The sequence below is a fragment of the Onychomys torridus genome, chromosome 14, assembly GCF_903995425.1.
Source record: "Onychomys torridus chromosome 14, mOncTor1.1, whole genome shotgun sequence".
Taxonomy (NCBI): Eukaryota; Metazoa; Chordata; class Mammalia; order Rodentia; family Cricetidae; genus Onychomys; species Onychomys torridus.
In genome coordinates, this window is record NC_050456.1 from 2,889,307 (window position 1) to 2,961,395 (window position 72,089).

Below are 72,089 nucleotides of genomic sequence, written 5' to 3' on the forward strand. Positions count from 1 at the left end.
CTTAGCACATAACGGCTGTATGGGACAGGCCTTGTTCTTGCACCCTCCACAGAGGCAACAAAAGATCTCCCTCTCACTGCTTTTATTTTGTTTTTTGGCAATACTAATTTTAATCCTGCTCAAATATAGCTTCAGGTAATTTTATGGCATAGTGGTGTCTCCAAATCAATTTTCCCCCAACATCATACTTTTATTGATTATTTGGGAATTACATATGGCGCCCCAATCACACTCTCTTCCCAGTCCTCCCAGGTCCACTTTCCATCCTTGTGGCCCTCCTCAAAAAAAAAAAAAAGACAGAAAAATTAATATTTTTGTTTTCTATTTTTTTAAGCTTCTGGAGGGCAGGGCCCTAAGTCAACACCCAATAGCCTCTAATTTCTTTTTTTAATTAAGAATTTTTTTTATTCATTTTACATACCAATCACAGATCCCCCTCTTCTCTCTTCCCACCCTTCCAGCCTTCCCTCCACCTCAACCCATGCCCTATTACCTCCTACAGGAAGGTAAGGCCTTCCATGGGGTGTCAGCAGAGCCTGGTAAATTCAGTTGAGACAGATCTAAACCTCTGCCCTGGCTCAAGGCCGTGCAAGGTGTTCCACCATATGTAATGGGCTCCAAATAGCCAGCTCATGCATCAGGGATGGATCCTGATCCTACTGCCAGGGGGCCCCTTAAACAGATCAAGCTACACAACTGTTTTCCACATGCAGAAGGCCTACTCCAGTTCCCTAGATGCTCCACAGATGTTGGTCTAAATTTTATGAGTTCCCACTGGTTTGGTTTGGTTGTCTCTGTAGGTTTCCCCATCATGATCTTGATGCTCCTTGCTCATAGAATCCCTTTTCTCTCTCTTGGACTGGACATGTGGAGCTCATCCTGGTGCTTGACTGTGGATCTCTGCACCTGCTTCCATCAGTTACTGGAGAAAGGCTCTATGATGATAGTTAGGGTATTTCCTGATCTGATTACTGGGGTAAGCCAGTTCAGGCACCCTCTCCACTATTGCTAGTAGTCTAATCTGGGGTCATCCTTGTGGATTCCTGGGAACCTGCCTAACACCCGGTTCCTCTCTATCACCATGATGTCTCTCTCTATCATGGTAACTCTTTCATTGCTCTCCCACTCTGTCCCTGTTCCAGCTCTACCATCCCATTCCCTTATCCCTTCATCCCCATCTCCTACCCTCCATTGCCCCCCTCATACCCAGTTTACTCAGGAGATCTGATCTATTTCCCCTTCCCAGGGCAATCCATGTGTCCCTCTTAGGGTCCTCCTTGTTAGCCAGCTTTTCTGGAGCTGTGGGTTGTGGTCTGGCTATCCTTTGCTTTAGATCTAGTATCCACTTATGAGTGTGTACATACCATGTCTGTTCTTCTGAATCTGGGTTACCTCATTCCGTATATTTTCTAGTTCCATCCATTTGCCTGCACATTTCATGATATCATTGTTTTTTACTGCTGAGTAAAAAACATTTTCTTAATCCATTCCTTGGGCATCTAGGTTTTTTACCAGGTTCTGGCTATTACAAATAGTGATGCTATGATCATAGTTGAGCATGTGTACTGTAGTATGATTGACCATTTCTTGGGTGTATGCCCAAAAGTGGTATGGCTTCATCTTGAGGAAGATTGATTCCCGATTTCCTGAGAAACTGCCATACTGTCTTATATTCTCTTACACTCTTTCTGCCTCTTCTACCATAGGGTTCACTGTCTTCTGAGGGGAGAGATTTGATGAAGACATCCCATTTAGAGCTGTGTATTTCACAAGGTCTGTCTCTGTCTCTCTGTCTCTCTCTGCATAATGCCTGTCAATTTGTCTCTGTATTTGTTCTCATCTTCTGCAGGAGGAAGCTTCTTGGATGATGGTTTAAAAAGGCACTAATCTATGAGAATAGCAAATTACTTGAATATAAAAAAAATAATTTTTTTGACCAGTAGTATTCAGTTTTACTCTAGGTCTCTAGGTCATCTAGTCTCTGCTTCTTAGTTACCCGAGTATAGCTGAAAGTTTACCTGTGTCCCGCCTGGTCTGTGGTCAGGACAAATCTCTCACCCGCTGGTCCTGCAGCTGCTTGGACCCAAATAAACATACAGGCTAATATTATTTTTAAACTGTGGCCATGGAAGGCTTCTTGTTTTCTAGTTCTTATATCTTAAATTAACCCACTTCTATTAATCTATATATTGCCATATGTTCTGTGGCTTTACCTAAGTCCTATTACATGTTGCTCCTTGGGCCGCTGGCTGGCATCTCTTGACTCTGTTCTCTTCCCAGTATTCCTATAGTCTGCTCATCCCACCTATACTTCCTGCCTGGCTACTGGCTAATCTGCATTTTATTAAACCAGTGTACAAAAGCATTATCACACAGCATTTCCCCTTTTCTGGCCAAACAAAAAGGAAAGTTTTAACTTTAACATAGTAAAACTACATATAATAGAACAGTTATCAAGCAAGAATTAAAGTTACAATATCTAGTCTATTTGTATTTGGCAAAATTAAAAAAAATGGTGCCCCATGTTGGGTGCCAAATGTAGGCAAATTTCTTAATGGTCAAATTAAATAAATATAAATAATATTTAATAAATAAATAATAAATAAATAAATCTTTTCCCAACCCTTTACTCTGGGGTAATGTTTATCTTTAGAAGACTGGATTCTGTTTTTCATTCATTCTGACAGCTTGTGTCTTTTTATTGGGTAATTGAGTCCATTGCTAGTGGGAGATATCCATGAACAACCAATGATTGTTAATTCTTATTATTATGGTGGTGGTAGTTTGTGTATATGTGTGTGCGTGCTCATGTGTACACATGTCCTTTCTTAGAGTTTTGCTGGTGTTAGATTATTTATTGCCTGTGTTTTCATCAATGTAGTTAACCTTCTTGTTTAGACAAATTTCCAAAATGGACTTATTAAATAAAAAACACAGAGCCAAATATATGGGTAAAAGCCTTAGAGATCAGGGAAATAGGGAAAGTCACCAGCCAACCTTACCTCACCAACTCTGCAGCTACCAAATACAAGTTATTTCCTGTCTACCCACGCCTTTATTGCCTTGCTGTTCTGCCATCTTATTGGCTCTCTTAGCCCAGCTACCTCACTTCTTCTTTCTACACAGCTCTGTCACTTTCTGTCTGTCTGTACAGACCTCCAGGTCTCTATGGTTGGTACTAGGATTAAAGGCGTGTGTCACCATGCTTGGCTGTGTTCCCTAGTGGCCTTGAACACACAAAGATTCTGCCTGCTCAGGCATTAAGGACATGTGCTGCTTGATTTCTTGTTTACTAAAAATGGCTGGCCTTTTCCCCCTGATCTCCAGGCAAGCTTTATTTATTAATGCACAAATAAAATACCACAACATTTCAGCACAAATAAAATATCACCACACCTGAGCAATGTCAGGTATGGGTTCTATCTCATGGGGTTGGCTTTAAGTTAAATCAGGCAATGGTTGGTTACTTCCACAGTTTTGTGCCATCAATGCCCTAGAATGATATTTTGGGCAGGACAGACTGTAGCTCAAAGGTTTTGAGGCCTGGTTGTTGTTAATCTTTCTCTTTTGGAAACCCACACAGCACTTTCCTGTACCAAGGACACTAGAACACAGGGTGAAGGTTCTTTGTAGGCAACAGCTCGATCTTTCCATGTTCAGTGAGTGGGTATTGTGCTCAGCAATGGGGCCTTACTTATAGCAATGGGTCGGTTTGTAGAGCAATATTATCTTGGCAACAGCCTGGGTTGTTTGGTTACTTCCATGGGACCTGTTGGCAACTCAACTGGATATAACCCAGTGACAGTACTTGGAGCTTCATTTGATGACAAAAGATAGCCAGCTGGGACTCTGTCTCCCTCATTATTTGGAGACTTATTTGTCTCCTTCACATACTTTAAGACATTTCTACTGCACTAGGTTTCCATACCACCTGAAATGCCTCTAATTCTAGCTCTACCAGCATTCACTTTCTCAATTCCATCTCCTCTTCCCCCCAACTCATCCTCCCATTCCCATCTCCCCACTCCCAACCAACCCATAAAATCTATTTCATTCCCCCCCAAGGAGATCCATGTATCCACTTTCAACATTTCCTCTATATCTAACCTCTCTGTATCTACATAGTGTAGCCTGGTTATCATTTTTTTAAAGGCTAAAATCCACATATAAGTAAATACATATTATATTTATCTTTCTGGGTCTGTGTTACCTTACTTAGGATGACTTTTTCTAGTTCCATTCAGTTGCCTGTAAATTGCATGATGTCATTTTTTAACAGCTGAGTAATACTCCATTGTGTTAATGTACCACAATTTTTTAATCCATTCCTCTGTTGAAGGACATATAGATTATTTCCAGTTTCTGGCTATTATGAATAGAGCAGCAATTAAACATGGTTGAACAAGTGTTTTTGTGGTAGGTTGAATTGTACTTTCAGTATATACCCAAGAGTGGTATAGCTGGATCTTGAGATAGATGGATTCCCATCTTTCTGAGAAACCACCATATTGATTTCCATAGTGGCCAAACAAGTTTGCACTCCCACCAGCATGGATGAGTATTCTCTTTGCTCCACATCCTCTCCAGTATGAGCTGTTATTTGCATTATTGATCTTATCCATTCTGACAGGGTAAGATGGACTCTCAAAGTCTCTTTGATTTGCATTTCCTTTTCAGCTAGGGATGTTGAACATCTCAAGTGTTTCTTACCCACTTGAGTTTCCTTTATTAAGAATTCTCTGTTTATATCTGTACAAAATTTAATTTTTTGATATGTAGTTTCCTGAGTTCTTTACATATTTCAGGTATTAATCTTCCATCAGATGTGGAGTTGGTAAAAATCGTTTCCCATTCTGTCCAAATGATGGTGTCCTTCACCTTACAAAAGCTTTTCAGTTTCATGGAGGCCCATTTATTAATTGTTGATCCTAGTGAAACAGAATACATCAGCCAAAGAAGTTACTTTATTTTTTGATACATTTTAATCTGTAGTTAATTCAATACAGTTTTATGTAGGTATAAATTGTGGCCAGATATTGTCCTTTGAGGTAAATATGAATGATGTCAATCATTTGATGCATACCCAGAATCCATCATCTTGGGCTAGTCAGGAAGGTTCTTTATGCCAAATAACTTATTACTCCAAGAAAGTCACTGAATAGGAAATCTTAGTTATTTGTCTCAATGTTTAGGATGATTTTTGTGTAAGTTTACCAATAATCTCAAATGGAAACATAAATTATGTTAATATACAAATTAACACAAATTATGTTTAGATATTGATTTTGCTACTAAGAAAATTAATTTCTGAATTTTACAAAGGCACAAGTTAGTAAAATATTTACAACCTCTTGTTTGGAAACTGAAAACCAGTAGGAATGAAAGAATTGATACCACACATGATAGAAGCAGGGTCTTGGCAAAAACATTTAAAATAAAGACTTTGCAACTTTCAAGGGCATTGTAAAAGCTCTTTGTTTTCTAAAAGTAAGACATATTATTTTAAATCTATAATTATCTTTGTAATATTTAACTTCCTTTTAAAATTGGCTTCTGTATTGAATGAGGGGCTTCCCATTCTAAAATTGAAACATTTGAGATCTGACAGAAGTTGACCTGGCTAGTGGGACTCCAAGGAAGGCACAGAGTTTTCAGGCAACCATAACTCTAAAACATAAGAAGAGACTTTGTCTAGAAAGCACTGTGACAGTCTCTGTCTTGTTTTTGAAGGACCGCAAAGTGAACACTATGTTTTTCTAATCTCAACAAGAAAGACAAGACATTACTCACATAAGTATCCAAGAAAAGATAAAAACTGAGATGAAACTGCTTTAGAAGAAGGTACTTTGGTCCAGAAGTCTAAGCTCTAAGTTTTCATTTGCAATATCAGATGAATAAAACCAATGGTCACTTAAAAAGCATTTAACACATGTATCAACACCTGTCCTGCCTGGCACAGGAGAGAGGATTTCAGGAAAGGAAAAGCAAACTTCTTGATGTCACTGATGTCACATTTAAGAGGACAGATGCAGTAATCAGAATAAACTAGTATTTGATTTATGTTACTAAGGACATAAATTTTGGATATTGTGTTATGAAGAATATGAAATCTTAAATGAGAAACAAGGAAGAATGGGTACCAGAAAACAACTAAGACCTGAAAGAAATGAAGGAAATAACCTTGGAAAAATCTTTTGAGTACTCCAGGTAAACAGAATTAGAAGTATTGAGAGGCCAAGACATGAATATGCTGTCAGATTCATGAGAAAAGAGGTCAGACTGCTGAAAATGTGAGAAAATAAGCAGAGTATGAAATAAAGATCAGAGAAATAATTACAGTTCCCTGTGGACTACAGAGTTATCAAGACTGCAAGGAGTTGTGTGATAGTCTAATATAATTTCTGGTTGCTATTGTGAGTTAAATGAACACAAGATGCAAGAGCAGAAAGGAGACCAATGATGAGGAAGAGAAAAGTGTGCATAGTTGCCCATGAACTTGGGAGTACAAATAGAACAGGGAAATAATCATTGTCATTCCAGGATGAGTCTGGTTTTCTTTAATTGACTAAGACACTAGAGAAATCATTCACATGAGAGCCACTGGAGATTGGAGCCGAATCATGAGTACTGAAATGAAGAAAAGTAGATGAATTCATATGTATTTTTAAAAGGTTTTGATGAGATGTTTTTGATAGGTTGGGTTTGAGGTATGAAAGAAAGGCTCATAAATGATCCTAAGCTTTTTGGTCTGAGTAGCTATAAATGTGATGGCCTTCACTGAGATGAACAATGTAGAAAGGAAGGAAGATACTAGGTGATAGAAAAGTTAGGAACACTGTTGATGGCACATCAAGATTGAGAGATGACTACTAAACAATCAGAAGGACAGCTAGAGTTAAGATTCCATAATGGGCTAGAGATAAAATATTAAAGTTATAGACATACAGTATTGCAAGCAGTGATTCTCCAGGGAATTGAGAGTAGACAGAAAATGGAAGTAAGCCAAGATTATAATTCAAAGAAAAGAGAATGAAGCAGCAAGAAAGGATGAACAATAAGGTTCTTTTTATACACTCTATTTTCACGGTAGAGTGAAGTGACATCAGTTTGAGAAAGAATGGAAGAAAGTGTCAGAGCTTTGGCAGAGGAGAATTGCATGCACAGTCACCCAGGAGTGTGGGAAACAACTGCTGCCATTCCACGAGGGCTCACACGAGTGTGGTTATCTGAAATTAAGATGTAGCTGTTGATTTTCCGACACCTTAAATGGGTGCTTGAGTCCATGCATGGAACTGACAGAGAGCTGGATTTCAGCCAAACTTTAAATGTTTCACAATTAAAATACTAACACATATTGACCCTTTCAGTGGTCCAGTTAAGAGAAAGTAGTCTACAGATCACTAGTCTTAGATTATTTCAAAATGAGTTACATGTTAAACAAAAGTCATCATTTTTTCTGTAAAAGGCCAACAGTTTATGTTAAGCTGCATGGACATATTGTCTCTCAAAAGCTAAGGTTTTGGTAGCATGGGTTTAAGTAGCAATTATCAACTCCACTGTTGTAATCTAAAGCAACTACAGACTATATGCAAACGAGTGGATGTGGCTAGATTCTAACAAAGCTTCATTTACAAAATAGATGCCAAGCAAAAATCACAAGACTTAGATTGTGCAACTCTTCTTCAAAGCATTGTATAAATATCCCTTGATTACATATTATTTGGGAGTAGTTAGGTATGCATCAATATGTATTCATTAAATATTTGGATTAAATTATAAATTATGAAACTGTTATGATGCTCCAGGCATAAGAATCCAATTTGAACATTACTTCTCATAGGGATATCACTGACACCCAAGGGTGATGAGCAGAGCAACAACATCAGTACTATACTGAACTTGTCAGGAATGCAGGGTATAGGCATTGTACCCTAACCTTTTAAATCAGGCTGTACATTTAAAATGAACCCTCTGTGTTTGTATACACACAGTGGCATTTGAGGTAATTTTATTTAGAAGGTATAGAGTCAAATAAGCTGTAAGAAATAGCTTTATGCTAGCAAAAACCAGAGTAATGTGAAACTAGAAAGAAGGAAAAATAAATGGGAAAGGGGTAAGCATGTCCTGTACACATGCCCATCTGGTATGAATCCATGGCTAAAATGTGTATCCACACAGCTGAGTACTTTTTAACCCATAGATGAACTTCAGAATCATTATATCTAAACAATAGAGTCAGTCACAAATGGCAACATGATTGAAATTAAATAGAATTTGCAGAAAAAGCAAATCAATAGAATCAGAAAGTAGGTTTGTGGCAGTCGGAGGCTGAGGTAAGGGAGAAAGAGTGTGGCCAGAGTCAGCTGGGGTTTTGAGAGGTGGTAAGCATTCTGGAATTAGAAAATGGCAGTGGCCACACGCACAACTGTCAATCTACTAAAAAACACCCAATTACACATTTAAGCCAGTGAGTTTTAGGGAATGTGAATTGAAGTCCAACTTCCAGAGTCTAAAGGACTGAAAAACAAGAACAATGATGAAATGCACAATGAGGTTTCCCTCTGTGGCAATATGTGGTAACTACTTTTGAAGAGCTCATGAGGAGTAAGGAGAGATGAGCAACAGTTCAGCTTCCTTAAAGACACAAAATGTAAGGAGCTTTTCTTTAGCCCTCAAGGTGGGCTTAATTATAAGGATGAAAAACTGCAGAGAAACTGATTTTCTGGTTCACCTAATGTAACCTACTTTGAGTTAGGTTGGCAGGAAGGTTAACTGGCAAATCCCTCTGAGAGAAGTGAAGAACAAGGAAGAAGAGGAGGAGGCAAAGGAAGCCCAAAATGAAAGGGAGAGAGGGGGAGAGAGGAGAGAACAGTACATGGATAGGGAAAGAGAGGGAGAGGAGAGAGGGTGGGGGAGCTTACTCTGGATAGAGCATGAGTACCACCCTATACTAACTGACACCTCACATCCTCACCACAACACCACAACCCCACACCCGAAGCCATAGACAGCCTCCAGGCTTTCCTCTCCATCTCCATAACAGAACAGCCTTAAGTCCAACCACATAATCTGAATTTGAAGACCTGGTTGTTTGTATATGTTCTAAAGGGAATCCTAACTGTTTGAGTGTTCCATATAGCTGGGAAGCAGTAATCACAGAGCTCCTTGATGGCTGAATGAGTCATGCTGAGGTAAACAGACTGGAGTGGAAGCTTGTCTCCAATCTACACGTGTCTCCCTCCCACTCATAGCGAGAATCTAACTGTGCAGCATCTGACTACAACTTAGTACCCTTCTCTGACACATAACATTTGCAAAGCCCATGGGCATCCTGAGTTGAAAACCTTCTTAAGTAAAGCACGACATTTAAGTAGCAAAGTATTTACAGATGAAAATACAAAGAATATATTGACTTCTTTAGAGGCTCCTCTGGAGATTCATTTAAACCTGGTGGATTCAGTACAGGCAGGTCCAGTCCCCTCCTTCCAGGATGAGCAAAGTGTCCCTGTGTAAGCCCAAGGTTCCAAGCAGCCAGCTCATGCACTAAAGACAGGTCCTGGTCCCACAACCTGCATACCTCCCAAACAGATCAAGCTATTCAATTGTCTCACTTATCCAGAGGGCCTGATCCAGCTGGAGGCTCTACAGCCTTTGGTTCATAATTCATGTGCTTTCATTTGTTTGGCTATTTGTCCAATCTTGGGCTCAACAATTCACGCTCTTACAGGCCCTCCTCTTTCTCAACAATTGGACATCTGGAGCTCCAACTGAGGCCTGGCTACATCCACATCCATCAGTTATTGGATGAGAGTTCCAGCAGGGCTGTTAGGGTGTTTGGCCATCTGATCACCAGACTAGGTCAGATCAGGCTTTCTCTTGACCATTGCCAGCAGTCTACAGAGGATGTATCATTGTGGATTTCTGGGGACCTCTCCAGCACTCTGCCTATTCCTGTTCTCATGTGTTCTTTGTTTATCATGGTCTATTATTCCTTGTTCTCCCTTTCTGTTCTTGATCCATCTGGGATCTCCTGCTCCCCTAAGCTCTCTTTCCCTCAAGCCTTTGCCTTCATTACTCCCACTGTCCTCCTGGTTGTTCATGTAGATCTCATCCATTTCTCTGTCATTGGGTGATCCCTGTGTCTTTCCTAGGGTCCTGTTTTCTAGGTAGCCTCCCTGGAGTTGTGTAGCAGTCTAGTCATCTTTATTTTACATCTAGTATCCTCCTATGAGTGAGTACATACCATGTTTGTCTTTCTGAGTCTGGGTTACCTCACTCAGGATGATTTTTTCTAGATCCATCCATTTGCCTGCAAACCTCATGATGTCATTGTTTTTCACTGCTGAGTAGTACTCCATTGTGTATATGTACCATATATTCTTTATACATTCTTTAGTTGAAGGGCATCTAGGTTGTTTCCAGGTTCAGGCTATTACAAACAATGCTGATATGAACAGAGCTGGGCAAATGGCCGTGTGGTATGATTAAGCATTCCTTGGGTATATGCCCAAGAGTGCTACAGCTGGGTCTTGGGGGAGAATGATTAACAATTTTCTAAGGAAGTAACATATTGATTTCCAAAGTGGCTGTACAAACTTGCATTCCCACCAGCAGTGGAAGAGAGTTCCCCTTGCTCCACATCCTCTCCAGCATAATCTGTCTTCAGTATTTTTGATCTTAGACATTCTGACAGGTGAAAGGTGGTATCTCAGAGTCATTTTGATTTGCATTTCCAGGATAATCAGGGATGCTGAGCAATTCCTTAAATGTCTTTCAGCCATTTGAACTTCCTCTGTTGAGAATTCTCTATTTAGTTCTATAGCCCATTTCTTAATTGGACTGTTGGGCATTTTGATGTCTAATTTCTTGAGTTCTTTATATATTCTGGATATCAGCCCTCTGTCAGATGTGGGGTTGGTGAAGACCTTTTCCCATTCTGTAGGCTGTCACTTTGTCTTGTTGACTGTGTCCTTTGCTCTACAAAAGCTTCTCAGTTTCAACAGGTCCCATTGATTGATTGTTTCTCTCAGTGTCTGTGCTACTGGTGTTATATTTAGAAAGTGATCTCTGGTGCCAATGCGTTCAAGACTACTTCCTACTTTCTCTTCTATGAGGTTCAGAGTAACTGGATTTATGTTGAGGACTTTGATCCACTTGGACTTAAGTTTTGTGCATGGTGACAGATATGGATCTATTTGCAGCCTTCTATACATTGACATCCAGTTATGCCATCACCATTTGTTGAAGATGCTTTCTTTTTTCCATTGTACATTTTTGGCTTCTTTGTCAAAAATTATATGTTCATAGGTGTGCGGGTTAATGTCAGGGTCTTCAATTCGATTCCATTGGTCTACATGTCAGTTTTTATGCCAGTACCAAGCTGTTTTTATTACAGTAGCTCTATAGTAGAGCTTGAGGTCAGGGATTGTGATGCCTCCAGAGGTTGTTTTATTGTACAGGATTGTTTTGGCTATCCTATGTTTTTTGTTTTTCCATATGAAGTTGAATATTATTCTTTCCAGATCTGTGAAGAATTATGTTGGTAATTTGATGGGGATTGTGTTGAATCTGTAGATTGCTTTTGGTAAGATCACCATTTTTACTATGTTAATCCGGCCTATCCATGAGCATGGGAGATCTTTCCATTTTCTGACATCTTCTTCAATTTCTTTTTTCAGGGACTTGTCATATAGGTCCTTTACATGCTTAGTAAGAGTAACCCCAAGGTATTTTACATCATTTGTGGCTATTGTAAAGGGTGATGTATCTCTGATTTCCTTCTCAGCCTGTTTGTCTACTGTATATAGGAGGGCTATAGATTTTTTTGGGTTGATCTTGGATCCTGCTATGTTACTGAAGGTTTTATAAGCTGTATCAGTTCCTTGGTTGAATTTTTGGGGTCACGCATGTATACTATCATGTCATCTGCAAATAGAGAAAACTTGACTTCTTCCTTTCCAATTTGTATCCCCTTAATCTCTTTATGTTGTCTTATAGCTCTGGCTAGAGCTTCAAGTAGTATATTGAATAAGCATGGGGAGAGGGGACAGCCTTGCCTTGTTCCTGATTTTAGTGGTATTGCTTTGAGTTTCTCTCCATTTAATTTGATGTTAGCTGTTGGCTTGCTGTAGATTGCCTTTATTATGTTTAGGTATGTTCCCTGTATTCCTGATCACTCCAAGACCTTTATCATGAAGGGGTGTTTGATTTTGTCAAAAGCCTTTTCTGCATCTAGTGAGATGATCATGTGGTTTTTTTTTTTTTTTTTGAGTTTGTTTATATGGTGTATTACATTGACGGGCTTTGTTATGTTGAACCATCCTTGCATCCCTGGGATGAAGCATACTTGATCATGGTGGATAATTGTTTTGATGTGTTCTTGGAGTCTGTTTGCCAGTATTTTATTGAGTATTTTTGCAACAATGTTCATGAGGGAGATCGGTCTGTAGTTCTCTTTCTTTATTGCATCTTTGTTTGGTTCAGGATTCAGGGTAATTGTAGCCTCAAAGAAGGAGTTTGGTAGTATTCCTTCTGCTTCTATTGTATGGCACAATTTAAAGAGTATTGGTATTAATTCTTCTGTGAAGATCTGGTAGAATTCTGCACTGAAACCATTGGGTCCTGGGCTTTTTTTGGTTGGGAGACTTTTAATGACTGATTCTATTTCCTTAGGGGTTATTGGACTATTTAAATGGTTTATCTGGACTTGATTTAACTTAGGTATGTGGTTCCTATCCAGAAAGTTATCCATTTCTTTTAGATTTTCCAGTTTTGTGGAGTAGAGGTTTTTGAAGTATGACCTGATGATTCTCTGGATTTTCTCATTGTCTGTTGTTATGTCCCCCTTTTCAGTTCTGATTTTGTTAATTTGGATGCTCTCTCTGTCTTTTGGTTATTTTGGATATGGGCTTGTCTATCTTGTTGATCTTGTCAAAGAACCAACTCTTTGTTTCATTAATCCTTTGTATTGTTCTGTTTATTTCTATTTTATTGATTTCAGCTCTCAATTTGATAATTTTCTGGCGTCTGTTCCTCCTGGGAGACTTTGCTTCTTCCTGTTCAAGGGCTTTCAGGGGTGCTGTCAAGTCACTAGCATGAGATTTCTCCAGCTTCTTTATGTGGGCATTCAGTGCTATGAATTTCCCTCTTAGCATTGCTTTCATAGTGTCCCATAAGTTTGGGTATGTGGTGTATTCATTTTCATTGATCTCTAGGAAGTCTTTAATTTCTTTCTTTATTTCTTCCTTAACCCATTGGTGATTCAGTTGAGCATTATTCAGTTTCCATGAGATTATAGGATTTCTGTAGTTTTTTTTTCTGTTGTTGAAATCTAAATTTAAACCATGGTGCTCTGATAGAACACAGGAGGTTATTACAATTGTTTTGTATCTGTTGAGATTTGCTTTGTGGCCAAGTATGTGGTCGATTTTAGAGAAGGATCCATCAGGTGCTGAGAAGAAGTTATATTCTTTTTTGTTTGGGTTGAATGTTTTGTAGATATCAATTAACTCCATTTGAGCCATAACATCAGTTAAGACCATTATGTCTCTGTTAAGTTTCAATTTGGCCAATCTGTCCAGAGGTGAATGTGGGGTGTTGAAGTCTCTCACTATTAATGTGTGGGGTTTTATATGTGATTTAAGCTTTAGTAGTGTTTCTTTTACATGTGGGTGTGCCCTTATGTTTGGGGCATAAATGTTCAGAATTGAGACTTCATCTTGGTGGATCTTTCCTTCGATGAGTATGTAATGTCCTTCATCATCTTTTGATTGATTTTAATTCGAAGTCTATTTTGCTGGATATTAGGATGGCTACACCAGCTTGCTTCTTAAGACCATTTGATCAGAAAGTCTTTTCCCAGCCTTTTATTCTTAGGAGGTGTCTGTCTTTGAATTTGAGATGTGTTTCTTGTATGCAGCAGAAAGATGGGTCCTGTTTTTGTATCCATTCTGTTAGTCTGTGTCTTTTTATAGGTGAATTATGTCCATTGATATTAAAAATATGGAAAGCTTCACAAATTTTCATGTCATCCTTGCGCAGGGGCCATGCCAATCTTCTCTGTATCATTCCAATTTTAGTATATGTGCTGCCGAAGCGAGCACCCAATTTGTATCCTCTTAATCTCCTTTAGTTGTCTTATTGCTCTAGCTATAACTTCAAGTACTATCTTGAAGAGATATGGAAATCGTTGACAAGTTTGTCTTATTCCTGATTTTAGTGGAAATACTTTCAGTTTCTCTCCATTTAATTTGATGTTGGCTATTGGCTTACTGTGAACTGCCTTCACTATATTTAAGAATGTCCTTTTTATCCCTGATCTGTCCAAGACTGTAATCATGAAGTGGTGTTGGATTTTATCAAAGACTTTTTCATCATCCAATGAGATGATAATGGGATTTTTTTTCTTTAGTTTGTTTATATGGTGGGTTAAATTGACATATTTTCATATTTGGAACTGTCCTTGCATCTTTGGAATGAAGCCTACTTGGTCATTGCAGATGATCTTTCTGATACGTTCTTGGGTTCCATTTTTAAGTATTTTATTGAGTACTTTTGCATCAATGTTCATAAGGGAATTGGTTTTTAATTCTCTTTCTCTGTTGAATCTTTGTGTGGTTTGGGTGTCAAGGTGAGTGTGGACTCATAAAATGAATTTGACAATGTTTCTTGTGTTCCTATTTTGTCAAATAATTTGAGGAGTGTTGGTTTAATCTCTTGAAGTTGGGTAGAATCCTACACTAAAACTGTCTGACCCTGGGCACTTTTTGTTTGGGATACTTTTAATGACTAGTTAATTTCCTTAGTGGTTATGGGTCTTAAATTGTTTATCTGGTCTTGATTTAACTTTGGTAAGTGGCATATATAAAAAATTTGTCAATTTCTTTCAGACTTTCCAATTTTTTTTTCATACAGGCTTTTGAAGCATGTCCTCATGATTCTTTAGATTTCCTTGTATCTGTTGTTATATCCCCCTTTTGATTTCTGGTTGTGTTAATTAGGATGTTCTCTCTGTGTGTCTTTTAGTTCATTTGGATTAGAATTTGTCTACCTTGTTGATTTTTTTCAAATCCAACTTTTTGTTTCACTGATTCTTTGTATTTTCCTCTTTGTTTCTATTTTATTGATATAGACCATCAGTTTGATTATTTCTTGCCACCTACTCCTCTTGGGTTTGTTTGCTTCTTTTTGATGTAAAGCTTTCAGGTATGCTGTTGCTAGTATGAGATCTCCCTAATTTCTTTTTGAAGGTGCTTAGTGCTATGAAATTTCTTTTCCTCTTAGGACTGTTTTCATTGTGTCCCATAGGTTTGGGTATGTTGTGCCTTCATTTTCATTGAATTCTAAGAAGTTTTTGATTTCTTTCTTATTTTTCCCTTGACCCAGTGGTCATTCAGTAGAGAGTTGTTCAGTTTCCAGAGTTTGTAGGCTTTCTGTTGTTGAAATCCAGCTTTGATCCATGGTAGTCAGATAAGATAAAGGGGGTTGTATCAATTATTTCTATCTGTTGAGACTTACTTTGTGACCAAGTATATGGTCAATTTTGGAGAAGGTTCCATGAGGTGCTGAGAAGAAGGTATATTCTTTTGTGCTAGGGTGAAATTGTTCTGTGGATACCTGTTATGTTCATTTGAGTCATAACATCTCTTATTTCTCTCTTTAGTTTCTGTTTGGATAACCTGTCCATTGGTGAGAGTGGGGTGTGGAAGTATCCCACTGTTAATGTGGGTTTTAGGCTTCAGTCATGTTTCTTTTACAAATGTAGGTGTCTTGCATTTGGGCCATAGGTCTTTAGAATTCAAAAAAATATCTTGATGGATTTTTCTTTTGAGTATGTCATGTCCTTCTCCATCTCTTTTGATTAACATCTGTTGGAAGTCTATTTTGTTAGGTACTAGAATTGCTACACCAGCTTGCCTCTTGGATTATTTTTTCTTGGAAAATCTTTTTCCAACCATTTAATTTGAGGTAATGTCTATCTTTGATGTTGAGATGCATTTCTTGGATAGAGCAGAAGGATAGATTGTGTTTTTTCCATTTCGTTAGCCTGTATCTTTTTATTGGGAAATGGAGATCATTGATATTAAGGGATATTAATGACCATTGGTGTTAATTCTTATTATTATATTATTGGTGGTGGTGGTGGCAGTGGTGGGAGGTGTGTGTGTGTGTGTGTGTGTGTGTGTGTGTGTGTGTGTGTATGGTGAGAGAGAGGGGGTGGTTACCTTCTTTTAATTTTGCTGGTGTGAGATTATTTATTTCCTGTGATTTCATGAGTTCAGTTTACATACTTAGTTGGAATTTTCCTCCCTAGAACCTTCTATAGGGCTGGATTTATATATAGATACTGTTTAAATTTGACTTTGTTATGAGATATCTTGTTTTTTCCATTTATGGTCATTTAAGATTTTGCTGGGTGTACAAGCTTTCATTCCCACCAGCAGTGGAGGAGAGTTCCCCTTGCTCCACATCGTCTCCAGCATAAGATGTCTGCAGTGTTTTTGATCTTAGTTATGCTGAGAGGTGTAAGGTGGTATCTCAGAGTCGTTTTGATTTGCATTTCCTGGATAATTAGGGATGTTGAGCAATTCCTTAAATGTCTTTCAGCCATTTGAACTTCCTCTGTTGAGAATTCTCTGTTTAGTTCTATAGCCCATTTCTTCATTGGACTGTTGGGCATTTTGATGTCTAATTTCTTGAGTTCTTTATATATTCTGGATATCGGCCCTCTGTCAGATGTGGGGTTGGTGAAGACCTTTTCCCATTCTATAGGCTGTCACTTTGTCTTGTTGACTGTGTCCTTTGCTCTACAAAAGCTTCTCAGTTTCAACAGGTCCCATTGATTGATTGTTTCTCTCAGTGTCTGTGCTACTGGTGTTATATTTAGAAAGTGATCTCTGGTGCCAATGCGTTCAAGACTACTTCCTACTTTCTCTTCTATCAGGTTCAGAGTAACTGGATTTATGTTGAGGTCTTTGTGCACGGTGACAGATATGGATCTATTTGCAGCCTTCTACACATTGACATCCAGTTATGCCAGCACCATTTGTTGAAGATGCTTTCTTTTTTCCATTGTACATTTTTGGCTTCTTTGTCAAAAATTATATGTTCATAGGTGTGCGGGTTAATGTCAGGGTCTTCAATTTGATTCCATTGGTCCACATGTCAGTTTTTATGCCAGTACCAAGCTGTTTTTATTACAGTAGCTCTGTAGTAGAGCTTGAGGTCGGGGATTGTGATGCCTCCAGAGGTTGTTTTATTGTACAGGATTCTTTTGGCTATCCTGGGTTTTTTGTTTTTCCATATGAAGTTGAGTATTATTCTTTCCAGATCTGTGAAGAATTGTGTGGGTAATTTGATGGGGATTGTGTTGAATCTGTAGATTGCTTTTGGTAAGATCACCATTTTTACTGTGTTAATCCTGCCTATCCATGAGCATGGGAGATCTTTTCATTTTCTGACATCTTCTTCAATTTCTTTTTTCAGGGACTTAAAGTTCTTGTCATATAGGTCCTTTACATGCTTAGTTACAGTAACCCCAAGGTATTTTACATCATTTGTGGCTATTGTAAAGGGTGATGTATCTCTGATTTCCTTCTCAGCCTGTTTGTCTACTGTATATAGGAGGGCTACAGATTTTTTTGAGTTGATCTTGTATCCTGCAATGTTGCTGAAGGTTTTTATGAGCTGTATTAGTTCCTTGGTTGAATTTTTGGGGTCACTCATGTATACTAACATGTCATCTGCAAATAGGGAGAGCTTGACTTCTTCCTTTCCAATTTGTATCCCCTTAATCTCTTTATGTTGTCTTATAGCTCTGGCTAGAACTTCAAGTAGTATATTGAATAAGCATGGGGAGAGGGGACAGCCTTGCCTTGTTCCTGATTTTAGTGGTATTGCTTTGAGTATAGGCAGAGTGCTGGAGAGGTCCCCAGAAAATCACAATGATACATCCTCTGTAGACTGCTGGCAATGTTCAAGAGAAAGCCTGATCTGACCTAGTCTGGTGATCAGATGGCCAAACACCCTAACAGTCCTGCTGGAACTCTCATCTAATAACTGATGGAAGTGGAAGCAGAGATCCTCAGCCAGACCCCAGGTGGAGCTCCAGGTGTCCAATTGTCGAGAAATGGGAGGGACTGTTAGAGCATGAATTGTTGATACCAAGATTGGAGAGTCACAGTGACAAATAGCCAAACAAATGGAAACACATGAATTATGAACAAAAGGCTGTGAAGCCCCCAGCTGGAGCAGGCCCTCTGGATATGTGAAACAATTGAATAGCTTGAACTGTTTGGGAGGCACCTAGGCTGTGGAACCGGGACCTGTTCTTAGTGCATGAGCTGGCTGTTTGGAACCTTGTGCTTACACAGGGACATTTTGCTCAGCCTGGAAGGAGGGGACTGGAATTGCCTGTACTGAATCCACCAGGTTTAAATGATTCCCCAGGGGAGTCTTGTCCCTGGAGGAGATGGATTTATGTGTGCCATTACATGCTGCTCCCTGGATGGTAGGCTGGCAAATCCTCACTCAGCCTTCCTCTTCCAAGAATTCTTCTTGTCTTCTGATCCTGCCTATAGTTCCTGCCTGGCTACTGACCAATCAGCATTTTATTTTTCAACTAATCAGAGCAGCACATTCACAGCATACAGAGTGATATTGCCCATCATTTCTCCTTTCCTTTCTATTTAAAAGGAAGGTTTTAACTTCAACATAGTAAAATTATATATCACAAAACAGTTATCAAGCAACAATTAACAGTTACAATATCTACTCAATTTATATTTGGTAAATTCAAATAAAATATTTTATTTATTCTATATTTGTGAGTCTAAGGTTTCATATCTACCTTATCTCTTATTATAACTATATGTTCTTCAACTACATCAAAGATTCCAGAAGGATACAATATTACCCACATAATAGGAAGGGCATTGTAAGCAACTTTCAAAAATCTAGAATGACAGAGACAGCTGCCTGTCTAGATAGTCATCCAAATTCCTCTCTAATGTTGGGGCATCCATCTTCAGCCCACAGGTCTAGAGTCTCTCAGTCACTTTTCTCTGTGTCCTGTAGAATGTCTGAATGTTTCCTCTGTGGAACAGGAACCTGAAGAACCATCTCACCTTGCAAAGTTCAGCGGTCACCTTTCTATGGGTTCTGCATGTCCAGTTGATACAACATTTTGTCAAGCACTCCAGGCAAAAACAGTTTCTTGCCCAAATGGCTATTTTTACTGAGAAGAAGATAAAGTCCATATGGAGTGTCTTCAATGCCCATTATCTTCCTTGAAGTAATTGGTGCTGCCAGGAGCAGATGTGTCTCAATTTACAGAAAGCCAAAGATCTTAAAATATTTTAAATGCCATATTCTGTAGGTCTTTGAAATGTTTGAAGATTACCTACCTAATTGAAATATATCTATGTACACCTAGAAAACTTAACATGACTCTAAGTTTGACTATCATAGAAGACTAATTATTAATCTGTTTTTCATAATTATCCATTACAATTTAAATGAGTTACGTAAGTAACGAGTTAAATGAGTTACATAATGTTAAATGAGTTACATAAGTAACGAGAGTAGCAAAATAGTATAGCAAAATTAACTTTAAATTTGTATCAATAATCTAAAATCTATACCCATGCAAAACATTTTAAATAAGTTGCTCTTTACAAGTAGGTTCAACAATCCACCCTTTTATTCTATCCTATCTATATTCTATATTTCCATATCATATGTTCAATATTTGAGAGTCTTTCTTCCATCTCTTGTATTCTTTTGATACTGCTTGCATCTATAGTTCCTGTTTGCTTACCCATATTTTTAATTTCCAAGATTCCCTCAGTTTGTGTTTTCTTGTGCTTCTGCTGTGCTGTGTTGGAATATTCAGTGTTTGTTGTAGAGGATAGCTGGGTTCTGGTGATGGCATGTTTCCTTGACTGTTGTTTCTTATGTTCTTATGCTGGCCTCTAAACATCTGGGTTTGGGGTATTTAAAGGTCTAGGTACCTGTTTTTGAGTTTTGTCTTTGTTAGATGGGTGTTTTGTTCCTTGGTTTCCATTTCCTTTTTGGTCTTCTGGTTTGTGTGGCCTGGGATTTGCCCTGTCTGTTTGGTCTCTGGTGGAATGGGGAAATCTCCACCCCAACTGAGGGCCGAACTTTTGGTAGACTAGTCTGGTCTCTGGTAGAGGAAGGGAGTCTCTGCCCCAGATGCTAGTTAGGATATAGAGTCTAGGACAGCAAAGGGGACTGGAGATAGGGTGGACAGAGGCTGAGAGAGTGGGGAAGTTTGGTGTGTAGGCAGCCTACCTGGACTTCTTCCAGTCTCATTGGTCTGTGGCAGAGCAGGGAGTCTCTTCTCCTCTTAGAGGCTTAGGCATAGAAATTAGGTAGATACAGGACTTAAGTTAGGGTGGGGGATGCTGAAAGAGTGATAGAGTGGGAAAGATTTGGGGGAAGGTAGCTGTGGTGATATTTTATTTGTGCTGAAATGTGATGATATTCTAATGTGTGTTAATAAGTAAAGTTTGCCTTGAGATCAGAGGAAATAATAAGCCATTTTAAGTAAACACAAAAGTCAGGCACATGCCCTCTATTTTATCACTTAATAAGCAGGGGCTTTGTGTGTTCAAGGCCATACCATACTAGGGAAAAGAGCCAAGCATAGTGACACACACCTTTAATCCCAATACCAACCATAGAGACCTGGAGGGTCTATACAGACAGGGCAGTGACAAGAAAGTGAGGTAGCTGGGCTAAGATAGCCAATGAGAGGGCAGAACAAGAAGGCAATAAAAGCCTGGGTAGACAGGAAGTTGTGGAATTTGGAAGCTGCAGAGTTGGTGAGGTAAGGTTGGCTGGTGGCTATTCCTATTTCCCTGATCTCTAAGGCTTTCACCCCTATATTTGGCTCTGTGTTTTCTAATAAGACCATTTAGAAATTCCTCTACAGGTAGCCTACTTGGAGTTCTCCCAGCCTGCAAGGTCTCTAGTAGAGCAGGGAGTCTGCCCAGTTTGGGGGTAGGGTATGTCCACTAGGAGGATGGAAGCTAGGGATAGGGTAGGCAGAGGTCTAGAGAGTAGGGGAGTTTGTTGTTCAGGCATCCCCCCTTTCTCTTATAGTCCCTCCTTCTCTTCAACTGAACTCTAGGAGCTTGGTCAAATGTTTGGCTGTGGATCTCTGCATCTGTTTCCATCAGTCCAAGTGAAAACTTTCTTTCGTGCAGTTTTCTTACTGAGTTCTCAATCTCTTTTCTAAGTAAATCTAAGTTAGCCAAATTTTGTAGACTATGTTTAATGGGATACCAAAATTACTAGTTTGCTTTGAATACCCATGGATCTTGAGCTGTCCCGGCTTCTGACATTGTTGCATGTGACTCTCAGCACCTCATGGGAGTAAAGCTTCTTTTTTTCTGTGAAAGAACCACTCTGTGGAAACCTAAGGTCTTATTCACATGACCTCATTGTGGAACTGAATACTTGGTGTTAAGATGGAGAGTTGGGATCTCTGAGGCTACTTAATAGCATGGTAGTGCATGAAGTTTCTCCTTTTGGATGTGGTACATAAAAGTTGTGGTAACATTTTTGCTGATTTTATATGGTGAACCAACATGACTCAATAAGTGGATTTTTATAATTTACTTATGCATTTGTATAATAATAAGAGAGTCCAAAGGGCAGGTTGAAGAAACCACATCCTGCCTTTTCAAAAACAAAATATCTGAGGGTAGACATTGCCAGTTGAATCTTGTTTGTGAAGTATATTAAAGTCAGGGCTTCTTGGAACCTAAATGTATAAAATGTCAAAGGAGAAGAATTAAGTGAAGTTTGAGAGCTCATGCCCAATGTCCCAAGTTTAGCAAAGGAACAGCTATCCAGCTGTTTCTGACAGCCTTAAGAAGGGCAGCTTACAAAAGCCTGCTAGAAGAGTCAATAGAAATAATGAATAAACTCTGTGTCTGAAACTTTGACAGTTTGATATGACTGGAGAATACAGGCTGGTAATCAGGCAGAGGAGAGCAGAATGGCTATGCCATTGACAACTTTGTATAAAGGGCCTTTCTTGTGCTTAGAGACTATTTACATCAAAGAACAGGTGAGTGACATAACTGAGGAGTTTCTAAAAATTCTCTATGGTGATAGGCCAATTGAAAGCTTTATAGTTTATTATGATTATTTTAGTACTATTTATTTTGTGTGTATGTGCCCATGTATGTGTGTGAGCACAGCTACACATGTGCCATGGTGCATGTGTGGAGGTCAGAGAACAGCTTTGGGAGTCCTGTCTTTCCTCATTGTTGACACAATGTCTATTGCTATTTTTGCTGAGTTCTGTATTCCAGGCCAATTAGTATGCAAGCTTCAGGACAATCCTATCTGTTTCCCTTCTTGCTCTAACAGTGCTAGCATTGCAAATGTGTGCCACCACACATTGATTTTTTTTTTTTTTTGATAGTGATTACAGGGATGTCATTCAAGTCGTGCAGCCTGTGAAGCTACTCCTGTGACTCATTGTCTTAGTTAGGTTTTTATTGCTGTGAATAGATGCCATTACCATGGCAACTCTTATAAAGGGAAACATTTAACTGAGGTTCAGAGGTTTAGCCCATTATTGTCATGGTGGGAAGCATGGTGGCATGCAGGCAGACATGGTGCTGGAGAAGAGAACTGAGCTGACAGTTCTACATCTGGCTCTTTAGGCAGCAGGGACAGAGAGCAAAACTGGACCTGACTCGAGCTTCTGAAATCTCAAAATCCACCCCCTGTGACACTTTTTTCAACAAGGCCATACCTTTAATAATGCCACTCCCTATAAGTCTCTGGGGGCCATTTTCATTCACACCACCACACTTACTGAGTCACTTTCTGGCCTATGGACATAGTTTTTAAATGATGTAAATATTGAAAGTATACTAGAGACTCATTCATGTAAATCAAAATAATCTACCAAGTGAGTACAAATGCCGAAATCAAAATAATATATATTTCAAATGTTATGATTATAACTACTTTCCAAAGATTCTAATTGCAAAACCATGGATAAATGGATCTCACCTAAGCTTTCACATATTTTCCATTGTGAACATTTTCCTGAAACTAAGAATATGATTGCATCAGCATCTGGGCATACTCAATAAGGATTTGAACTGAAGTAAAGTCAATTGAGATTAATGAGCAGCAGAATATTCTAGAAGACAGAGCTGAAAGAACTTGATGTTAGTCAAAAGAAGGGGGATAGTAGATTTCAAAGTCTCTAACATGAGAGTTCTCCTTAGCACAATGGGTATTGTCTCTAGCATAGAATCATGGATGGATTCAAATACATGCACATGGGAAAAAGCAAATATTTGGAAGCAGTAATGCCCTTGAAGAAGTTAAATTTAACCACCACTTGTGGAAGTTCTTCAAAAAAGTACATTTCTTAAAAGCTGGAGTATTATTTTTGCTTAATTTATGTATACCAAGAGCATGTTCATAAAAAGTGAAGCTTCTGTTCTTTCCAGAAATTAACATAAGCTCAAAACTGAGATTAAAAATTTTGTTTTCACTCTCTAGAAGCACTTTATAAGGGAGTTTACTTATAAAAATTTAATTTATTTTATGTATATGTGTGTGAAAGAGTATATGTATATCTGCCACATGAATGCAAGTGCTCTTAAAGACCAGAAGAGGACACTAGATCCTCTAAAATTTAACTTACAGATGTTTGTAAGCTGCATGATGTTGGTGCTGTGAATTAAACCTGGGTGGTCTGGAGAGTAGCAAATGTTCAACTGCAGAACCATCTTTCCAGACCACAGAGGGCACATTTTTTGAAATTGGTGTCTTATCCTGCAGCCCTTGCCTCAAGCAGAATATTGCCCCATGCCCCAGCCCTGGAGTGCGGATCACATCTGTTTTTGGTATGCCTTATGATCTAGAGACTTCTTTATGAGACAGGATCTCACTATGTAGCTATGGCTATCTTGGAACTCACTCTGTAGACCAAGCTAGCTTGGAACTCAGAGATCCTCCTGCTTCTGATTCCCAAGTGCTAGAATTAAAATCATATATACCACCATGCTCAGCCAACCTAGAGACTTTTTGATGACACAGATATTCTAGTTATTTGGAGAAATCCTAACATGCATACCAAATTGCATACCTGCCAGTTATAGCACTTGATGAATGAAGGAAGGAATAGAATACTTTCAGATTCATAAAGAACTTACTTATGCTACACAATTCTGTAATCACTTTCATTCTTTAAATTAACAAATGTTTCTTTGACAGAAAAAAAAAATCCTCACAGATCTGTATCTTTTCTTATGCTTTGCTCTGGCATGTGGAAAAACATGTAATCCATTCCTAGTAGACTACTAGTGTTTTTATAGCCTGATTTAAATTATAAAATGCTAGCATTCAGTGACAATGTTTTTGTCTTAATATTGATCATAGTACATGTTGCAATGTCAGTTAGAATTAATCAAAAAAGCTCATTCAGACTGCTGTGTGTCCCCCCTTTCTTTATCATCTTCTCTCTTCCTGGTGTCCTTTGGATATCAGATGCAAAAATAAAAAGATGACACACGAATTCACGTATCAAGTTCTCATACCTGGCTATCTGTCTGCTCATATTATCACTTCCCCCTTCGGGAACACATTAGCATGAAGAGAGGTGACCCTGTGTTGGGAGATGAAGGTAGGGAGACTGGTTTTGTTTTTGTTTTGCTGGATGGAGTAGACGATCCCAAGGAGGAAAATATGTCTTCTAGTTTCTGTAAATACCTCAATAAGGACTTAAAGGCAGAAGGAACTGGAGATTCGGCAGCAGATGATTACCCTAAGGATGAGAGCTGTTGCCCTAGTGAAGTCTGTAAACACTGTTTCAAAGTGGTGGTTTGAATGTCTCTAGAGTGAAAAGAATTACAACTGGGAGATTAGAAAGAAATCTTTACAAGAGACTATCTCAAGGTTAGCTATTTGTTAATGTATTGTGATTTTAATAAGAATGGATATTGTTTCACTCATTAACCATGCTGTCAGATAAATATTATTTTTAAAGATGAAAAGTATATCATTTTTGAAACAGTTCAAATCCTTGACATTTCTTTATAAGCTTAGCCAGTTAACAACTGAAGTAAAATCATCAAAGCTATTCTTTCAATGAGAAAATCCTTTCTTCTTAGTTTTCTTAGTGATATTCAAATAGAAAATTTTAAGCATTCAATTGAAAAATGTGAGCAATGGTTATGAGTGGCACTACACATTGCTGCAGAACTCTTGTTGGCATGTTTTTTATTTTTTGAAAAAAGCAATCAAAAACACATTGTGAGCTCAAGAGCTGTACTATATGCTTCAGGTTAACATAGTAATGGTTCTGACATTTAACCCCAATGCAGCCATTCTATCCTCATAGCCCTTTGAGAAAAGACACCAAATACTGACAAAATTGGAAAGGTTAACAAAGTTAGCGGGCAAAATAAACTTGATACTGAGAATGAACTTTCACATGTAGCAAAAAAATAAACACTATTCCTTTAGGCTGACCATCAAAGGATGTTTAAGACACCCATATGCCCTTCAGTGTGCAGTTTTGGGGAGAGTTGTTTATACAAAGAGTTACCAAATTCATGGTGAGTCAATTATTGCACATTCATAACTATCATATGATCATATATATTGGATCATTTTAAAACAGTTGAAATTTCAGTTCTACTGGGGTGGCAGGCATATCTAAGAATATGCCACTTCGCATATCATCTTTGTGATATTAAGTATGAGACACACTTACCCCTTTTATACATGCCTAAGTCCATATGGGTTTTCTACATGATTTAGAAAGTTCAGGTGCAATATATGACCTAAATTCATGTCTACAATGAAGCCATTCTTCTCCCACTGACACGTTTCAGAAGCAGGGATTTTCCTTTTGTGTTTGGTTTTGCAGGGGAGGGTCTTTCTACAGATTGTTGAATGTTCTGAAGCTCACCATGTAGACCACCAGGCTGGCCTTGAACTCACAGAAACCTACCTACCTCTGTCTCCCAAGTGCTGGTTTTAAAGATGTGCACCACCATGTCTGGCAGAAGTAGGGATTTTGTATTAGGTTATTTTTCCATTGTAGAAGTAGAAAGAAGCAAGTATATATTGTTATTCCTCTCCACTCTCATAATGTCTCTTCAAAGAAATTGCCAGATTATCAAATCCCAGACCTGGAAAGAAATCCCAGATCTTCATAGCAGGTTTAATTTTTGTTTGTCAGAGTTTGTTTAGATATATTTAGTTTCAGTTTATATGCATGAGTCTGTTGCCTGGATGTATGTAAATGTACCATGTATGTGCCTATTTCCTATGCAGGTCAGAGGAGAGTTACATATAGTTGTGGAAGCTGGGAACTGAACCCTGATCCTCTGCAGAAACTCTTCTTTCCGCCAAAGACACCTCTCCAGTTCCTTTAGTTAATATTTCTAACAATGAGAAGTATAGATTCAGTTCTCCATATCAAGGAAATAACACATAAAAGGAAAAGCCAAGGATAGACAAGCATGGTCTATCTGCTTTTATACTTAACAATCCAGGCTTTGATGACTTAAAAAAAAAACAAAGCTTCAGGTGACCTTACATCTTAGCTTAACAGAGTTCCAGTTGTTACATAACTCTCCATACTAATTTATTGTTGGGCTTTGAAATTTTTTCTTCATTTTGCTTGTCTTCTAAAGTATTGGTTGATGTACCTAACAGTCTCTCAGACAACACCAGGATTAACAGGGTATTTGCACGCCTGCAAAGCTCATTTAGTGACAGAAATTGCAAATGCTGCAGAAATAAGGCAAAAATGTATATTTTAAGTTATTTAGTGACCACAGCTATATAACACTGTTCAGACAACCCAGGAAAGTAGGCCTATATATTATATACTACAAAACCCAGTTTTGATTGATTATTATTCCATGTTGAATATTTGATTTACTGGAAGCAATGACAACAATCCATCAGCAAAATGGTTAACTTTATAAGAAAATACTCGGGCGGGAGTGGGGAGGATAGGGGAACCCATGGCTGATATGTAAAATTAAAACACAAATATCCATATATAAAAAAATAAAATTTGAAATAAAAAAGAAAGAAAATACTTGAGCAAGAAATGCATTAAGCAAAGACTGGTGATCCTGGGATGCTTAACTCAAGAAGTGAAGAAAAACATGGAGGAATTTTTCTAGTGATTTGAAATCTAATATGTAATTATATATGCATACTAAACAAGTTAACATTTCCTCACCACCCACTTGCTTTTCACAGGTGTAACGTTTTTCATGAATTTCATGAAGTTTTCCTTGGGTGAATCTCATTTTGATGACTTCTAGATTTTTTTAAAATTCTCTCTTCTTATTTCAATTGAGAGGTGAGCAGTCAACTTGAGTACATTTTTCCAAGAAGAGAACTTTCTGATGGGCTCCCTGAAGTGGGAAAAGGTATCCATGACTGTTAGGGACCAAGATTTCAGGAACCAAACATGAAGCATGGAAAGTACTAGCTAAGCCAGAGAACAACCCACCGCCCTTCCCCAGAGCAGTAACACCTGTTTACTAACCGGAGGCTCCCAAAGATAAGAACATTCCACAGTCAGGTGTCATGGCAACCGAATGTAAAGAGCATTCCATGTCAGGTAGGCTAGCAACAGAACAAATGGTCCCTGACCAGTGACCTTAGCAGACATCTTGCAGTTGAATGACCTACATGTCTCCCACATTCTGCATGCCTTCCACATCTCTTTCCCTCCCCCCTTCCTGCCCCCTCCCCTCCTATGCTATATAAACCTTGCAAAGAGAAATAAATATTGCAGCTTGATCAGAATCTTGTCTTGCTGTCAGTCTCTTGTGTCCCCTGTCTCTCATTTGCTCCCACTCTGGGTCACCCCAGTTGAAACCCCACTGGCCTGGGCACATGGCTTTATTTATAAACCAAGAAAGTGATACCAAACAGGAATTCTCCACTGCCAACTCCTGAAGGCCATGCCAAAGGAGAACAGTGGATCTATCTCCCAAGCCTTACATAAGTCCTGGTACTAAGCAGCACAAATAATACTGAAACCCATTCAAGTGGAGAAATCTGCTTACCACCTCATTTCAGACTCATCCCTAAAGTTTATATACTATCTACTCTGGTACCAGAACTTTGTTTTGAGTCCTAGAAAACACTACAGAGAGATTAATTGCAAAATTTCTTTCTAAAACTGGACTTACTGCCCATGACAAACCCATTCATTATGCTAGAATGAAACTTTTATCAAAAGCATCCTGTCAAATTATAATCTATTTTCTTATAATTATTGCTTTCCCAGGGCTCAATCATACAGGTTATTGAGTTAACCAAACATGGAATTCTTTAAGAAGTTAGTTTATGTTGTAGACCACACTTTATACTGCTGATATTTTATAATTTTTTGTGTAGTGATAGGCAAACATGTTGTGGAATATTTGTGTATACTGTATGAAGATGTGTCACTGTGATTGGTTTAATATAGAACTGAATGGTAAATAGCTAGGCAGAAGAGAATAGGCTGGATTTCTGGGGAGAGAGAACTCTGGGAAGAGGAAAGTTAAAGATATCAGGAAGACATGAAACAAGTCAGACCTACAGTACAGAAGAGAGGTAACTAAACCACATCACAGAAAGTAGATTAATAGAAGCAGGTTAATTTGAGTTATAAGAGCTAGTTGGGAAAAAGCCTAAGCTAAGTCCCAGCTTTCATGCTTAACAATAAATTTCCATGTCATTATTTGGGGGCTGGAGATTCAAAGATAGTCCAACAAGAAAGCTTGCTAAATATGGAAGCCAATGTCCTGAGAAAGCTAAATACTACTACTACTACTACTACTACTACTACTACTACTACTACTACTACTAAAGTTCCAACAAACACGTGGCAGAGCACTCAAGCAGTTGGCACTGAGGAAAAACACATGGCACAGGTGAACACAACAAATTCCCAGAGTTGAGGCAGGTAGGCTCTAATGGAACTGAAGGGGACACAGTCAGCTGCCAACATGCCATATACTAAGCAGAGCTACTCAGCAGTAGCCTAGCAGTTTAAGGGTTGTCTCCTGCAGTCAGAGAACATTACAGGAATGCAATAAAGCCTAATCCAGAAACAGAAAACCTCTGAACAGGTAGAGTATGCTCAAAAATGTGCTTAGATGCTAAAGAAAGAAAATAAAATGGTTTATAGACAGTCATAGAAAAATAAATGAATAGTTTAAAAGTCTTTAAAGAAAGAGTAAAGTAATGTAAAAAGAATAAGCCATGCAAGGATGGAAAATACACAGGCAGTCTGGATCCTGTGTGGTGTTTTGTTGACTTCGAAGTTTTTAAAAGCTAATGAACAAAAATCCACAGCTGCTGAGAGATATTGAATTGTGGGGAATAACTACTTAATTAAACCAGCCTATATATTTTAAGAATGTCTTAACTTTAAAATGGAAGTCAGAAATTATGTTGCATTCAGGGAGAGGTTATGCCTTTGTTTCCACAGGAAACAAAAAGCTATGGATCTCTTAAAAATTAATGACAATTAGATTTGACTGGGGAAGACCTCTTGAAGCTCTTGGCTACAGACATGAGGGGAAAAGCTAGGAAAGACTGCAGGACAGGTGATTTATATGCTGATCCCCTGACTATGGGGATAGCTCTGAGACTGGATGAGACATGATGAATTTTGTTGGTTACAGAGTCCTCATGACTTATTATTTATATGCCATACTTTTATATGACATGGATAGGGGTTTGGTTATATAGTCCAAACATACTTAAAAAGTAGACTGATGTCTTTTACCTGATCAAACATAGAACAAAAAATATTCTTTAGCTTACTTGTGCAAACTGCACCTTCTGTATTTGTGTTAATGCAAATATATATGTTTCCTTCTAAAGTTTATGTGTTTTTAGAACAAAAGAACCAGACACCAATAAAGATAAGCAGCCTAGGTGATCCAGCCTTTCCAAAGGCCTCTGTTGCAGTTTCCTCTAAATTTTGTATCCAGAACAACTTCAAAGATGCTAACTGAGATGATCCAGCATCACAGACTACTCCAGCTAAGACTTCAGGTAAGCTCTATAATTTCCCATCACACAGAGATTAAACAAAAAATAATACAGATGGCTCTCCCAGGACCTGAGCATTGTCCCAATTTTCTCAGGGTTCCCTAAAAATGCTGTCATCCCCAGATGACAGGAAGTAGTCGAAAGCACATGACATCCACATTCCAAAGAGGTGAAGTGGGTGATTTTTGGTTGTTCAGTGAATGTTTGCCATCATGTAGAGAGGTTGGTTATAAGTTGTTATTGGTCATGGTCAGAGAAAAAAATGAACAAAGGAGGTTAGATTCATGGATTTCTTTCTGAAAAAAAAAAAAAGATGGGATATATAAATCATAGGATGAAAGGTCAATAATAAGTAGAGTTTAATCTACTTTAAACTAAAAAGCAACTATTAATCTCAAGTATTTTACATTGGTATGGATTTTTTATATATTGATAGAAATTTAAGGTTATATTTGTTAGAAAATACTTTATATATTATTCTGCTCTTGTTTAAGATATTTTTGTGCATTGATACAGATTTAAGGTTTTTTTGCTAGAACGTTCTATATGTTTCTATTCTTGTTTAAGGTATTGTACCCATAGAACTCATATAAAAAATGTAATATATAATCAGGAAATACAGGTTAGTAATTAGTCTTCTATAGTAATCAAACTTGTAGTCATGTTAGGTATATTTTCAAAGTTAAAACACAAACACTTCAAAGATCTAAAAAGTATGGCATTTAAGATGTTTTAATAACCTAAGGCTTTTCATAACAGCAAGACACATCTGCTCTTGGCAGCACAAATTTACTTCAAAAAACAATGATGAGCATTGAAGAGTCTCCATACAGAGTTTGCTTTTATTGTGGTAAGATCAGTCACTGGGCAAGAAACTATCCCTGCCTTGACTTCTGACAGTATGCTTTCCAAATTGGACAATCAGAACACAGAAAGGTGACTGCTGAACTTTGCCAAGACAAGGTAGGACAGTCCTTCAAAAATTCCTGCTTCTCAGAAAAGTCTGTCAGATATTCTAGGCCTGTAGGCTTAATAAGGATGCCCCAATTTTGCATAGGAAACTAGGGTGACAGTCCATGAGGGCAGCTGTCTCTGTCATTTCTATAGTTTTGGAAGCTGTTTGCTCTGTACTTCTTGTTTACTTAGGTAATATTATATCCTTCTTGGATCTTTGATGGGTTGAACACTAGATAGTTATAGCTACAGTTTTCCTTGTTATCAAATTCAGAAAATAAACTCACAAAAGAGATATAAAGTACATAAAGTTGATATATGTAAAAGCTTAAGTTGTTTATCTAAGAAAATGTTTTTAGGCCTAAAAAGTTTTTTTGGGGGGAGGGGGTTGGTAATACAAATTATGATAAAAAGCAGGTTAGGTATAAAACTTTGGACTCACTTAGATAGGATAGCTAATGGAGTTTTTTTCTCCAAATATGCCAAATACAAATACTATGTTAGAGTTAAAATCTTTCCTTTTTATTTAGACAAAAAGGGGGAAATATGGAATATTTGTGTAACTTTGTGAAGATGTGTCACTGTAATTGGTTTAATAAAGAGATAAATGGCCAATAGCTAGGCAGGAGACAATAGGTGGGATTTCTGAGGGGGAGAGAGAATGCTGGGAAGAATAAATTTAGAGATATCAAGAAGACATGAAACAAGGTGGACATACAGTACAGAAGAGACGTAATCAAGCCATGTGATAGAAAGTAGATTAATGGAAGCAGGTTAATTTAGGTATAAGCTAAGGCCAAACTTTTATAATTAATAATAAGTCTGTATGTCATTATTTGGGGGCTAGCAAAGATAGATTTACAAGAAATCTTGCTACACAAAGAGGAGTTAATATTTGTGTATTGTTGAGCTAAGTGGTGCACCGTTAAAAATCTCAGTGGTCAGAAGATGGAGGCAGGAGAATAATGCATGCAGTGCCACCCTGAGTCACTGAAAAACCCTGGCATCCCCTCAAATGATCACATCTGTAATGATTACATGATCTATAACATCAAGATGCCAAAGTCAAAGAGACATCTTAACACCTAGGTTATTTGTAGTATATTCATGATAACCATGATATGGAATATAACTCAGGTTCAAGCATGTCGATACATTTTTGGTGTGCTGACGACCCATTAGAAAGCATAAACTTGACACCCTGTCCCCACACCCATTTGCCCGAGACCCCAGCCACTTCCTGAGAATCAGAGACCAGCCCCCAGCTTCCATCCTGCCCTGGAACTCCCACCTGGACCAGAGGTGAGTGCCTGGTGTCACACCCAGAGAGGCCTGCACCAGGGTCACAGCCTGGGGCACCAGCCACTCCAGGAAGACCTGCAAAACTGGGCCCCAGATTCTGACCATAGGGCAGGACCCCTCATCCCACTGGAAAGGTTCCCCCTCTCCAAGACCATCTGGTAAACCCTACAACCTCCATGCACTGCCCCACACCCATCTGCCAGAGACCCCAGCCACTTCCTGAGACTTAGAAACCAGCCCCAAGCTTCCATCCGCCCCAGAACTCCCATGTGGACCAGAGGTGAGTGCCTGGGGTTGTAGACAGAGAGGAAACCACCTCTGAGTCCCACCCCTGGGCACCAGCCATCCAGGGAAGACCTGCCCAACTTGGCCCCAGTTTCCAGCCATTTTTCAGGCCCTGCGGGAAGGTTCCCCTTTTCTAAGACTGCAGGCCGACCCTGCAGTCTCCACACCCTGCCCCCACACCCATTTGCCCAAGACCTCAGCCACTTCCTGAGACTCAAGGACCAACCCCCAGCTTCCATTTCCCTGGAACTCCCATCTGAATGAGAGCTTCCATCCTGTCCTGGAACTCCCATCTGGACAAGAGAAGCTTACATCTGGACAAGACAAGGATACCCCAGGGACTTCCTGAGACTCAGAGTCCAGCCCCCAGCTCCTATCCTGCCAGCATTCTCATCTGGCCCAGAGCTCTCATCTGGCCCAGAGCTTGCATCTGGACCAGAGACAGGCTCCCTAAATCTGTCAACTCTGTCTGGACCAAGTACACTGATAAGGCCAAGAATGAACCCAAGAGGAGATGGGCAGACATCAAGGTAGAAGTACATACAACAAAATAAAGAGCAATGCAGTATCACCAGAACCTAGCCCTCCTCCAACAGCTAGACCTGAACATCATGGAATGGAAGAAGAATAAGAAGAAGAAGAAGAAGAAGAAGAAGAAGAAGAAGAAGAAGAAGAAGAAGAAGAAGAAGAAGAAGAAGAAGAAGAAAACAACCTTATATGTAACATCATGAAGAGGCTAGAGCCTTATATAGAAGAAATCAAAAATAAAGTGGAGGAAAAGACAAACAAAAAATGGGAAGAATGCTATAAAAAAACTAGAGGAACGGACAATTAAAGCAGAAGAAAACAATAAGTCCCTGAAAGAAAATCATGAAAAAGCAAGGGAAACAGTCCAAGACCTGAAAAGGGAAATAGGAAAAATGAAGAAGACACTAGCAGAAGGAATGTTGGAAATAGAAAATCTGAATAAACGAACAGGAACTTCAGATGCAAGTATAACCAACAGAATGCAAGAGATGGAAGAGAGGATCTCTGGTGTTGAAGATACTGTAGAAGAAATAGATTCATCAGTCAAAGAAAACACTAAAACCAACAAAGTCATGAACCAAAATGTCCAAGAAATTTGGGAAACCATGAAAAGACCAAAGCTATGAATAATAGGAATAGAGGAAGGAGAAGAATACCAACTCAAAGTCACAGAAAATATATTTAACAAGATCATAGAAGAAAATTTTCCCATCTTAAAGAACGAAATGACTATGAAGATACAAGAAGCATGTAGAACACCAAACAGACTAGACCCCCCCAAAAAAGTCCCCTTGCCACATAATAATTAAACAACTAAATGTACAGAATAAAGAAAGAATATTAACGGTATCAAAGGAAAAAGGCCAAGTGACTCATAAAGGCAAACCCATCAGAATAACACCCGATTTCTCAATGGAGACTTTGAAAGCCAGAAGGACCTGGACAGATATAATGCAGGACACTAAGAGACCATGGATGCCACCCTAGAATAATATACCCAGCAAAACTTTCAATCATCATTGATGGAGTGAACAAGACCTTCCAAGACAAAACCAGATTTAAACAATATTTATCCACAAACCCATCCCTACAGAATGCACTAGAAGGAAAATTCTAACCTAAGGAAGTTAGATACACCCTCAAAAACACAGGCAATTGATAACACCACAGCAGTAAACCCCAAAGAAGAGAAGTACACACACATGACCACTAAAAAATAAAAATAATAACAGGAATGAACAATCACTGGTCATTAATATCCCTTAATATCAATGCACTTAATTCACCTATAAAAAGACACAGACTAACAGAATGGATACAAAAACAGGACCCATCTTTCTGCTGCATAAAAGAACACACCTCAAATTCAAAGACAGACACCCCCTAAGAATAAAAGGCGGGGATAAGACTTTCCAATGAAATGGTCTTAAGAAGCAAGCTGGTGTAGTCATCCTAATATCCAGCAAAATAGACTTCAAACTAAAATCAATCAAAAGAGATGATGAAGGACATTACATACTCATCAAAGGAAAGATCCTCCAAGATGAAGTCTCAATTCTGAACTTTTATGCCACAAATACAAGGGCACCCCCATATGTAAAAGGAACATTACTAAAGCTTAAATCACATATAAAACCCCACACATTAGTAATGGGAGACTTCAACATCCCACTTACACCTCTGGACAGATTGGCCAAATTGAAATTTAACAGAGACATAATGGTCTTAACTGATGTTATGACTCAAAAGCAGGTAATTGATATCTACAGAACATTCCACCCAAACAAAAAAGAATATAACTTCTTCTCAGCACCCCATGGATCCTTCTCTAAAATCGACCACATACTTGGCCACAAAGAAAATCTCAACAGATACAAAACAATTGGAATAACCTCCTGTGTTCTATCAGAGCACCATGGTTTAAAGTTAGATTTCAACAACAGAAAAAACTACAGAAATCCTACAATCTCATGGAAACTGAATAATGCTCAACTGAATCACCAATGGGTTAAGGAAGAAATAAAGAAAGAAATTAAAGACTTCCTAGAGATCAATGAAAATGAATAAATACACCACATACCCAAACTTATGGGACACTATGAAAGCAGTGCTAAGAAGGAAATTCATAGCACTAAATGCCCACATAAAGAAGCTGGAGAAATCTCACACTAGTGACTTGACAGCACACCTGAAAACCCTTGAACAGGAAGAAGCAAAGTCTCCCAGGAGGAACAGATGCCAGGAAATTATCAAATTGAGAGCTGAAATCAATAAAATGGAAATAAAGAGAACAATACAAAGGATTAATGAAACAAAGATTTGGTTTTTTGAGAAGATCAACAAGATAGACAAGCCCTCATCCAAACTAACCAAAAGACAGAGAGAGAGCATCCAAATTAACAAAATCAAAATGAAAATGGGGACATAACAACAGACAATGAAGAAATCCAGAGAATCATGAGGTCATACTTCAAAAACCTCTACTCCACAAAAATGGAAAATCTAAAACAAATGGATAATTTTATGGATAGGTACCACATACCTAAGTTAAATCAAGACTAGATAAACCATTTAAATAGTCCAATAACCCCTCAGGAAATAGAATCAGTCATTAAAATTCTCCCAACCAAAAAAGCCCAGGACCAGATGGTTTCACTGCAGAATTCTACCAGATCTTTAAAGAAGACTTAATACCAATACTCTTTAAATTGTTCCACACAATAGAAACAGAAGGAATATTACCAAACTCCTTCTATGAGGCTACAATAAAGCAAGCAAAGATGCAACAAAGATAGAGAACTACAGATTGATCTCCCTCATGAACACTGATGCAAAAATACTCAATAAAATACTGGCAAACAGACTTTAAGAACACATCAAAAGGATTATCCACAATGATCAAGTAGGCTTCATGCCAGGGATACAAGGGTGGTTCAACATAGGAAAGTCTGTCAATGTAATACACCATATAGACAAACTCAAATAAAAAAACCACATGATCATCTCACTAGATACAGAAAAGGCATTTGACAAAATCCAACACCCTTTCATGATAAAGGTCTTGGAGTGATCAGGAATACAGGGAACATACCTAAACATAATAAAGGCAATCTATAGCAAGCCAACAGCCAACATAAAATAAAATGGAGAGAAACTCAAAGCAATACCACTAAAATCAGGAACAAGGCAAGGTTGTCCCCTCTCCCCCTACTTATTCAATATAGTACTTGAAGTTCTAGCCAGAGCTATAAGACAACATAAAGAGATTAAGGGGATACAAATTGGAAAGGAAGAAGTCAAGCTTTCCCTATTTGCAGATGACATGATAGTATACATGAGTGACCCCAAATATTCAACCAAGAAACTGACACAGTGTATAAAACCTTCAGTAACATTGCAGGATACAAGATCAACTCAAAAAAATCAATAGCCCTCCTATATACAGTAGACAAACAGGGTGAGAAGGAAATCAGAGATACATCACCCTTTAAAATAGCCACAAATGATATAAAATACCTTGGGGTTACTCTAACTAAGCATGTGACGGGCCTATATGACAAGAAATTTAAGTCCCTGAAAAAAGAAATTGAAGAAGATGTCAGAAAATGGAAAGATCTCCCATATTCAAGGATGGGCAGGATTAACATAGTAAAAATGGCAATCTTACGAAAAGCAATCTATAGACTCAACACAATCCCCATCAAATTACCAATACAGATCTGGAAAGAATAATACTAAACTTCATATGGAAAAACAAAAAACCCAGATAGCCAAAAGAATCCTGTTCAATAAAACAACCTCTTGAGGCATCACAATCCCTGACCTCAAGCTCTACTATAGAGCTACTGTAATAAAAACAGCTTGGTACTGGCATAAAAACTGACATGTGGACCAATGGAATCGCACTGAAGACCCTGACATTAACCCACACACCTATGAACATATAATTTTTGACAAAGAAGCCAAAAATGTACAATGGAAAAAAGAAAGCATCTTCAACAAATGGTGCTAGCATAACTGGATGTCAATGTGTAGAAGACTGCAAATAGATCCATATCTGTCACCGTGCACAAAACTTAAGTCCATGTGTATCCAAGACCTCAACATAAACCCAGTTACTCTGAACCTGATAGAAGAGAAAGTAGGAAGTAGTTTTGAACGCATTGGCACTAGAGGTCACTTTCTAAATTTAACACCAGTAGCACAGACACTGAGAGAAACAATCAATCAATGGGACCTGTTGAAACTGAGAAGCTTTTGTAGAGCAAAGACACAGTCAACAAGACAAAGCAACAGCCTACAGAATGGGTAAAGGTCTTCACCAGTCCCATATCTGACAGAGGGCTGATACTCAGAATATATAAAGAACTCAAGAAATTAGACATCAAAATGCCCAACAGTCCAATTAAGAAATGGGCTATAGAACTAAACAGAGAATTCTCAACAGAGGAAGTTCAAATGGCTGAACGATATTTAAGGAATTGCTCAACATCCCTAATTATCCAGGAAATGTAAATATAAATGACTCTGAGATATCACCTAATACCTGTCAGAATGGCTAAGATCAAAAACACAGAAGACAGCTTATGCTGGATAGGATGTGGGGCAAGGGGAACTCTCCTCCACTGCTGGTGGGAATACAAGTTTATACAGCCACTTTGGAAATCAATATGGCGCTTCCTTAGAAAATTGGGAATCCATATCCCCCAAGACCAAGCCGTAGCACTCTTGGGCATATATACAAGGAATGCTCATACCACAAGGCCATTTGCTTAGCTATGTTCATATCAGCTTTGTTTGTAATAGCCAGAACCTGGAAACAACCAAGATGCCCTTCAACTGAAGAATGGATAAAGAATATATGGTACATATACACAATGGAGTACTACTCAGCAGAGAAAAACAATGACATCATGAGGTTTGCAGGCAAATGGATGGATCTAGAAAAAATCATCCTGAGTGAGGTAACCTGGACTCAGAAAGACAAACATGGTATGTACTCACTCATAGGAGGATACTAGATGTAAAACAAAGATGATTAGACTGCTACACAGCTTGTAGGGTCATCTTTGTTGATGCGGTGCTGCCAGGAAACATGCTGTAGGAAACACTTAAATAACAGAATTATTAAGAGTACCATCCCCCTATCACTCCCCATGCTATAATTTTTGAAGGGTCAAGGATTGATTTTATGTGATCCCAAATTGGAGCAAAGAATGTTGTAGAGACTTCCAGTGGTTTCACACACATGGAGTTCAGTCTTAAGACTTCATTAGAGAGTTGTACTATAAGGTTTAAGAACTCTTTGTTCCATGGTCCCAACAGGATTTCCCTTAACTGACTTCTGGCTTGTGTTATATTCAAGACCAGTCATTCTTCCAATTACCCCTTGTAGTCCCTTAAAATCTCTTGTAATGTAAGAGGAGAAAGGGATGCATCCAGGAGCATTCACCCTATGGTGTGCATCAAAGCAAAGGATATCTTCTAAATCATAAAATCTAAATGAATAATTAAAAGAACCTTGAAATGGGACATAAAGAAGGCCCAATATTTTGTTAGTTGTATAAATTCCCAGGAAAGTAGGGACAGGTATTGGGATAGGCAGGGCAGGGACTAATGCCCAAAGATCTTCAGTATGAACAATCATTGGCAGGATTAGTAGCAGGACTGTCAGCAAAGTTCCTCCTCAAGATTTTCTTGATGCATAACAGGCCATATGTCTCTGATTGGCACCAATATTGGCTTCACTTGATCCTATGGGAAAACACAAGCATACCCTTGTGCCCATGTTAACAAGGTAACAGGATGTTGCCAGGCATTGAATATAGGGTCTCTCCATCTGACCACAGGGAGCAGTGTCTCTTTGGGAAGAGAGGCCCAATGCTTATATGCTGGACTCAGGCCTTTATCATCAAATGATAGGAAATTGCTCTAAAATAGAACTACCTATGCCAAATGTGGGTCTCTGTTTCCTTCCTTCCTTCCTTCCTTCCTTCCTTCCTTCCTTCCTTCCTTCCTTCCTTCCTTCTTTCCTCCCTCCCTCCCTCCCTCCCTCCTTCCTTCTCTGTCTCTGTCTCTGTCTCTGTCTCTGTCTCTGTCTCTCTCTCTCTTTGGTTTTTCGAGACAGGGTTTCTCTGTGTAGCTTTGTGCCTTTCCCAGATCTCACTCTGTAGACCAGGCTGGCCTCAAACTCACAGAGATCCGCTTGCCTCTGCCTCCCGAGTGCTGGGATTGAAGGCATGCGCCACCACCACCCAGCTTCTCTTTTTTTCTTTTGATAATTTTTTTTTTTTTTTTTTTTTTTTTTGTAGATTTTCTTTTAAGGAGCAATTTGTCCTTCCTACTATCACTTGTCCTCATAGGTTATATGGAATACCCATAGTGTGGTCAATATTTCAGTCCTTTAAGAAATCCTTAGCCAGGCAGTGGTGGCACACACCTTTAATCCCAGCACTTGGGAGGCAGAGGCAAGCGGATCTCTGTGAGTTCGAGGCCAGCCTGGTCTCCAAAGTGAGTTCCAGGAAAGGCGCAAAACTACACAGAGAAACCCTGTCTCGAAAAACCAAAAACAAACAAAAAAAAAAAAAAAAGAAAAGAAAAGAAAAAAAAGAAATCCTTGTACTGGTGGGGCATAGGTAAATGAAGATCACGTGTCCACTATTACATGTCTGTGTCTATGATTGTCAAAGGGGGAATGGTGGGCACTGTCCATTCTCCAGATTGCATTGGGTACAAGTCGCCTGGGTTGACACATTGTTTATTCAATGGTCCCAAGGGAGCTAGAGGGGCACAAGTGATGCAGATCTGGATTAGATATTCAAGCAGCAACTGGTGCAAGTTATGAGGAGACAAATGAAATTGTTGGTGGAGTAGTGTAGCTTGTTCCAATAGGGGTAGGTTTACTGTCATGATGAGCTTGTCAACCCTATCATTGCCTGAAGGAATCATTCCTGGCAGCATTTGAGGGATTAGCACATGAGCTTAAAGTTAACTTGAGAAGTGGCAAGGCTAACAAATGATTATCTTGGGGAAAGTGGTTATCCAAGGTCCCTGGAAAACCCATCATCATTTTTTGGATGGGATGAGAGTCTGCCCATGAGGGCTGGGTATTTTGGTGAGAGGAAGTAGGGGGGATATCTTGTCTGGTTTGTGGCCCATGACTCTCCTAGCAGTTGCTCTTGCTTTAATGCCTATCCCAAAAGGCATTTGAGGTGATACTCAAAGGTAAACTAAAACTGAGGTGATAACTCAGAATGTGATAGATGTGTCCAGATTAGGAGGCCTGCTTGCCATAATGTTCCTAATGTGCCACCCTTAGTCCAAAAAACTAGGGCTATCAGGGAAACATTTGGATCATGTCTCTTCAGGGAGGCATTATAGGCAAGTTCACTAGCCCTCTTTAAGAGATCCCTGGCCCCCTCTATTAACCGTATTTTTGCAGAGGGAGGGTAATGCCCCTGGAGAAGGGAGAACAGTTGGGCCTCATGTCTTCATTGGTAATTGGGAGAAATTGTTTGAACCAATTAATGGTGCCACAGAGTTCCTGGAGGTCTGTAAGGAAGTAGGACTCTTGTATTATAATAGAGGCATTGAGAGGTTGGATGGCTTGGCCAATTTGATAACCCAAGGAGGCAAATGGGGGTAGCCATTGTATCTTTTCCAGGGCCACCTTGAGGCAAAGGGCTCCTAAGTCCTCAAGGAGCTGGGGCAATAATTCCTGAAGTCTTTGTCTACTCAGGGCCAGCAGGATATCATCCATACAGTGGATCATTAATTCCTCACCAGGCACCCTAGCCCTGTTAAACATATAGCTGGCAGATGATTGAACTGTTTTTCATACCCTGTGGCAACATCTTCCAGTGATAATGGGACACAGGTTTTTGAACACTAGGCTCCCAGACAGTGAACACAAAGTACTCTCCATCCTCTGGAGCCAGTGGTATTAAGAAAAAGCAATCTTTAATATCTATTACAAGAATAAGCCATCCTGGTGGAATAACACCTGGGTGTGGTAGCCCTGCCTGAGGGAAGCCCATCTTTTCCATTTGTGCATTGATTTGCCTTAAATCATGCAGAAGGCGAAATTTTCCTAACCTTTTCTTAATTACAAAAATGGGGGTGTTAAATCTACTATGGGAAGGTTCAATATAGTCCAATGACAATTGCTCTTCAACTAACTTTCTCACACTGATAGTTTAGGATCTATAGTAGGCCACTGGTCCACCCATACAGATTTCTGTGATATCCAATATAATGGTATTGGCCTTGGAATTTATATCTGTGCAAGAGGCACTGGCCCTTAGAATTGGGGGTGAAGGCTAGAATTTCTACCAGATTGACCTGTTATGTCATGTGTTACTATGTCCTCATAAAAGGCCTTATCATCTGTGGTAAGCATAGCCCCCATTTCCTCTAATAGATCACAACTCTGAAGAGAATGTGGTGCTTCAGCTATAATGGGTGGAATTGCCCCTGACTGCCATCAAGGTCCTTCCAGTGAACCAAGTGAAGGGTTGTTTTTGAAGGCTTATCCCCTCCGACCCTGGTAATGGTTGGGCCGTCTTTTAAGTTTCCAGTGTGAGAAGGCTTGAGCATCATTAGGAGATATTACAGTGGATTTGGCCCTGTGTCCACCAGACCCTTGGAGGGTCTGCCATCCAGGTAGATGGTCATCATTGGAGAATAGGGGAATATGGGAAGGGTCCAGAATAATCTGGATTTGGAGGGACCCCCTCTTATTGCTGGGCTGAGGGATGTCCCTCTTTGAGTTTAAGGGAAACTGGGGAGAGCTTCTACAATCACATGCCCAATGAAAACACCTTTAGCATTTGGGGCCTTTGGTCTTGAGTCAAACTTTAGGACAGTCTCTACGAAGATGACCTGATTGACTACAGCCCCAACAAGAATGGTCAGGTAGGATGGGAGAGGACTGCCCATGATCATTATCTTTGGAAGCTAATAGTGCTTTGAGAGAGGCAGTAAGGGCAGATATGGGCCCTACCTAGGGTAGAGATCATGAGTAGTGATCACCCATTTATGGATGTTCTCATTATGTACTGCTGCAACTGCATTTGGGGTAGGTGGCATTAAGCCCTTCCCATGTTAATTGTTTAATGAGCATCTCCCTGGTTGGGCCAGGATCCACCCATTTTTTTCACTGCCTCATTGACTTGGGCTGAGAGGTCAATAAACAATTCCCTGGGCTGCTGTATAACACTACAAAAGTAAGCAGTCAGATTCCAAGGAGTGCAGGAATTCAAGGCTTTAAATGCAGTTTCAGAGACCTGTTGAAAATAGAGAGGCAGGCCAGTTTGGGCTTGTGTTACAGGATTAACATATTGGTCCCAGCTGGTCAGCATATCTAGGGATATAGCAATATTATATTGAATATTAAGCCATGCCTGCATTTTAGCTTGATCATCATACAACACCTACCAATTAAGAAAAATGGTAGGCTTGAGCACGGCTTTCATCAAATAATACCAGTCATAATGGGTTTGAAAGTGTATTGCCCATTGTCACAGTACTTGCTCAAAATATGGGTAGTCAGGGCCTGACTCACTGGCGCCTTATGGATCAGGGAAAGATCGGTTCGAGGGATAGGAACCCATGGCTGAGCAGCTGCAATGGCCCCAATGTTAACTAGAAATGCAGAGGGATTGGTTGGGTAATAACTGGAGAATTTAAGCTGAGGAGTGTCTCTAGCATGGTAGTCTCAGTTATTCATGGGGGGCAATGGGAAGCAGAGGATGGGGGTATCCTGTAAGTCTCCACAGAGATGAACAGTACATTGTGGTTCATCATCTTCAAGGATGGATTTCCTGGGTGGTTTCTTGTGGGGAGGTGGATCTGTCTGTTCTCTTTCCCATCTGAGGTATGTTCCTCATAAAGTGGGGGAGAGGTGAGAGAGAGTGAGGAGGATTTTTGTTCCACACAGTGGTCATTAAAGGACCAGAGGACCTTCTCTGTAGTGCCTGACTTTATACACACTATGATTCCCAAAAGAACTGGGACAAAGGCTGAATGGGGGGGGTTTCCTTCCTGTACTTCCCGTTTCCTAGTTAAAAAGAGAACCCTCATCCATAAAGATGGGTCCCTTTTAAATGTTTTCAGGTGATATCCAGGCAATGATACAAGCCTCATTCTGAAATTTTTATAGATGAAGTTTTAACTCTTATTTCCGTGGTCTGAAGCAGAGCTTTCAAAGCTCTGAGTTGGGATCCCTGGTGGCAGAAGGGAAGTTTCCTATGGCAAAGAATAATAGGTAGGGAGGAGACAAACTAAAGGAGCTGATAACCCACTGAGCAAATGTTCCCAACCCCTGGGGAGGGGTGGGGGGTTCACAGTGTCTGGAGAAACAAGAGCCTGACCATGAGTTTCAGAAGCCTGGTGGATCAATAGTAAACAGAGTGTGCCCTAAAGACAAAAAAATGGGGAAAAGAATAAAAAGGTATATAGAGAAAAGGTCCCCAATACTTACCACTTGGTGGAGGAAAACATAAAACAAGAAGAGGGGCCTACTCACCAGAAACAGCCAAGAGGGGCAACATAACACACCTAGTCAACTGTGGGGTCAGGAAAGACAGACAGACAGGAAAAACAAATAGGAAGTTAAAAAGAACCCAAAGTGCAAGTTCCAAGTAGGGTCCGTACATGTTGGGAGCCAGGATGTCACTGGCTTTGAAGCCTGGGTCTTGCTGTCCCTGATGTCCAGGTGCAGGGGATAAGTAGACACAGGGGTACAGAGGTCACAGATTCTGGGAGGTTGCAAGCAAGCTTGTTTATTTAAACAAAAGGCTGAGGCATATATATACATATACATATATATATATATATATATATACATATATATATATATATGTATATATATATATATACATATATATATATATATATGTATATATATGGCTTTTGGCAGGCTTTTGCTTCTAGCTACTGTGATGCTTCTTGGTTGGCCCTGGGATGCATGTCATCATTTTTTTTTGGTTTGGAGCTCATGGGTCAGGCTTCCTCTGACCAGAGTGTTCTCTCCACGTGTCACAGTTCATTGTCTGCTTAAGGTGTACCCCAGTGCTTCGGCCTTACCCACCTCAGGGGGGTGTCTTGGAAATGAGCTAGAAACCTAATGCCATGGAAGTTCCCAGGAATCTATGAAAATGATCCTACTTATGACTCCAAGCAATGGTGGACATGGAGCCTGAACTGCCATCTCCTGTAACCAGGTAAGATTTCCAGTGAAGAGATTGGGACACCAATCCAGCCCACAGTAACTTCAACCTACAATTTGCTCTGCCTACAAGATCAGGCAGGGTAAAGATGGCACAGAAATTGTGGGAGTGGCCAACCAATGATTGACACAGCTTGAGACTTATGCCATGAGAAGGAGCCAACCCTTGACACTGTCTCGAGGGCCAGGACCCAGTGGCTGGATAGCCTGGAGGCCTAGGATAGAACCAAACAAAACTGGCAAAAAGTCAGTAAAATGATTCCTAAAGATACTCTGCTATACTCACAGATTGGTGGCTAGCCCAACTGTCATTAGAAGGACTTCATTCAACAACTGGTGGAAACAGATGCAGAGACCTCAGGGAATCCTGATGAAGAGAGAGAGGAAGGATTGTAGGAGCCAGAGGTGTTGTCTGTCTCTGACTCTTGTGCCAGCTTTTAGGGTCCCTACCCTTATACTGGGTTGCCTCTTCCAGGCTTCAACTTGTTATGCCATATTTGATTGATATCCATGGGATGCCTACCGTCCTCTGAATAGAAATAGAGGGAGGGTTAATTTATGTATTTTCTATACTGTTACTTGTTGTTTTGGGAGGAAAGGTGGGGAAGATCTGGGAGAAGTTGGGGGAGGGGAAACAATGATCAGAATATATGTTATGAAAAAATATTTTTCAATTAAAAAATAATTAGGATCTTTGAAGAAAAAAGTAAGAAAAATCACCTGAGTATATATTTATCTCAAATATTAAATATATATAACTAAATATACTATATATGTGTGTGTATGCACTAAATATATTTGGAACATATATATCTGCTTCCTGCTAGTTTGTATTCTCTGGCTCATCTCTAGTTGACTTAGGATGTTAATTGTGATTTGCAGTGCAGACCTGGGGATAAAACTTTACTACAAAAAGCATTCACTTATGTTTAAAGTTGGAAAAATTTAAATATATTGTTAATTCAATAAACAAGCCACTAAATCACAAAAGTGTTCCCTAAATCTGAAAGAATTAATGAACAGGAATATTTCAGCACTTTTCAAAGGAGTTATAAATTTGCTGTTTTCTATCAAATTTAGTCACCATTTGAACAGGCTCCTATTAGTTGCTATTTGTTTGCCTATCTATGTTTTGTTGCTAATTCTGTATTACACACCTGCTGGTGAGTTGATTTCTCTGGGTTTGACCAGAAGATGTGGCAAGGTGTGGCAGGAAGTGTGGTAAAGTCAGACCTTGGATTAAGGAATGTAGATCAATAAGGGACTGTCAAGATAACTCTTTGTTATTGGGAACCATCTTGAGGGGCCTCTCACAGGCCCCCATGTCAAATTTGGTTCAGTCATTTCCTGTCATCATGGAGGAAACTCCTTCCCAGAGAAATTAAAAAACCTAATGCCTATTGTAAGAAGCTATACTGCTCTGGATTATAGAACAGCTATAGAAGAGAGAGCAAAGGATTTCAGGAGAAGCCATAAATCAAAATTGATGAAGATTAGATTTGAACAAGAGAAATGTCATCTCTTAATTAGAAGAGATGACAGTTCATCAACCAGCATGATCATTCAATTAAAACTAACTTATATGACTAATAAATGCTTTTCATTTGATCAGATATAACTTGCCATAAGGGAACCTCCCCAGTGTCAGGGTTGGGGAAGAGTTTTGTGTTTGTCTTTTCAGGAGAATGAAGGCTAAGGAATCTGAAGACCACTGGACAAATGAGACATGTGAAGAAAAAGGACAAATCATCCAGAAAAAAATGTCCCAAGAAGAAGATTAAATTGTTTTATTGACATATCACATTTTAACAGAATAAAATTTCATACATTTTCCAAAATGTTTGTTTCTGTGTTCTCTCCAGACATATAATGCAAATGTTCCTTTCAGTTCCAGTCCAATTGAAAATTAAAGCTGGCTTTGGAGTTGGAGTGTGGCTCTCTCCTTCTTTGGTTTTATTTTAACTCTTTAATACTTTTCCTAAGGTATGAATATTATCTCAAAATTTATAAGATTAATTTGTTTAATATATACTTAATATGTATATTAAACTTTTTGTCATGATATTAATGGTCATATGGAGTACTAACTAATTTCAGAAAAATGCTTCATCTAGCTTCCTGTATGATTTCAAGTTTGAGTCTCTATTAAGTAACTAGGACTTAAGTTTTTGTAGTCTGCATATACATAACAAATATTGGTCCTTTAACCTCTTTGAGATATGCTGCACATGACATTTAAAATGTTTAAGTTTTCAAGCAATAAACCATGACCATGCCTACAAGTGACCTTTGAAGTGTCCAAAAGGATGATGGGGCCCCCAATGACAATTCTACCAGGACTATGATAAACACCACTAAGCTAAAAATACAACCTAAAGGTTGGCTTTGGACTACAAACTGCTCAGGACATCTCGAGGTGGCTAGCTGAGATGATCCAGCCTCACAGACTACTCTAGCCAGGACTTGAGATAAGCCATGCACTTTCCCATTACCCAGAGACTGGACAGCAAATGATACAGCCACCTCTCCCAGGTCTTGATAATTAACTCAAATTTTCTTTTCAGGATCCCCTAAAGATGCTCTCTCCCCCAGAAATGATTTTAAGAACATGATGTCCACATTCCCAAGAGGTGGGGTAGGTGGTTTTGGTCATTCAGTGGGTTATATATATTTGTCATCAACATTTAGGGTGGTTGATTACAAGTTAGTATTGGTAACGGAATGAAAAAAAAAAACTGAATAAAGGAGATTAGATTCAGGAGGATGTAGAAATGATAGTATAAAATGGTAGATTATTGAATCTACTCTGAAGAGAAAAAAGGGGCATATAGATATGATAGGATGAAAGGATAGATTGCTCAATCTACTCTTAAAAAGCAACTACTTGTTTTAAATATTTTACATTGATATGGATTTTTGTGTACTGATACAAATTTAAGGTTATTTTTGTTAGAACATACTGTACATACATTTATATTCTTGTTCAAAGCATTGTATCTATACAGCTCATTTAACAATGTAATTTAAATTTCTAGTCCTTGAAAGTTATTATTACCAACTATTTAGGATAATAAGGAAATGCAAGTTAGTAATTAATCACCTATTACAATCACAATTGTAGTCACATTAGTATGTTTTTGAGGTTAAACAGATATACTTTAGATAGAAAAGTCATCTTCAAACAATTCAGAGATCTAAAGAATATGGCATTTTAGATGTTTTAATAACATAGGTTCTTTTTTTTTTATGACAATGAGATATGTCTGCTCCTGGCAGCACCAATCTATTTCAGAGAAAATTATGGGCATTGAAGAAACTTCATATGGAAATTAATTACTTTGTGGCAAAAGTTATCTACTGGGCAAAAAAATGCCCTTACCTTTCAGATTTTACCTCAATATCTGACTTCAGGTTTTTATTATTAAGACCAATTAGAATTCCCATTATGAAAACTTAGTTGACACAGAGGTGCTAACCTGCTGTTTACTTTGTTTGGGGTTTTGAGGATACAAGACAAAGACTACAAATTAGATCTATGCTAAGGAACCACTTATGGGATCCAAACCAATGGGAAACTAGATAATGAGTAATGATAGAATTGGGGAGGCTAGGGCAGATTTTCCTGATTTAGACCAGTTTAAAAACTGGGTTTATAAAGTACTGAACTTATCAAAAGTGAATGAGAAACAGGAAGCAGACAAAAGGGCTTTTCCAGTGATTAAAATCAAATGTGATACAATTTGTGCCAAGCTGAGTTTCATAGGAAAAGAAAACAGAAACAAAAACATAAAACCAAATGTGGAAGACTTTAAAGCCTGAGCAAATGTTAACCAGAGGCATAGTATATAGCAAGGTGCAGACGATCACCACTGTGTCCTAATGTGGAGCAAGAGGGTTTGTGGGTAGAACTCCTCCAGCCACTCCTCTAGCAGGATGACAAGTATGCCTGCAGATGAGGTATGCCCAATGCAAGGCAACTAGGGGGGACTCAGTTTGAAAGTGAATTGCATCTATTGGTCCTCAGCTAGTGTGCAGCACACTTGGGCTTTAGATGTTGTAGCCAAAGTTACTTTAAATTAAAGAAACCTCCAAAAATGCTAGGGTAGTGGGAAGTAGTGGGTGGATATAGAGATAGAGTTGTATGAACAAAAGGACTAAGGTCATGCCATCAGTGGACAAGTCTGTGTCCAGAGAGTATACTCTGTATATTTCTCCTCTGAAAAAAATTATCCCAAGAGTAGATATGCTACAAACTCTGGAGGTGGTCATGCATGGTTCAACAAAATGCAAATCTGTAAACTTGCAAGCTTAGTTGTTCTGTCCAAAGCCCTTTCAACAGCTTGATGCAGGTAGTAAAGGAGGAGGGTAGTTTATGAAAGGAACTGATAGAATTTAGAGGGCTGTATCAGGAGATAACCCCCACCCATGACACTGCAAGCAATATTGGTTTTTGATGGAAAAATTGATGCAGGAAATAATTTATACTGTATTGACCTGGTAAGTGTCTTTTAGTTCTTTGATTACTGAGTCCTAAAACTGTTTCACACTTTTTGGAATAGACAGCACTGAAAGTTCAGAGATCCTGGCAACCAAATACAAAAAGATTACATGATAAAAATGTGACTCTTGGGTGTCTTATGGGTTTGTAAAAGCATATAGAAGAACAATGCAAACATGAATATGGAGCTTGAATAAAGTCACTCAGTAGGTGGAAGCAACACTACTCCAGACCATAAGATTTTCAGACATAAATCCCACTGTAAGTAGTAGACTAACTATCTATGAGGTATTTAGTTATTAACCTGGAAGATTTCTGAATCCACTGCACAATACAGGCTTTCGGCACTACTGTTGATTATGTAGAAGGTAAGACAGTAAGTCCCTGTTACTGAAGGCACTACTTCTTTGGTTGCACAACACTGAAAAATAAAACTGGGACTGAGATGGAAAATTCCCTCCTGCTGACTCATAGCACCTGAGAGTTATAACATTACTATAACAATGTTCCTTCTTGGCTATGGACCACACATGTTATATTATCAGCACCCTAGACAAGTTGTTAGTATGGGTGCAACAGTGAGGTGAATGTTCTAAGTGCAACCAATTACTTTATGACTGGATTTAAGGGCCACTCTATAGGAGCAGTCCAATGTTTGGTATTATAAGTTTGAGCTGAAATCTGTGGCTAAGGGAAGCACAGGTCCCAGCAGGGAAGCTCCTTTTATTATTTTGTTAAATGGACTTGATATGCTTGCTAAATGCCTTTTTAAGCATTTGTGTTTATGCCAATAGATTACTACTGCCATCAGCCATAAAGGAGGAAAACATTTTACAGAGTGTCATTTCTACCAAGATATGCAGCTGGCTGAAATGCTTAGAATAATCACTGGGTAATGTGATCTATATTGTTGCTATGGTGCTAATAGACCAATGCTCACCCCTAAATGAGTTTTTTTTTTTTTTTTTTTTTTTTTTTAAAACCTAACATATCTATGTAGTGGGTACCTGTTCCTCCTATGACCTTGAGGTACCAACTCCTAGGGCATGGTCTCTGAGCTAGCTTAAGACATGAGGTGCACATATGGGGCCCTTCTCTTCTTCCCATTGGAAGCTATGTCACTTCTTTTGTGGTTTAGGGCACATTGCAAAAGAAATGGGAAGTAAAAAAGATCTAAGAGTAGGAGGGAGAGGTAGAGTGTCACAATTGCCATCTTGAGTCAGTCATCTGTGCTTCAAGAAAGACTCTTTGGTGATAAAGATACTTATCATTTCCCCTGGGGATTCCCCAGTACTGTAGCTGATTTTGTGTCATTTGTGATCCTATGAACAAACTCAGTTAATACATTGGTTCACTAAACTGGATTTTGATGGAATTTTCAGTCTTTCAACGTCCTTTCTACCTGGAGTGACAGGTGTTTCCTTATGTCTTTCTAGGAAAAGTAACGTTAGTTCCTAAAAATTTGTGTTATATTAAAATCTTACTACCTGACTTGACACTTAAGATGAGTGTTGACTTATTTACTTCTCCACACTTAGCCTCCTAAAATGAACTGGCTCCTTGCATATCTCCTTTCCCTCACAAGACCTCAGTGTTAGATAAAGAACTACAGGCAAATAAGGAGTGCTGAGAGTGGAGGAAACAGTCTTCCCTGAAGAAGAAGCAGAACACCTGTTGTCCAAATGGTCAGTTTGAAAACATACACAAACAGGTAACTTTATACAGACTGATCAGATCCTATTTATGTACTTAGGAATTAAACAACAGTTAACGAATAGGAATGCACACATGTATGTATTAACAATTACAGAAAAATAGGCCAAGAGTTTGAAAGTGAGCAGGGGAACTGGGGGTGCATGGGAGGGCTTTAAGGGGGGAAAGGAAGGAGTAATGATGTAATTATATTATAATCTCAAATTTTTTTGAAAAATTACCCACCCCACTGCTGATTGAGTATAGAATGGTAAGAGCTCTGCTCTCATGTAAGCTACCACAACTCATGCCTAGTACCATTGACTGTGATAAAACTAGTACTACCTGAATCAATTTCTACCAACATATGTAACCTCTCCTTGCAGCAAGAAATAGTTTTATTCTCATACTTCCAAGTGCAAGGTTAGTCTGCTTGCTAGTCACCAGTCCCATAGGCAGAAGGCAAAAGAGACTTGCTCTCTACTGGACTGCAGGCACATGTAGATGTAACCAGCTTGTTAAATAAGAAACACAGAACCGATTGCAGAGTTGAAAACCACGAGGTCAGAGCAAAAGCGGAAAACCTTACCCTTCACTGCTTCTGCGGTTCCTCCTCTCAGGCAGGAATACTCTAGCTACAGGCACACATGCAGGCAGAACATTGTATACATAATAAATAAATAAATCTTTAAAAAATTCGACCCTAACACTGATTCTTTAAAAAAAGTAAATAGTTATTAATATACCTGCTTGCTCAAATTCTTTAAATTAATTGTTCTGAATTACTTTATAATTAAGTTGATGTTTCAAATTTTTATATTTAATTTTTATGTATATGAATGCCTTACCTGTAAGTATGTATTGCACCATGTGGATACCTAATGCCTGTGGTGGTTAGAGGGCATCCATTAGAATTGGAGTTATGGATGGTTGTGAGGTACCATGTGACTGCTAAAAATTGAACCCTAGTCCTCTGAAAAATTATTATTCTTAGCTGTTGAGACATCTTTCACCCCAAGTCAGTACTTTAAAATGGAATGTTAATCATTACTTGATTATTATAATTAGACATAGCACTCCAAACACACCATTTAGCATTCTGTACTAATTTATAAAGGCTCCTCCTTGTTTCTTACCCATTCCTTCAGAAATCTTATTTCTTCCCTAAACTATCCCAATAAGAAAAGGTGGCCTGTTTCTGGATGCTCACACACTCTCTCATCCATGCATAGGTTATTCTGACTGGTCTGATCATCTATACCAAGTGTTTATAGTTGATCATATGTGTAAACAGGCTTGTGGGTAGACATCTTATTGTGTGTAGGGCATGCTCCAATCATCCTTTGCAAACGTATGTGAAGTGTTATAAAGTGGGAGGCCTTTGTGATATCCAGTCAACAGCCTCCTCACTCTCTTCTGATTATGTGCACCTTGAGGGAACTGCTGCCATTTCAGTCCACCACCTGGCACTTCTAATGTGGCAGGTGTTCAATAAACTGCATTGAGTAAGGATCTGTGGTTGACTGATTAACTTCTTGGCAAGTGAAAAATATTTGATATTCCCCTTGAGTTTACAAATGGTTTATGCACTTCACAAAGCGCCATTACTCAGTCATTCTGGATAGTGAGAATGTGACCAACAGCCTCTAAATAAAACAGTAAGGGCCCTGTAAGGAAGGTTGTCTCTAACCACATGGAATGTTTTCATTTTTATCACTCTATTGTTGTGCACATAGCACACTGGAATATGAGTTGTATGCTGAAACCTTTCACCTCCAACCCAGCAGTCTTCAACCCAGTGGCCTTTCTATGTTGTTTGCAGTGCAAATCGTAGATTAGAACTGCAGCCTTCCTGACCTGCAATAAAACTCACACATTCTCTTAAACATATGCTACTACACAATGAATTTCATTGAAGGAATAAAAACCAATGTGAATTCTACCTGACTGATTATTTTCAGCTTTGCAGTGCTGCAGTTTAAAAGATCAGATAATGCTAGTCACAGTAAGTGGCTTCAGGCCTCCATAAATTCTGGTCCTGGAAATTGTGTGACAAAATTAGAAAGAGTAGTTTTCTTTGTCAAGACAAGATGTGTTTTCAAGTTTAGGCCCTTCTAGTCAACTTAAGTTCTCACACAGAGCAGAATCAGAAGTCTTATTCCAAGCAAGCAAGTGGCAGAAGAACAATGGTTGAAAATGAGACTCACTACTGGAAAACTAGCTGACTCTGTTTCTCTGTCTCTGTCTATCTCTGTCTCTGTCTATCTCTGTCTCTGTCTATCTCTGTCTCTGTCTTGCTCTCTCATTATCTTTCCTCCCTTCTCTTCCTATACTTTAACTATATCTTTTGGAAAATATTAATTTTCCTATTATCTGTGCCAATATCAATACGTACTGAGACCTAATTTGAATATATTAATATTTATCTTGATTACTAAGTAGATGAATTTAAAAAAAATCTTCCTTTATATATATATATATATATATATATGTATGTAAGGGTTTTCTGGAGAAAGAGAACTTATAGAATCTCTCTCTCTCTCTCTCTCTCTCTCTATCTATCTATCTATCTCTCTCTCTCTCTCTGTGTGTGTGTGTGTGTGTGTACAGAAAGGGGATTTTTTAGAATGACTTATATGCTGTGATCTAGCTAGTCCAACAATGGCTGGTTGTCTCAGCTGGTCTTCAGTATACACTGGAATCCCAAAGAAGGGACGCTAGTGAAGGAATGGACTTGCCAGCAAGATGACAGCAAGAAAACAAAGAGCAAACACTTCCATAGTACATGGCCTTTACAGGCTTCCTGGAGAAGGTGTAGCCCAGAATAAAGGCATATGTCTTCCCATCTCAAAATCTGAATTAGAAATAGATCTAATCTAAAGCAAAAGAATCCCTCACTGGTGTGTCCTCCATTTTTGGATTTAGTTAATTCCAGATGTAGTCAAGTTGACAATGAAGAATAGACACCACAATATATCTTTACCATTTCCAAGACTTTATAACAAAAGGCACCTTGCCTAGAATATTACTGAAAATGCTGCTGCAAGCTCCCTTCTACTCTCACCACCTCTAGAAGTATGTACGTATGTATTCCCATAGACATATACACACGCACATTAAAACAGGAGAGATTCTTAATTTTGAAGGAATTTATATGTATTTTAGGAAGAATTTCTGTATGTAATATTTAGTTCTTTTTATTATAAGCACACTAAAAAATCCAAATACATCATGACTTTTTGATGCAGAATGTGAATGGAAGAATATTATTTTCTCTCATCTGTAGCATGAATCTTAAATGGTCTTATTAATAAAAACAAACCTGAAGCCAGGTATTGGGTTAAAGCTGGAAGGTCAGAGAAAAAGAACCAGCCACACCCACTTCACCTTGCCAATTCCTCAACTGATCCTGTTTCCTCATCTAAATGGATCTCAGCTGAACTGCTGCTAAAAGCCAAAAAGCTTAACCAGCTCTAGTTCCTGGTTTTCACACCTTATATACCTTTCTGCCAACCCTTCCTGGGATTAAAGGCGTGAGTCACCATGCCTGGCTGTTTCCAGTGTGGCTTTGAACTCACAGAGATCTGAATGGATGGATCTCTGCCTCCCAAGTGATAGGATTAAAGGTGTGTGTGCCACTGTTTTCTCTCCTCTGTGTCTGTCTAGTGGCTGCTCTGTCTCTGACCCCAGATAAATTTATCAGGGTGCACCATATATTGGGGGACACAATATATCACCACACTCATCACTGATTATGTCATTATTTTACTTTCTTTAAGGAGTAATTGTTTAAATTAACATTAAGTTTTGTTTTCTGGAGCAGCTTTTGAATGTCTTAATAATATATGCAACTTAAAGCTGATATCAATGTTCTGGCAATACTCAACAGAAGTAGGGTGCATATTTAATGGACATTTAAAGTTTATATTGAGGATACTTGATGCTGATTTAAATAGTTATAAATGTATAATTTTTAAAATACAAGTATAACATACAATCATTCTTACTTTATGCTCTCTTATAAAATTTTAAATCTACTCTGACGCTTTATTTTAAACACTCACACAACGGCTTGTTTATATTCTGAAGAATACCTGGTACATTTGCTTCACAGTGTCCCAGTGTCTCTGTCTTTGGCTGTGCCTCGTCTAGGCCACATGTTCACCACTGCACATGTGTTCACATAGTTTGTGGACCACTTGTAGCCCTGCAGCAAGTCCCTTCAGATTCTTTCAAAGCAAGGCTTCAAGGAGTCTAACCAAAGTCCAGATCATCAAATTGGTTGTCCCTGATCTTGTTCTGGTCAGAGTCTGCCTTCTATTAACATCTTGATGCGAAAGAACTGGCAACATACATCCTTACCCTATGATATGTGATTTACAAGCTTATGAATCTAGTATGTAGTTGATAAATATCTCTAAAGACTGCCATTCTTAACTTCTGTACATGGCATCTCACATCACTCCAAAACAACACTTTCTACCACAGAGTAGACATTCCCACATTACCAGACAGAAATCGGTCTTGCTCAGTGGGTTATTGAGTACTATCTGAAATTATTTGGCTGCAGTTAAACATAAGTATTTTTCTTAACAGTGTAAAGTCCAAAGTCATATATTTGTAAATAATTTCAGCAATACAGATCCAATAATGTCAGTACTATAAATGTGAGATGAAACAGAAGAACAAACCTGTAGATGTAACTGTCTTGTTAAATAAGAAACACACAGCCAATTGCAGAGTTAAAAGCCAAGAGGTCAGAGCAATAGCTGAGAGCTGAAAACCTTACCCTTCACTGCTGCTCTGTCTTTCCTCTCTGCAAAAGACCTACTTCCTGTGTCCTGTCTTTTATATAGACTTCCTGTTCTGCCTTCTCATTGTTTGTAAACCCAGCCACATGACCTCCTCATCACTGCCTGTTTGTACAGACCTCCAGGTCTTCTATGGTTGGTATTGAGATTAAAGGTGTGTGTCTCCAAGGTGGCTGTATCTTTGAACACACAGAGATCCGCCAAGCTCTGCCTTCCAACTACTGGGATTAAAGGCGTGCACTACCACCGCCCAGCTTCTGCTATGGCTTGCTCTGACCCCAAGGTAACTTTATTAATGTACAAATAAAATCACATTTCAGTACAAATAAAATATCACCACACAAACCAGAAAGCACTAATAGGCCCAAACTACAGGTATAAAGTAGTTGGGGACTAACTAAAATGCAAAGTTTAATGAGTTAAAGGTAACATTTTCCCAGTATGAGATACCTAAAGCAGACTGGCTTGTCTTAGTTGCTTCACAAGAATTTAAAATAATTGTTTTAAGGGAGTTTTAGCAAACATCAAGATAACATTGTCCTAGAACTTAAAGAAATTAAGATAAAAACACATAAAAGAGATAAGGATTATAAAAAAGGAAGCAAACAGGAACCTGATGCATTTATTGCTTATATATATATTGTATATAGTTATTGTACTAATTGTATAGTTTTTCTTATATTAGTTATAACTTTTTATTTTTTATTTTTATTAGAGAAAAAAGGGGAAATGTGGTTGATATATTGTGCACCCCAGTAAACTTATCTGGAGGTCAGAGAACAGAAAAGCCACTATATTAAACATAGGTTAAGGCAGTGGTAGCATACACCTTTATTCCTAGCATTCTAGAGGCAGAGATCCATCTGGATCTCTGTGAGTTCAAAGCCACACTGGAAACAGCCAGGTATGGTGACACATGCCTTTAATCCCAGGAAGTGATGGCTGGAAGCAGAAAGGTATATAAGGTATGAGGACCAGGAACTAGAGTCTTTTAAAAAGCTTTTAGGCTTTAAGCACCAGTTCAACTGAGATCCATTCGGATGAGGATTCAGAGGCTTTCAGTCTGAGGAAACAAGATCAGCTGAGGAATTGGCAAGGTGCAGTTGGATGTGGCTTGTTATTTCTCTGATCTTTCAGCATTCACCCCAATACCTGTCTCCAGGTTTGTTTTTATTAATAAGACCTTCTAACAATTTGTGCTATACCATAGAGCTCACAGGTACAATGGGTGAGACCAAAAATGCAGCAACAGAGTTCAACGGACTTGACCAGTAAGAGGAATAGAGTCTGTGAATGAACGCAGGAGGGCTGATAGAGACACCTAGTCACAAGGAAAGAAAAAAGATGATTAAAGGAAATGGAGAGAAACATGACAAAGATGGTAACAATCTCAGTATAGACTTTCAGAGAGAAAGGGAGAGAAAAAGGCATAGAAAGCTCACCTAAGGGGAAAATGGCTGAAGATTACCCCAAACAGCTACATGAAGGTTCAAGGTTTCCAAGCAGTTCCAACTCAATGAAGAATTCACAATGATGTGTTGCATTGAACCTATTAAAATTAAAAACAAAAGGACTCTCCAATGCATCTAGGGAAAAGAGCACACAAGAGCCCGGTAAGGGTGCTAGTGGATTTCATCAGAAACCTGCAGATCAGAAGAGAAAAAGAATGTCTTCAAAAGAATGCGGGGGCGCGGGGGGGGGGGGGGGGGACCAACAACAACAACAACAAAAACAAACAAAACATGATAAACCCAAATCTTCTACCTACGAGAGCTTTCCTTCAGAAAAGAATTCTGGAAATGTGGCAAGAGGGGAGAGTACATATTACACAGACAGACAGACAGACAGACACACACACACACACATTAAATAAATAAATAAATAAAACATTTACCATATAAACAAAAATCCAAGGAGTTTATCATTATTATATTTGTCTGAAAAAATACTCAAAGGAGACGAAATCTTTGGGTGAAATGAAGGATGCTAATGAGCACCCTGAGGGCATGTGAGTATGTAAAGCAAGTTGGTAAAATCTAAGTACATAATCAAATTCATAACAGCTAATAACACAGTGGTTATGTGTAAAAACACATTTTTAGTAAAAAGTTTTAAAAATAGAACTTTAAGTTGACTATAGCTATAATAATTTATTAATGACTATACTATAAAGATGTTAAGTATAGCCTTTTAAATATAGTATGAAATTTAAAAGTGTAAGATTTTTGTATATGATCAATGTAAAGTGGCTAGGGATGAAGGTGACTATGAAAACTTGAAGGTATATATGTGAGCCTCATATTAATCAAAGAAAACTCCTATGCAAGAAAAAGAAAACATAAAGTCAAAGTATAACACCAGAAAATGTTACCAAATCACAAAGGAAAGTGGCAAGAGAAGGAAAAATTTTAGGGATCTACAAAATGACTTGAAAACAACTATGATATGGCATTTATAAATCCATACCATCAATAATTAAATGCTGAATGCAAGTGGATTAATTTCTTTAATTCAAAGATATAGTGTTAGCTTTCAGACTTTTTAAATAAAGAAGATTCAGCAATATTTTAATTTTGAGACTGACTTTCGCTTTAAGGATACAGACAGGCTGAAAGTGAAGGATAAACCAGAACATTGTATGCAAATAGACACCAAGAGAAGAAGCAGAGCTAAACTTTTATCACAAAAGGGACATTAGGCCAAAAACCAGAACCAAAAAGAAGGCAATTATATAATGATAAGTTCAATAATAATTTCATCAAATGTGTATAACAATTATAAGTATGCATGCAGATAGACCATCTAAGTATATAAAACAAATACTCATAAAAATAAACGCAGAGATAGGCAGTGGCATAGTAATGCAGGGAACTTAAATAGTTCACTTTCAATGACAGATTGTCTAGAATAAAGTTGATGAAGAAATACTGAATGAAAAATACAGTTTTAAGCCAGTTGTCACAGATATATACCAAAGAGTCATCCATCAGTAGCAAGAAGTAGATTCTTACTAAATACACATAGAACAGTCTCCAAGACAGATTGTTCAGTCGGCCACAAAACAAATCTTAACAAATTTAGAACTTTGAAATTACATAAAATGTTGTTTTCAAAATTTATGGTGTAAAAAATAAATCAAACAATAGAACAAATATGGAAAATTCCCAAATGATGAATTTCAACCAGGGCTCCTCAACAATCAGTAGTAGGTCAAAGAAGAAATCAAAAGTGAAATTTAAATTTGTGTTGCTTTATTTATTCTATGTGTATGTAATTGCAGTTGCTTGTGTGCCAGAGCATGTGCGTGGAAGTTAGAAGACACCTCTCAAGAGCCAAACTCATGCCAACCTGTGGGATCCAGAGATCAAACTCAGGACTCCAGTTATTAGGCCTGTATACAAACCACTCTATACTACCTAGTGAGCAATCTCACCAGCCCCAAAGGGAAAATTTAAAAGGTCTTAAAACAAACAAAAAACTGAAATTCAAAATGTCAAAAATTGGGAGACATAGCAAAAATAATTCTAAGATGGAAGTTTTGAGAAATATATATCATCATTTAAAATGATGAAACTTACCAAATATCATAAAGGAAACAAACAACTCAAGGAACTACATATTGAAGAGTAAACAATGTCTGAAGTTAGAAGAAGTAAATAAAGATAACAGCAGAAATAAATGAAATAGAAGAAAATGGAAAAGATCGAGTAAAATTATGACAGACAAAACTTTAGCTACTATAAGAACAATGGAGAAAACGCTGGCTGGAGAGATGGCTCAGCCCTAACAACTAGGCTCACAAACCCCCCAAAGAGGAAACTCCAACAAATCAAACAAACATGAAAAAGGAATATTAAAACTGGTATCACAGATAAAGAGATGGTGCTTTCTGGCATCCAGAACCAGGAACCAAATAAATTTATGTTTATCATATGTTAGCTAATCTGTAGTATGCTGTCAGAACAGAGTATAATGGCCTAAGAAGTAGAAAAGTCTGAAGATTTCGACAGAAACTAAGGACCTTATATTAATTATCAAAAAGTTCATTCAAAGAATAGACTGGATGCTTTTGGTGAAAAACGTTAAAGAAACATTTAAAGAATCAACATAAAATCTTTTCAAACTCTTCCAATAAGAGTGAACATTCAGGTTGGGGATTTAGCTCAGTGGTAGAGCACTTGACTAGCAACCCCAAGGCCCTGGGTTTGATCCTCAGCTAAAAAAAAAAAAAAAAAAAGAGTGAACATTCATTTCATGAGGTCAGCATTACTATGATACCAAACCCAGACAAAGGTACTTCAATAACAGCCAATATCGCTGAAGAGAAATAGATATTAAAATATTCAATAATATTCTAACAAATAATATTAAGCATCATAATAAAATATGTACCATTATTAACTGGGTTTTATCATAATGACACAAGGATAATTTGATAACATAAATCAATATGTATAATATACCACATTAGTGAAGTGTAAGATAAATATCATCTTAATGGAATCACTTGAACATTTTTGATTACTTTTACCATTTTTGTGATGAAAATTTTTATACAATTAGAATAGAAATCATAAATCAGAACAAAATAATGACTATATAGGACAAACTTACAGCTAATGTTATACTTAGAGAGGTGGGGGAAGAAAGTTGAGAGATTTTCCTCCAAGATGTAAAGGAGATACTCCTGTGCATGTGAGCTGCTTCTGTTTAATGTAGTGCTAGAGGTAATAGCCACAGCAATCAAGCAAGAAAAAGAGTAAAAGTCAAATTGGAAAAGAAGTAAAGTTGTTTCTGTTATAGCATGATATTTTATACAGAAAATACTTATCATCATCCCCAAAACTACCAAAAATAATTCAATAAAGTTGCAGGAAAGAAATCAACATGTAAACATCAGCGTCAATTTTACACACTATGAAGAATCTATCTGATAATATGTTAGAAAAATAAGTATATCTACAACACCATAAAAATTAAAATACTTACATATTAGTTGAGCCAATGAGATATGTTATATATACATTGAAAAATATGAAACATGGTCAATGAAACAAAATAAGCTACAGGTAGAAAAATGTCTGTACTCATAGATTGGAAGAATTTGTATTGTGAAAATGCCCAAGTAGCAGACAAGTTCAAGTCCTGTTTTAATTTTTACCCGAGCTAAGCTTTATCAGAGACAGATTATTTTAATGCACCTGTTTCCCTTCCTAGTTTAGCATCCAGGAGTCACAGGTGATCAATTGCTGAGAGCATTTAACAGTAATGGATTGTTATATTAAATCTGTTTTTGAAGAGACCAGACCCTTTTGGGTCTGGGTAGGTAAATACCTTTTGATTGTTACTGTTCCTTACTGCCTGGATATATCTGATGGTGCTTGGCCTCCAGCCCTATAGTGGTCCTATAAAAATTAGCTGAATGGTTAATTAGGAATGGGAGCCAGAAAGGAAAATCTTGTGGGGTGAAACCTCATTTTCTGGAATTGATGACAAGGCAGTGGATCCTGGTGACCTCTGGAACTTGAGAGAGCAGGGCCCTGTCTGTGTCACTGTGTATGAAGAGAGATTTTTCTGGGATGGAGGTGAGATAAGAGGTTCCAGATGAGACAGGTGGATCCAGTGAGGAAATCTCTCAAAGTCAGCAGCTGTAGGGGTTACAAGAATTACTTTGAAGGGTCCCTGCTATTTAGGGGAAAGAGGTAAGGGGCAGTGGCCTGGAGGGGAAAGAAGAACCTGATTCCCAATGTGTATTGGGGGTGGGCAAGAACTATCACATGGCTGAGTTAAGGAATGGTATGTGAAATTCAATAGGATAGACCTGAGATGACAGAGTAAGGGACTTAACAGGCTCTAAGGAATGGGGGAAGGCTTGGATAGAAGACCCAGTGTGAGAGCCGGTCTCCCATACATTAGTTCAAATGGAGAACTTGAAAGAGGCTTCTTGGGAAGGGCCCTGAGCCTGAAAAGAGCTAGAGGCAATAAGTTTACCTAGTCAAGGTGAAGTTCCTATGACATCTTAAACATAATTGAAGACATCAAACTTTATGATCTTCATCAACAATTCAAACAATAAAGGATACAGACCAATGGAAATGAACAGAGAAGCCAGACACAATCATCAGTATGTGGTTACCTAATATTTGAGCACAAAATGGAGTAAGGACAATTTCTTCAATGAAATATATTGAGAAAACTGGGAAGATACTTAGGAAAATGGAAAGTACCATCTCATCTTAAATAAACACAAAATAAAGCAAATGCATTCATCACTTAAAGGTAAGTTGAGAAGCCATACAATCTCTTAATGAGGTTCAGAGGTTCTATGGTCTTTATATGTGCCTCTGTGTGTGTGTGTGTGTGTACATATATATGAGTGTGTGCCTCTGCATGTGTGTGTGCACATGTGTGCATACATACAGACAGTTTTTCCCCTTTTATTTTGTTTAAATTTAAGCAAAAAGAAGGCATTTTCACATCCACATATTGATTGGAAGCATTAGGCTCAACTTTGCCTATTTCACTATTTCTGAGCCCATGTCTGCAAACATCCCTGGTAAGAGTTGAGCAAAATTTTCTGAATGGAGGAATGCCTATGCCATCAGTAAGTTAGTTTGAATCCAAATCCTTTTTGCAAAAGACAGTTAACAATAGTATGAAGAAAAGAAATGTGAAATTCCTAGGGTGAATTGTGGGATGGAATGTACTGTAGCTGAAACTTTTCTATGCTCACCTGGCACCAAGGTCCCACAGCCACTTATAATTTTCTATGTCCCACCTGGTCCTGCAACTACTCAGACCCAAGGAAACACACAGAGCCTTCTACTAATTAAAACTGCTCAGCCAGCCAGGCAGTGGTGGCGCATGCCTTTAATCCCAGCAATCGGGAGGCAGAGCCAGGTGGATCTCTGTGAGTTCGAGGCTAGCATGGACTACCAAGTGAGTTCCAGGAAAGGCGCAAAGCTACACAAAGAAACCCTGTCTTGAAAAACAAAAAACAAACAAACAAAAAACAAAACAAACAAACAAACAAAAACTGCTCAGGCCTACCATTGACTAGCTCTTCCTCTTAAACTCAGCCAATTTCTGTTAATGTATATGTTGCTACATGTTCCGTGGCTTTCCCTGGCTTTACATGCTGCTCCCTGGAAGGCAGGCTGACATCTTCTGACTCAGCCTTCCTGTTCCCAGAATTCTCCTTGTCTGCTTATCTGTAGTAGGTATCTTAAAAAGTTCTTATTAATAAAACAAACCTGAGGCGAGGTATTGGGGTGAATGCTGGAAGACCAGAGAAGCAAAATAAGCCACAGCTACCTCACCTGCCAGTTCCTCAGCTGATCCTGTTTCCTCAGACTGGAAGCTTCTGTGTCCTCATCCAAATGGATCTCAGCTAAACTGTGCTGCTCAAAGCCTAGAAGCTTAACCAGCCAAATACTTCTAGTTTCTGGTCTTCATGCCTTATGTATCTTTCTGTTTTTGCCATCACTCCCTGGGATTAAATGTGTGAGTCACCATGCTTGGATGTATCCTTGGATGCACAGAGATTCAGGTAAATCTCTGCCTCTGAAATGCTAGGATTAAAGGCATGTGCTACCACTGCCTATCCTCTATGTTTAATATTGTGGCTGTCCTGTTCTCTGACCCCAGATAAGTTATTAGCGTGCACAATATTTTGGGGAACACAATACCACCACCCTTATCCCACCTAGACTTCCTGCCTGGCTACTGGCCAGTCATCATTTTATTTATCAACCAATCAGAGCAATACATTCACAGCATACAGAACATCCCACAGCAGTGTACCTTGTTGATAGAGTGCTTGAATAGTATGTAAACAAAAGACACTGGATTTGACTTCCCAGCACCACAAAACACAATCTATTTAGATTCTGTATCATGATTCTTATATAGAATTCTTTATATCAGGTGGATGACATGGCCCTTATCAACAATGGGATGAAAGAATAGAAGCCAAAGCTGTAGATTTGACAGATAAGAAAAAATAAAAGCATTTTTACACTGGCATATGCCTTCATCTAATGTTGATAAGTTCTCAAATTTGTCTTTCATTAGTTTAATTTTTATTGGTTTTTGATTAAATGAGAATAGGCATGGTTCCTGAAATTCTGTTTTTAAAGTTAGTAACTTGAGAAAGTAATTTTTTAAAAAAATTCTGTTTTTCAAAGACAAGAGCTGAAAAAGCTGCACTTTTATTTTTAAGCCAAATGACAAATCCAGCTGTATACATAAACAACTTAAGAAAAAAAAAAAACAGATAATATAACTTAATGTATTTGAAAATCTAAACTCATGTGGAAATGTTAAAAACCATGGTACCTCAAGCTCTCTTCAACTTGATCTTTTATTCAGAATTCAAATGTAACTTACCTAAACAAATGAGCTAACCATACAATATTATTTCATTATAAAACATACAGACATGTATTTATTTTTAATTATATAAATTTAAACTCCCTTGCCACAAATAAGTATGAGTTGCTGTAATTTAGAAGTTAGGAAGCCTTACAAGTGTTACAAAGACCACAACAGTCTACAATAGTTCTAATTTATTGCTAGGGGCCAGGTATTTTTCTTTTTCAAGGACCATGTCACCTGTTAAAATAAAGAAACTCGATACTTCCTGAAAACAACTGCCCAATGGAAGCAAGTCCATCTGTGGGAAGAAGTGGCATTTAATCTTGATTTGTTTCTTGGTGATCCAAAATATCTTATAACTCTGATTATTACTCATTTGTTTTTATAAATAGAATAGATTTTTTGTCAGTAGAAAAACAAAATAAAAAGGAATAAGAATAATAAAGAACACAGTTTATTTCCTCCTATCTTTTCTATCCAAAAAAATTTTTGTGTAATTACTTTGGACATAAAACTCACTGAATCTATTAGATAATAAAGAGAAAGCTTGCTAAATAATTGGCTTAGTAAATTACTCACTATAACTTCAATAAGTGATTTCTTGCTCAATTATTTTTTTTATAGTCAATAAGGAACCCATAGAAGAACTGAAAATAATCCTTGGTTTTGTTTTTGTTCTTTTTCCCCATTTATATTAATTAATATGTCTGTATGTTTATATAGGGGCTTAATCATTGACTTGTTTTCTGATAACTTCTCACATGATAGAGTTCATTCCCCAAAATGATGCATGTGTAGATAAGATATAAATTAAAGAATCAATAAAGATATTTTTTATTTCTGAGGTAGTCCTTTCTTTCCATATCTGTAAGGAAAAAAAAAGAGATATTAAATCTTTCTCTGAACTCTGAAAGTCTTCCAGCTGTGTCTTGAAAGGAGGCTTTGGTTTTCAACTCTCTTTCCTGCCTTATGGATAAGGGCCTGGCTGCTTCCATAAACAGTGGCCAGCTGTTCAGCTTCTAATACCATGCAACAGTCTACCACTTCTCACGGGGGAAACTCATCTCGATTGTATCTTCTTCTCTCACCTATGCCAGAAAACTCATTAACATGTTTGACTTATAACTGTTCAAGTCTAGAAGTTGCCAGGAAGTTCCAATGCCTTCACTTTACTCACTAAGTGAATTGTTTAGAGAAATCTGGGAATCCAGAGCTAGTGCCATTCAAGCAAGAGGACAGTTGATGGGTGGTATTTGTTGGGCACTTAAGGAAATGTGTCTAACCATGCAAATATATTCCTGGCAATTCCAGCCACAGGGAACACTAAGGGTGAAAAAGTTTGTTTGTATCTTTATTGTTTTTCCCACCATGCATGTGCCTGTAGGAGCAGCAGTACAGGGTGACCAAACTCAAAACAATTCCAATTCCAAGAAGTATTGCCGCTCAGAGAATACAAAGACTTACACTGATCTGTGTTTCATTTCTTTAGTAAAGACTTTCTACTAAGTTCTTTTTCTATCACTAAACAGAAAAGAATAGGAAGAATGAATATGTAAAAATACAGATACATTCTCAAAAAAAATAAAACAAACTTGTTTTGCCATTATTTGTCTTCAGAAAAAGAATGATATTCTCAAAATATTTTTGTGTAAAGGAACATATCATTATTAAAAACCAAGAGATAAAAGCCGGAATGTACCTGTATTTGTGGGACATATAGACACTTACATAACAAATTATCCCAGAGATGTCTCATTCCTAAATGCCACAGACAGGGTTTGTTTCTGTGCTAAGTCAGCGCCTGTAAATTTGCAGTTCCCTGGGATCTTTGAACTGAGAGCCTTAACAAAGGAAAACATAAACACAGGAAAGTTTTCTGCAAAGTATGACTAAAGTGTCTATAGAATGTGATGTGTAAGTATCCTGGGGTGTTTTGAAATAAGATCTTGAACACTCTTTTTTTAGTACCATTAGAGTGAATTTACAACAAAAGTATTTGTATATTTGGCTAAAGACACAGTATAAATACAACTGTCACACGAAGGAATTTCTTATTATTAGTTTGGATTTTCCTCAGACATTAAAACTGTACCTTCTAGCAATTAAGGGCTTGCTGTGAATATATGCCCTTAAGAAGGAAAGAGTTCAAATATCAATAATAATTTAAAACCTTGGCAATGTAAGATGACTAAAGGTTTATGTCAATATAAAACTTCTCTATGTATAAAGTACCTTGACAGCCATTATATCACTTGGTTTTCTCAACAACCCTGGCTGGCAAAGAAATGCTAATTTTTCCCCATTTCCCAGATGGAAGAGCCCAAGGCTCCAAATACTTGCATGCCTTGCCTTTGAACAATGTGCTACTTAAAGTGTGAGACCTGAACTCTGTTTTGTCTAATTCCAATGGTATCTCTTTCCTATGTCATCTGCCAAAGCAGATTAAGCACAGGAGATGGAGGGTGACCAGTTCTTTCCAACATTAGAAATTAAATAATACACTATTTTTTTTGCATTCTAATTAAAGCTGTTTTGAATGAAGAAACAAAGTTCTGAATTATTTACCTGCAGAAAGATTTTCTCCCATAGTTTGATGGTTTTTCAATTCACCAGATTCAGTGACGTGGCTTAAGGAACAACGGTGAAGGAGGTGGATATGTAAACACCTTAGTGAGATCTCTGAGCGTCGTAGTTTTCATTTGTGTTTGGTTAATTAATATGATTTTAAATAAACATGGAAAGATTTCTTTGGGGAAAAAATGAAATGAAGCTAAGATTGGATGGAATTTACAAGCTCATTTGAAGGAAAGTCTCCACTGGTTTTCCTTACAAATGTAATACCTCCCCAGATGGCAGTCTCTGTAGTTTGTGGCCCCGATTCAAAAGGCATATTAACTGCTACTCTCTGAGCTGCATCAAGCATTTGAAGGCCTCCCCACAGAATGGGTTCAGTAGTAATTAAAATAACACCCTTCCTTCGGGTGAAGTTGTGCTCAAAGAGTCCTGGGATGTTTTTCTTTCCTTCCTTTGGGTAAATCCCCCCTCAAGTCCAAATATGAAAAAGAATGGGAATCCAGTTGGAAAGAAAGAAGTTGGAGTTGGGGGGGGGTAGGTAAGAGGAGAGGCACAGAAAATAATATCATCAACATGAATTCCATAAACTATGGTCAGATGTTAGTATTTCCTTCATTCTCTATCAGACACTGATAGACAAATAGCTTTAAAAAAAAGAAAGGGGGAAAATATCATTCACTCACTGTAGCAGCAGGAAATCAAGGAAAGAAAATAAACGGCTGGAACTGTGGGCCTTTAAGGGGCTGGTCAGACAGTTTCACTGTGTGTATTTGTGTGCTGGTAAATGGTGAAGGGGAGGTAAAGGGATGGAGGCTTATGGGATTCCCGGGACTCCCACAGCTACCAGGCAGCTGTACAAACACAGCAAGCTTTGTTGAGGTATGGTGGGCAACAAGCTGAGGCTGCTGAGCTATCTGACCTATGAATCCCTCCCAAAAGCTGCACTTGAAGGGAATCCAGGAGTTTTGTGTAAATGTTTCCTCCGGCCAGGGCCAGGAGCTGGTTGTCGGTCACTTCTGCGGGTCTCTGTTTCTCAGTGCCTGCTCTAGCTGGCTATTTTTGAAGTAGAACAGCTACACATGTAAATGATAATCTTAAATTCTGTTCCCTCCAGGCCAAACAAAAAGGGAATAAAGATTCAAAAGCTCCATCTTTCTGACTTGTATTTTGTAGCAAATGTTCCACCATTGGGAACAATCTCATTAGGCAGAGCTATGGAGTTTAAAAGATTCCATTTCAAATTCAGTAAGTGCATCAGCTTAAAATGCCATGACCTTAAATATACACTTTTGTAAACAGCTTGGAGCCCACAGATCTGAACCCTGTGCCCCATGCCTCACTGCTTCCTTTGTCCTCTTCTCGAATGCCTTTTCTGACTCACAGTGGGAGCATGGAAGAGGACATCTTGACTACAAGCAGCCCACGGAACTAAATTGCTAACCCCAAGGAGAAACTTGCAAAGGTTTCATTCTCTTTTCTAAACATTTCTGAACTCTAAGTGACCTCCTTTTATGAAGTCTCCAATTGGCATCAAACACCTTAAGCATCACACAGTCACTAAACCATATATAGACCATTAAAAAGTGGGAGAAAGGTACATTTAAAAAAGTTAAGTGAAACAGATTAAATTTAAGTAGAAAATAGCTTTTGTAAACATCAAGAAAGCTAGCATTGACTCAATGTTTAAAATACTTAGAAACTACTTTGGACTTCCAAAAACCCTGGAGGGAAAACAAAAGTGCAATCCCCACTCCAAACAGAAGGTGTGCACCCCCAGAGCAGCTTGCCTAAGCAGTTTGCTCTGAGAACTTAAAGTTACATTCAAACGTACATCTCTAGATATACACAGATATGCATTAAAAATTACATTTTTTCCTGAGATAACATTCTGGGGTAGTCTGAAAGTTTATTGAACCTCTCCAGTGCACTTTGCTCTAGACTTTCTCTGGACTGGAAAGAGGTGGATCACTGCCCTTGCCATCTTACCTGTGCTTGCAGAGAGTACAGCACAAGAGCACAGCATATAAAACACTTAAGAGGGAGACACAGAACTGCAGAGGCAGCAGGAAAGCCTCAGACAGGGGAGTCAATAAAATGCACCAGAACATCATGGTCTTTTTACGATATATCCCATGATGACTGTGAATAACTCCCATCCCATGAAAATGAGGATAAAAGGAGCAGAGGGATGACTTGTGGCGAAAGAGCTGGAGCCACGTGAGACATTCCGTGTTGAAGAGGGTTTAGCTCAGCACAGCCAACTTAAGAAGACTCACAGGATGCTGTTCTTGGCCCCTTGCCGTAGCAAGAGGTGGTAAACGAACTTGCAGAGCGCATTGCTTCATTTCTCTTCCTGCAGATTTTTTAAATGAGTAAGAGAGTTTCCTACGGCTTCTAAGAACCCAGAAGAGTCTGGCTATGCCAATTCCGTTAGGTTTTCACCACTGTGACGAAATTGCTGAGGTAGTCAAGCTTTGAAGGAGGGAAGTTTTACTTGGGGGTCACACTCTTAAAGATTCCAGGCCAAGGTCATTTGGCCACACTGCTTTTGAACTTGTGCTGAGGGAGCACATCATGCATTTCGCAACTCACGATAGAGGAAGCTTCCTGACTCCCTGGCAAACAGAGAAATGGGGAGGGGGAGAGACAGGTGTCCCACAAAGGATCACAGTTTGAGGGAACATCATCGGGTATGCTTCCTTCTCACAAGATGCCACTTTCACAATATACACAATGGAGTACTACTCAGCCGTGAAAAACAATGACATCATGAAATTTGCAGGCAAATGGATGGAACTAGAAAATATCATCCTGAGTGAGGTAACTCAGATTCAGAAGAACAGACATGGTATGTACTCACTCATAAGTGGATACTAGATCTAAAGCAAAGGATAACCAGACTCCAACCCACAGCTCCAGAAAAGCTGGCTAACAAGGAGGACCCTAAGAGGGACACATTGACTGCCTTAGGAAGGGGAAATAGATCAGATCTCCTGACTAAACTGGGTATGAGGGGGGCAATGGAGGGTAGGGGATGGGGATGAAGGGATAAGGGAATGAGATGGTCAAGCTGGAACAGGGACGGAGTGGGAGAGCAATGAAAGAGTTACCATGATAGAGAGAGACATCATGGGGATAGTGAGGAACCCGGTGTTAGGGAAGTTCCCAGGAATCCACAAGGATAACCCCAGATTAGACTACTAGCAATAGTGGAGAGGGTGCCTGAGCTGGCTTACCCCAGTAATCAGATTGGTGAATACCCTAACTGTCATCATAGAGCCTTCATCCAGTAACTGATAGAAGCAGATGCAGAGATCCACAGTCAGGCACCAGGATGAGCTCCACATGTCCAGTCCAAGAGAGAGAAAAGGGATTTTATGAGAAAGGGGCATCAAGATCATGATGGGGAAACCTACAGAGACAATCAAACCAAACTAGTGGGAACTCATGAAATTTAGACCAACATCTGTGGAGCATCTAGGGGACTGGAGTAGGCCTTCTGCATGTGGAAAACAGTTGTGTAGCTTGATCTGCTTAGGGGGTCCCCTTGCAGTAGGATCAGGATCCATCCCTGGTGGAGCTGACTACCTATGGTGGAACACCTTGCAAAGTCTTGAGGCGGGGGAGGGGCTTGGACCTGTCTTCTACCAGGCTCTGGGGACTCCCATGGGAGGCCTTAACTTCTTGTAGGAAGGAATGGCGGTGGACTGGTGGGGGGAAGACTGGAGGGGCAGGAGGAGGGAAAAGAGGGAAGATCTGTGATTGGTATGTAAAATGAATAAAATATTTCTTAATAAAGAAAAGAAAACACTGTCTAGTAGCAGAAAAAAAAAGTTCCCTTATCTCCCAGTAGCATCACAGGCTTGGTTCCAAACCTTCAAGGAATGGGCATCGGGGATATTTCAGAACCAAGCCACAGCCTCACCATCACATGTTTGCTTTTGTCAAACTAAACTGATGTAAAATGATACAATTTTCCTCATTATCATTACCATCCTGTGGGACAGATTAGTTAGTTTTTCTAATGTTTTCTTGATATTACAGTATTCTAAGAAGCAAATAAACTCTCAATACATGCAAGGTTTATTAATAAAACAAGTAATGCATCCAGCAATTCTTACATCTATAAATGCAGATGTTGTTAGTGGTGACTATCTGGGGTGTTATGGATTGACTATGTTTTTCGGCCTCGTTCCTTGTTTCTATAAACTAAAGAAGATTTAAGCAGCCTGATGGCCACTACCAATGGGCAAATTCAGAAAAATTATCATGGCACCAGAGGCCAGGAGCAAGGCTTTGGTGGGTGTGACAGAGATCCTAAATTTACACAGCCACAAAACAATGTGTAGCCTCTGGGATGACTATCTAACTTATTTAGTTATCACATGGAATATTTCCTCTTACTTAAACAACTTGGAATATTTGAATATTTAAAAAAAGCAGACTAAAAAGAAATACTCTACCTTTCAAATAAAACTAAAACTAAAACATATATGTGTGTGTGTGTGTGTGTGTGTGTGTGTGTGTGCATGTCTGTATTTAAAATTATGCCTTTTGTTTATTCATTTTCTGAGCTGTATATATGTGTATGGTTGTGAACACCAAAGCATTCAAACACTTTTAACTGCCGGGCTAGCCTCTGGTTCAATGTTTTGCTTTGTTTTTTTAACAGAAAAATAACTAAATAGAGATTTAGGATACTCAATTGCTTTATTGAGTCCTAGTATGTTTCATTGATGTTTCCCAACTGTTTGTTTTGCTCCATTAATATTTAAACTAGAAAAGCAGTTGTTATAGTTGATATCTGTGAATATATTCTAAAACAATTTACCATATTACTGTGAGCATATCTTTTAAAATGTCAATAAATTACAATAATAGAAAATTGTGGAGAACATTAAAAATTTATTAACTTTCCCAGTGTCTGTGGTGGTATTGTGTTCCCCAAAATATTGTGCAGCCTAATAAATTTATCTGGGGTCAGAGAACACACAGCCACTAGATACAGAGCCTAGAAAATGGTGGCACTCACACCATTAATCCCAGCATTCCAGATGCAGAAATCCCTCTGAATCTCTGAGTTCAAGGCCACATTAGAAACAGCCAGGCTTGATAACACATGCCTTTAATTCCAAGAAGTGAGCCTTTAATCCCAGGGAGTGAAGGCAGAAAAGTAGCAAGATATATAAGGCGTGAAGACCAGAAACTAGAAGCATTTGGCTGGTTAAGCTTTTAGGCTTTGGAGCAGCAGTTCAGCTGAGATTCATTTGGGTGAGGACTCAGAAGCTTGCAGTCTGAAGAAACAAAACCAGCTGAGGAACTGGCAAGGTGAGGAAGCTGTGGCTTGTTCTGTCTCTCTGATCTTCCAGCATTCACCCCAATAACTGGCCTCAGGTTTGTTTTTATTAATAAGAACTTTTAAGATTCGTGCTACAAGTGTCAAATGTAATACTTTTAAATTTTCACTGTATTTATATAATACCACATTTGTTAAATACCAAATAAAAACTATTACAAGTATTTCAAAATTTTCTACACTTAATTTATCATTATAATTCTTGCCAAACAGATACAACAAAGTATACTGGAGTTTCAATATGATAGGTTCAATAACATTTGTTACTTTTCTCACCTTGATGTTAGACATGGAACAGATTGTCGACTGTCTTGTAAGAGGCCTCTTCCCTTTACGAGCTGGCCTGTCATCTGGACTTTTGTGCATTGTTACAGACTACATTGTAACATTTGAATGTCATGA

The 72,089-nt window shown here is 38.6% G+C and overlaps 1 non-coding gene across 1 annotated transcript; it reads right to left on the reverse strand.

Annotated features, from left to right (window-relative positions):
- Positions 1 to 13,995: 13,995 nt before the first annotated feature.
- Positions 13,996 to 14,102, reverse strand: LOC118595977. Its single transcript, XR_004946647.1, has one exon. It is a non-coding gene; the product is annotated as a U6 spliceosomal RNA (small nuclear RNA).
- Positions 14,103 to 72,089: the final 57,987 nt, after the last annotated feature.